This window comes from Pyrus communis, chromosome 13 (genome assembly GCF_041283825.1).
Source record: "Pyrus communis isolate YQ-2024b chromosome 13, ASM4128382v1, whole genome shotgun sequence".
Classification (NCBI taxonomy): domain Eukaryota; kingdom Viridiplantae; phylum Streptophyta; class Magnoliopsida; order Rosales; family Rosaceae; genus Pyrus; species Pyrus communis.
Genome location: NC_142577.1, coordinates 12,424,988 through 12,497,076, shown reverse-complemented (window position 1 = coordinate 12,497,076; position 72,089 = coordinate 12,424,988). Strand labels below are relative to the sequence as shown.

The 72,089-nt window shown below is 36.9% G+C and overlaps 6 protein-coding genes and 2 long non-coding RNA genes across 8 annotated transcripts; 6 read left to right on the top strand and 2 right to left on the bottom strand.

The window, feature by feature from the left end:
* The first annotated feature begins 10,903 nt into the window (after nt 1–10,903).
* LOC148691780 (uncharacterized) lies at nt 10,904–17,322 on the top strand. The gene is made up of 3 exons (XR_015954619.1): nt 10,904–11,081; nt 16,827–16,885; nt 17,205–17,322. It is a non-coding gene; the product is annotated as an uncharacterized LOC148691780 (long non-coding RNA).
* A 4,248-nt stretch (nt 17,323–21,570) lies between these two features.
* On the top strand, nt 21,571–24,371 carry LOC137737690 (uncharacterized). The gene has a single exon (XM_088683247.1). It carries the CDS (start codon nt 21,728–21,730, stop codon nt 24,251–24,253), a length of 2,526 nt encoding a protein of 841 aa, XP_088539373.1. The 5' UTR covers nt 21,571–21,727; the 3' UTR covers nt 24,254–24,371.
* Nucleotides 24,372–25,433: 1,062 nt separating this feature from the next.
* On the top strand, nt 25,434–31,265 carry LOC137737013 (adagio protein 1). The gene is made up of 2 exons (XM_068476355.2): nt 25,434–25,967; nt 29,232–31,265. Exons 1-2 carry the CDS (start codon nt 25,714–25,716, stop codon nt 30,841–30,843), a joined length of 1,866 nt encoding a protein of 621 aa, XP_068332456.2. The 5' UTR covers nt 25,434–25,713; the 3' UTR covers nt 30,844–31,265.
* A 148-nt stretch (nt 31,266–31,413) lies between these two features.
* On the top strand, nt 31,414–38,613 carry LOC137737759 (uncharacterized). The gene is made up of 3 exons (XM_068477313.2): nt 31,414–35,688; nt 36,175–36,272; nt 38,108–38,613. Exons 1-3 carry the CDS (start codon nt 35,406–35,408, stop codon nt 38,159–38,161), a joined length of 435 nt encoding a protein of 144 aa, XP_068333414.2. The 5' UTR covers nt 31,414–35,405; the 3' UTR covers nt 38,162–38,613.
* A 6,654-nt stretch (nt 38,614–45,267) lies between these two features.
* On the top strand, nt 45,268–46,706 carry LOC137736439 (uncharacterized). The gene is made up of 3 exons (XR_011068748.2): nt 45,268–45,320; nt 46,001–46,177; nt 46,259–46,706. It is a non-coding gene; the product is annotated as an uncharacterized LOC137736439 (long non-coding RNA).
* A 4,807-nt stretch (nt 46,707–51,513) lies between these two features.
* Nucleotides 51,514–51,909, top strand: LOC137736027 (secreted RxLR effector protein 161-like). The gene has a single exon (XM_068475373.2). The coding sequence runs from the start codon at nt 51,514–51,516 to the stop codon at nt 51,907–51,909; it is 396 nt and encodes a 131-aa protein (XP_068331474.2).
* Nucleotides 51,910–58,984: 7,075 nt separating this feature from the next.
* Nucleotides 58,985–60,623, bottom strand: LOC137736457 (Galactosyltransferase family protein). The gene has a single exon (XM_068475722.2). It carries the CDS (start codon nt 60,126–60,128, stop codon nt 59,172–59,174), a length of 957 nt encoding a protein of 318 aa, XP_068331823.2. The 5' UTR covers nt 60,129–60,623; the 3' UTR covers nt 58,985–59,171.
* A 1,871-nt stretch (nt 60,624–62,494) lies between these two features.
* Nucleotides 62,495–69,946, bottom strand: LOC148691779 (uncharacterized). The gene is made up of 7 exons (XM_088683597.1): nt 69,639–69,946; nt 69,371–69,446; nt 65,137–65,204; nt 64,003–64,110; nt 63,454–63,708; nt 63,230–63,295; nt 62,495–62,715 (listed from the first exon to the last, which is right to left on the bottom strand). Exons 1-6 carry the CDS (start codon nt 69,812–69,814, stop codon nt 63,244–63,246), a joined length of 735 nt encoding a protein of 244 aa, XP_088539723.1. The 5' UTR covers nt 69,815–69,946; the 3' UTR covers nt 62,495–62,715; nt 63,230–63,243.
* Nucleotides 69,947–72,089: the final 2,143 nt, after the last annotated feature.

Sequence of the window (72,089 nt, the reverse complement as noted above, 5' to 3'; positions counted from 1 at the left end):
TTCTGTCCCGAACTTTGAAATCCTTGGATACGAAACTCAACTCTTTGGTTGGTGGTAACCGTGGTTGGAAAAGAAAAGAAACTAAAGAGAGAGACATGAGTTCTTAAATCGAAGTGCTTCAAGATCCCTTCAAATTAAAAGAAAAGGGGCGTCGAAAACAAGTACTAAAGAGAAGTGAAGTCAATATTAAAGACGCAGCGTTGGCAAGAAAAATTGTCCACATCCAGACACAAAGTACGCAATGAAATTAATTATCACTTACGGTTTGCCTCACAATATATTTTTTGTTGTAATATTTAAAGCATGATTTGATTGTGTTGTAATTGTCCAGTTGTTGCCTAACCGAAACCCGAAGAACACATACATGTCATACCGAGCACTCTTCCCAATGATTGTGTTACCGAGGCAAATGAAGTTGTTGACCCTAAGCCTAATTCAATGTCAACCTAACACAATAACAATCATATGATCACTGAAAATTCAGGAGTGCCAAACAATTTTTACAAATATATATTGAATGATCCATTATTCGTTCAATATTGTGGGACCATGAATTTTGCTCAGTAACACATTGCTTGAGTTCTATACTTCGTTATATACTTGATCGTCAAATAATCTTTAGGCGATACCACATTGATGCCAAGCCTTCATGATTGTTTGCACTTTGTCGCACATTTTCAACAACTGTTCCTCCCAACACAGTAGTGCAAAAATTTGGTCCCAATAAATATGCTTTCAAAATAGTACCTAGTGTTGCTGTTGTTATTGGTACTTCAAAAGTCATTTTGCACTCCAATTTTCCATATTTAAAAAAATGCAATTACTTTTTGAGTTCCAATGACAATGCTACCCCAATATGCAACTATTTAGGTGTTTAATGCATGAGTGTGATTTTGTGGCAAGGGTTTCTAATGAGGAACTCAAAGCTAAAACAATTATTTTTTGAAAATGTAAAACTCCTAGCAAAAAAAATGAGCATATAAAACGAATTTAAGCAAGCAATTTCAAAGATAGCTTTAGAAATATTCAATGAAGAAAACTACCCATAAAATATGCTTAATGCTCCTAGGAGACCTGAGATGGAGATGAAAAATGAAGCTTTCAAAAAATTTCCAATCCTAACCCGAAAGCACAAATAAACCCTAGATTTAGCTTTTAAAGAAGGCTTGATGTTCAGATAGAAAGGGGACCATAAAAGCCACATGTCATGTGCTAAATCAATCTAGGGTTGAAAAACATTCTTGGGGAAAAAACTACCAGAAAGCCCATATGAGTTGTCTTAAAGTGTGTGCCCAGCTCGCGTGTAAGCAGCGAGAAGTTTTGACTAGACAGAACCAATAGACAGAATAAACTGGAAATAATGGCATGAAATGAATATGTATGAACAAGCCATTGATGAGAGAAGTTAAGCTTTTGAAATAATATTTCCAGCAGCATGATCCCAAAAGTAGCATTTTAACCCTAAAACTAACTAGAGCATGTATGATACAATTTACAACATGATACAATTTACAACATTTGACAAGGGAAACCAAACAATAAATCTAAACTTCACAACATATATTTAACAGAAAACATTGTATTCAAACTCGCAACTTAACAAGAAACATTTTTTATTCTTCCATCAAACTCTACCACCATATCTACTTTCTTTTTCAAAATCTTGAACTTTGTAAATCATGACCATTCATTCCTCCTTTTCTTTTTTACAATAACACTAGAAAATATGTCCTCACTTTGCTGCGTGAATTGAATGTATTAGCCTTAACTACATGAATAAGACACATTTGACCTAAATAAATTCAACACAATTATGAAGGAAAAGGATTCTCTCCCCTCCCTTCCTCATTTACTTGAATGGTTATGGATTAGCCACATCAACATCTTATATTGATTTTTTTTTTTTTTAAAGAGACGGTAAGACAAAAAGCAATGTGTGAGATGAAGGGAGGGAAGAAAATGAGAATAGGAGGAGAGAGAATTCTACTCCAATTATGAATGAGTGAATGGGGTTGGTAAGGTAAGCAGATTGGCTTTTATATACATTCAATTCAGTTGACATGAAAAGACGTACAATTAACAAGATGAAATTAAACGTTTCTGATTACAAAAGATGTGGTCGCAAAAAATACTCTTTCCATAAGAAACAGAAGCAACATGCAGTTCACTTATATTTTATTCGTGCAGTTAAGATGACAAAATATATGTCCTACACGCTGGGTATTTGTTTTAGCAATTAACAAAAAAATATAAAAAGTTGTGTTCTTATTCCAGCAACTAAGAATTTAAGTACAAATTTTCAATGAAAAAAACATGGAGAAATTCTTGCACCGATTGATCATGAAGACTTTGGTAGCTTACTTCTTTTGAGAGCAGACATCTTCTGCAATACAATACAAAACATAAATCATAGTTTAATAAATGTAGTCATCATGGATGCTATTTAGGTGTGTGGGCGAAAAATTAATTGTAATTTACCTATCTTTCATTTTTTTTTTTTTTTTTTTTGGTCTAAAATCTATTTTTGAGTGTGGTTATCGGTGTTTTGTTCATGTGTTCAAATTTGGGGACAACCAAATTGGTGAATTCTCCAGCAATTTTGGAGAATTGGTTATCTTTGCTTGTTGGCCGCCAAGCTTTTTGCTGCGAATCGAGGTACAATTTATAAGGTTAAAGAGAAACGTGATAAACAAGAAATAGAGTGCGAAAAAGGGATGTAAAAAGATTGGTCAACAGTTTTTCATGAGCAGCAAAACATATTCATTAAACCCAAGAGAGGCGAGTATATTTATTAAGATTTACACATGAGAACATTAATTGAGAGGAAAACTTGACCTGTCAAATTTGTCTGGATGACGAGTGAATAACACTCTCTTTGAAGTCTTGCTGGAGGTAGCTAATTGGGGTTGCTAATCTAGTCATTGCAAAGGCGTCAATGAGGCAAGGGTTGCTTCACTCATAATTTGTTTTTCGATGGTGGCAGCATGTGTTTGTGGTTTGATTGAGGCAATTGTTGGGTTTGAGAACGCTTGGTCTTCAAGCAGTCCATGAACAATGAAGTCTGTCTTCCCAAAGTTTTCAAAATATAGTTGAAATTTTTTTGTTTCACCAACCAAACCTTTTAGATTTGGCGGCACCACGAAAAGATCGACATACTCGTCATCTATCACCAAATTGTGGCAAGAAACACAAAGTAGCTTTTCGATGTGCTTTCCAATCATCAAAAAGTTGTGCTGATTCGTGATATCTTTGACAATAAGATCGATTTTGAACCTATGCAAGAGAATAGGATATTATTGTGTTAGGCAACCATCACTATCAATATCAATCATGCCAGCAATTTAGAAAATGAAATACAACTACAATAAGTACCTAGACCATACATCCAGATACCAGAGCCAAAAAGTGCTAAAGTATTGCAATGCAAAAATTATATATAATTAACCAAAAACAAACAAACTCATATCAAAATTCAAAGAGCCTTCTGCCATGGCAAAACTCCTCACTGCGATTGTTGTTTGCGAAATTCTTTTTAAAACAAACATCACAAATACATATGAAATTCACCTTCATCTGTAAATCGAAAAGAAACCTCAAATCAAACACCACAATATGCAGGATATGATTTCTTCTATTTCAAGCCTCTTTCAGGGCCTTTTAAGCCATGAAATTATCGGAAGAGCGGGTGAATTTGTGACCTTTTTTGAGATATTTTTGAGCTTTCTTCATAATATTGTCATTAATTATGGAGGATTAGAGAATTCGTAAGGAACCTTTTGTCCCTATTAAATAAAGTCATTCCTAATTGCTCATTTTCCATCCAAATTTTCTCATGTTTTCTTTCAAATCCTAAGCACTTCAAAAAGATATGTGATCCCCAAGCCAGGGACCAAAACATGCATTGACTTCAAAGCCATATATATGAAAAGCAACATTGTTATAAGTGCAGTTTCAGTTTCATGAGCAGAAGTATAAAGATATATCCAAAAACATTCTTTGGTATAGCAAAATTAACAATTCGTAAACATAGAAATGACAGTTTCATCACACATGCACGTTGATCTTCCTATAAAGTCCAAATACATATGAAATGACAGTTTCATCATACATTCAATCTTGTTGCATAAAATATGACAAATATAAAAACATTATTAGTCATGAATTTCATAATCATAAGAAATTCAAAAAGAATTTAGCAACTTAGTATAACCGTTAGATGTAAAAGAACATTACCATGGTTTAGGTAATTTTTTTATTTATGAAATCATGTTCATGGCACTCAAAATACCTAGATATTTTGTTGACAGCTTTATGGCAAGTTGGGCACGACTTATACCACCAACCCCTAGTTAAATCGAATCCAATAGTTGCTTGGCATGCGAAAGTTGCATTATGTTATGAAATCATAGGGTTTTCAAATCATTAAAGACATTTAAGCATCATCTCGTAAACATGAAGTATAAACAAACAGAGAAACAAACCGTTAGACAATTAAGTAAGATGCATCACGAAAATTCAACTTAAAAAAAGAGGGGATTTTTGTTAACAAGTTGATGATAACAGACTAACCTTGTGCAACGCAAGATCAAGCAAAAGCAACCCATCAATCTTTTTTAACTCAGAATCAGCATTGATAGTACGTCCCATATACATCTCAGCTGAGGTGGGTAGGATTTGAACAAGTGATTTTAGATGCTCAAACCTATTTTGTGCATGTTTAGGGCAAGAAAGATTGATGGAAAAAATATAAACACGACCAATATTGAAGAAGGGTGTTGATTTACTTTTGTTTGTATTCGGAGAGCTGTGCAACGTCCGCATTGAAAAAAACAAACAATTGATACCGTGCTTCCGAGAGCAGGCTTTCCTATAGATAAAACATAACAATCAACAAACTGAAATTTAAAGCAGCTAATAAAGTATGTCAGGGTATAACTTTGGTATTGTTTTACTTTGAGGGCAACCAAAGCAACGAAGACGGATGGCAAAAGTGATTGCATTCCACTATCCTAAAAACTTGTTGCAGTTTATCGCCATAAGGTGATCCTTATTGTTTCTCCTCTGTGATTAATAAAAAAGGCAACAGTTTTCTATATTTCATAAATACGGTGAGGTGAAAATTGCAATCAGAATTTAATGTAATAACAATTTACTTGATATTTTGGAGGTTAAGATTTCTTTTCGCAATTCTTGTGCTCTGGATAGTCACTTCTTCACTCGGTTGTCTAGCCGTCAAGCAACCAAATACATCTACAAGCGATGTTTAACAGCTGGAATGAGTATACACTAAAGTCAACAAAAAACTTAAAATAATCATCTCAGATTTTGCAGTGGCACTTAAAACTAAATTTGTTACACGTAAGCTTGGCATCCCTATCAATTCTCTTATGAAGCTTATCTAACTCAATTAAATCGAACCACTGCATTGGGATTTCTTGGCTTGTTTTATCAACAGGAAGGATTGTAGATTTCTTATTCAATTCAACTATGGTAGCATGAGGGACAACCTTGCTTGATATCTTGTTGTAGATCCAATCGAACAACCCCAAAAAGTGTTGCAAAACTTTTTCATTCAACATAACTTTTTCATTTGGCGAATTACTATGATTTTCAGGCGAATACATAGTGTGGACCACCAACTTGTTTCTATTTGCACCTTGACCATAAACACATAAACCCATCCTTGTTTCTTCTATTTTTAGTGTTCTCGATGCATGAGGTCTTGAAGCAGTTTCTGAATATGCCAGTGATGTCCCTCAAAGTTGTTCATCTTTTCGAGTCTTAACCAGTTTTCTTAAATTTTTTACCAAAACTCCTTTTAGAAGTTGTTGTTCTTTTCGATCAATTTCTTTCACCATTTTATTTACCTTGAATCACAAATTAAATATAGTGTAAATATTTATGCTTTTTTTAAAAAAAATCCTTTTTAGCTTGTAGGTTGAAAACAACACTGTCAAAAATCTTAAAAACTTAAATTAATAAAAAAAATATACATAAAAGTTTGAGAAAGTCAGATAATTAATAAAGAAAATGTAACCAAAAACCATTTTGATAGTTTTTTAGATCAAATTTGGAAGTGGTAGTGTCACATCTCAGCCCGGGACGGAACACTTCCCGGGCCCGCTCCACTACCATAGCACGATATTGTCCGCTTTGGGCTTACCATTTCCTCACGGTTTTGTTTTTGGGAACTCACGAGTAACTTCCCAGTGGGTCACCCATCATGAGATTGCTCTAGCCCCCTTCTCGCTTAACTTCGAAGTTCCCATGGAACCCGAAGCCAGTGAGCTCCCAAAAGGCCTCATGCTAGGTAGGGATGAGAATATACATATAAGGATCACTTTCCTGGGCGATGTGGGATGTCACAATCCACCCCCCTTAGGGGCCCGACATCCTCGTCGGCACACACACGGCCAGGGTTAGGCTCTGATACCAATTGTCACATCCCAGCCCAGGGCGGATCACTTCCCGGGCCCGCTCCACCACCATAGCACGATATTGTCTGCTTTGGGCTTACCATTCCTTCCACTGCGCCACTCTGATATCGAATTGTCACATCCCGGCCCGGGGCGGAACACTTCCCGGGCCCGCTCCACTACCGTAGCACGATATTGTCCGCTTTGGGCTTACCATTCCCTCACAGTTTTGTTTTTGGGAACTCACGAGCAACTTCCCAGTGGGTCACCCATCATAGGATTGCTCTAGCCCCCTTCTCGCTTAACTTCGGAGTTCCCGTGGAACCCGAAGCTAGTGAGCTCCCAAAAGGCCTCATGCTAGGTAGGGATGAGAATATACATAAAAGGATCACTCCCCTGGGCGATGTGGGATATCACAATCCCACATCGCCCAGGGGAGTGATCCTTATGGTTTAGGGTTTCACATCGCCCAGGGGAGTGATCCTTATATGTATATTCTCATCCCTACCTAGCACGAGGCCTTTTGGAAGCTCACTAGCTTCGGGTTCCATGGGAACTCCGAAGTTAAGCGAGAAGGGGGCTAGAGCAATCCCATGATGGGTGACCCACTGGGAAGTTGCTCGTGAGTTCCCAAAAACAAAACCGTGAGGGAATGGTAAGCCCAAAGCGGACAATATCGTGCTACGGTAGTGAAGCGGGCCCGGGAAGTGTTCCGCCCCGGGCAGGGATGTGACAGGTAGTTGACAAAGAAAATACATAGATTAATTTTTTATGGGTTAATAATACCTACAGGTTGAATGTAAATATTTCTGATTTTTTCTGAAAATATAAGTTGCGTTCATGTATTGTTAAAAGGCTACTCATTTTCTTAAACATGTAAGTTGCAATTTTTCCTGAAATATTTCTTGTTCGTTGAGCGAGTGTACTTATCAACAACACTCATTAAAGTACTTCGGGGAGGATGAGAGAGTTTACTCCCAGAAAAACCTAATGGAAACACCAACCAACCAAAGCAACTGACCTTTGAACAATAATTTAGAAAATTGAAAACATAAAAAAGAAAGCAACTGACAAATAAAAAATGTAGAATGTCTAACAACATTTGATAAAAAAAAATTAAGCAAACTTCCCATTGAAGCAGCCGATAAGGACCAAAAAATCCATAAGGAAGTTTTTGGAACCCAGCACACCTAACTTGGAGTAATCCTATTCTTAAAGCAGTAACTTTAGCCACACATGAGGGTGTTCTGCTTGCTTAGCGCAAGCAACAACCATTAGGATCAAATATTCGCAGTTCAGGTACCACTTAAGAGTAGATAAACAGTTAATCAGTTTAATTATATAGTAAATTTTGTTAGTTCTATATGGTAAATATTGGATAGTAATATACAATTGTGTCTAGTTTTTAGATAGGGGAGGGGACCTTTGCTCAAGGTTAAGCTTAGCTTTAGGTGATGCAACCACGTTCACTTACCTTTATTCAAATCCAACAATGTCCTCAACTGCATTTTCACTCATATATGTTCTATTTCTCATTGAATTAGCCTAAAAATAATTAAGCTAACTGAGAAAAATTTTTACTTCTTATATTTGAGTGTGACGACCTATCCCTAGTTTCACAATTTTATTAATTTTAGAAGAGTGAATTTACGAAAATGCCCTTATAGGCGAGGATGTTGACCTTAGTTGACCAATGTGTCATGAGATGTATGAAACATTCTTTTAGCATATCCTCGAGCGCAAGTGGAATTGAATTTGGAGCTACAACAAAGATTTTATGGACTTACGAAGTTCAGGGGCATTTTGGAAAATTCATTATTCTAGATAAACATCCTTCGTTATTTTATTAATTTTTCTGTGTAGATTTTTTGCATGATGGGACCCACCCACGCGGGTCTCTAATCACCCTTGTCCCCGTGTCCTTTCCTCCCTAACTCCCGGATCTCTCTCTCATTTTTTTGGTCAAACACTCTTCACTATCTCCCATTTAACTCTCTCTTCATTCTTTTTCTCCCTCTATAAATACAGAGACCCGCCACCACCACCACACCTCCAGCGAGCTTTACTGAACCGCCACCTAGTTGCCACTACCTGTCATCCTTCCCAAAACTCAGATTCAAGGGGATCGAACTCCCTCGGCAACCTCACCCCCTTCATTTCCCTAATCCTCTTTTCTCTCTCTCTCTGCAACTATGAACGGCCAGGAGGCCGAGACCACCACCACGATTGCTCCAACTAGCCACATCAATGGATTTCATCATCCTTCCAGACAAAGAACTAGGACTTCAAGCTGCTAACTCAAACCAGCCATGGAACCTGCGTTGTACAGTGGTTCTATCACTGTTCATTCCCTTCCCCTACCATGGTGAACCTCGAGAACCATAAATCCTTCTTGTTTCGAAGTGTTTATAGTGTTGTTAATCTTAAAATGGTGATTTGATGACGATTTAATGCATGAAGTAACCTCAGAAAAATTTCCCATATTTCTAGAAAACAAGGACCTGTGGCCATTTGGTCACTTTCAGACCAAATTTCCTATCAACACCGATCACGTTTAGACTTTTAGTATGTATAGACTAATTCCCTACATTTCTAGCTTCAAATGGGTTTTTGTATCATCGATTTTGGTGGTGATTTGAGCTAGATATTAGCTTTGGAAGTTGGCCCAGAAATCGGGCCATACCTATGCTTCGAAAAGACGGTGAGTACGTTTGTACTCGCGGCATGTGAGGCGCGCGTGGTGTCGGCGCATGCAGGTTATGGCTGCCAGTGCAGCCACCTTGTGGCAACACGTGGCGGTGCTAGGAGGAACTCAGGGTCCCTCTTTAAGTTTCTTGACGTGCCGAACCCGAATCCGTCATCCGTTTTTCGAAATTCTACTGTTTTAAAATAGTTTCTTTATTAGCCTTACTTTGTATGAAAACGCGTTTATAAATTCGTACGTTACGTATTTACATAAATGGTTTCATTTGTAGGCAAAATGCATCACAAGGACTCTCGATGCTACGAGGCAGGTTCGACTCGACAACATGATCTGTGAGTGGGTCTTTTCTTTGATATATGCATATATTTATTTAGTTTCCATATATACATATAATAATGAATTTTCTATATAACTACCGTAATTAAATTAACATTTATAGAAAATGACGTAACGACGAGAATTAGGAAATCATTATAAATCGTATGGGATGCCTTAGCTAAACTTACGGCTATGAATAATGTTGTGTCGACTAGAATTAATCGAATCACTGTGGCATGATTATATTTGTGTTAACTGCTCATCGTTTGTTGCACCGGTGTTAGTACTCGCCCGGGCTAGGGCCAGTCTTTCATGTGTATGTGCACATCGCACCGTACACTCACTTTGGATCCATTGTAGGTGCCAGTCCTATCCTAGATTGCTATAGGCAATTAGGACTCGTATGTGCTGCGCATAGCTCCAGTCTTCACGTGATTGTAGTACAATAATGTATATCATTGTTACACCCAATCTTGTTCATATCAGAATACCTCTGCATAAACTCATGTATCAACATGTGTTGATGAGCACTCGATACGATATATTTACTTCTGCGAGAATATGTGATTACAGACGTAAGGTATTTAATTACAAAAGTTGTGACATATGGCATTCTTGAAATACAATTGGTTATGGTAAGTATTTTTATATTATACGTAGTATGTATATTTGGAAACTATACTTGTTTTACGGCGAGGGGTTATTATGTTTTCGAAAAGGTTTTTACAAAACTTTATTTTTAGGCACACTCACCCTTGTTTTTCGCCCCTCCAGGTTTTAGTGGCTGAGCTTTCGTATCGACGAGGATTTATGGAAAATCTTGGTATGAACCTAGCCATACCAATTGTTTGGGGTTTTGACGAGTTTTAACCCATGGACTCGGTAACGCCAACTCGGTGGTTCTTGGGTCATCGTGATCGTGGCCGCGTTACGAGACTTTAAGGCTCAAGAAAACATCTACGCAACTCCATGGAGACCCTAGAGTAAGTTTGGAGTGAAGTTGACATCAGAACAAGTAAGTTTGAGAAGTTTTAGTTTTGGCCGAAACTTTCAAGGGATTTTTAGGCCGATTTTAGTTTGATTTTGGACTTTTAAGAGGTACGAACTTGTTCTACTCCTCAAGGGCTTTAAATCCATATAAATTTCACAGATTTTGGTTAAGAAATGACAAGGTTATGAAGATCTGAAAATTTTCCAAAAATCTGGCTATATTTTTCCAGAAACCGGCGAACCAGACAACGGACGACGGTGGACGGCAAGGGTGAGCGAAGAAAAAAGTGAATATTTCGTCAAAGTTGACGGAATATTCTGACGGCGTCAGGTAACTCCATCAATTAAATTAGCGAAATATTCCGTCAGTTTGGACGGAATATTCCTAGATTCCGTCTCGCACTGGCCGCGCGTGGGGGTGCGTCAGAGGTCCAAAATTTTTTCTAAAAATATAGGGGTGTTCGTGTTGTCAAGTAAATCACATTGGTATATTCTAACACCCCATTTGAGTAACGTATGAGGAATTAATCCTAGGCTTTGTTTATGTGCTATCGAATTAATACTAAAATAGTTGTATCGCATATAGGTGAGATGTACCCTGAGGACAAGCATGGACAAGCGAAGCAAGGGGGTTACGATCCTGCTACTTATCAGTGAGTGGGCATTTGTTTTCTATATATATATATGCTTTACGATTTCCAGAAAACGCTTTTAAATGAATTCATGCCTTGTATGCCATGTCTATACCTCTTATTACTATATTGTTGCATTAGTATGAATTGTGAATTATACTATTTGATGTTGCGGAGGCTCAGGTAAGCTTCAGGTGAGTTAGCATGTGATTGGTCTTGTTGCATTGCATATTGCTATGCATTTAGAGCTTATTATGCTGCACCCCAGTGTTAGTGCTCCCCCCCCGAGGCCAGGGCACAGCTTTCAAGTGATTGTTCACCTCCTACACCGCACGCTCACCTTGGATCCAAGTTTTGGTGCTAACCTGTCGTACAGACCACAATAGGTGGTTCCGACTCATAGGTGACCTGCGATCTATCGCACAACTTTCACGTGATCGTAGCACTTGAGCGTACTTATTTACACCCAGCCTATCGTACATGTCACATTAGGTGACTCCGACTCGTATGCAGACATATGTTGATGAGCTATAAATCCAGTTGTATAGGTCACGTTAGGTGACTCCGACTGGCATACTACTTCATATTGGTTTCACACGTGGCTTACATTTTTAGTGCTGAAATATTATGACATGGCATACTTCAGTTTTCACTGGCCTTGTGTATTGCTTTTTCGTACCTACGTAGTAGTATTTTCTAGAAACTATACAGGTTTTATGGAGAGGGATTATTATGTTCATAAAGCTAAATATGTTTTCACACGCTTTGTTTTTGCCCACTCACCCTTCTGTTTTGCGCCCCTCCAGGTTCTAGATAGTTGTTCATCTTTGGTGGCTCACGATGATTACTTAGCGGTTCTGACGCACTACTAAATAATGTAGGGATCCTCTCCTTGTTTGTATAATTAGTACCTAGTTAGTTCGACTACACTTCCGTTTTACCTATGCTCTGATATGTGTGCATTATATACTTGAGCACTTTCACACACTTATATATTATCTCTAGTTAAATAGGTATAGTTTTGGTTTTTATTATTCAAATTTTTTCTTATTAATATCACTTCTGTTGCGCACTTGACTACGTCATCCTCACGTGACGTCTAGCATACCTCGACTCCACTATGGACGTGTCAAGATCCCAATCACAAAATGGCAAAAAAAAAAAAAAAAAAAAAAAAAAATCGTAATCAAACCAGCAGACATGAGAAGCAATAAACAATGGACTATCCCAAATAAAACCTCCAAAACATAGACACAGATAAATAAAAAAAAGGGTTCTTTAGAGAAAGACCCTTGAAACTCTTATTTTTCAAACAAAAACCCAACTAATATTAAACATTCAAATAAAACCCAAATTTGAAATAGACTACCACCTAGATAAGTACATAACCAATTATTACAACATATTTACAACTTATGCCACAAAACCCTAATTATATTAATAAATATTATTACTCACCCTAATTATGATTAGCAATTAACCCCATATGGAAATTTTACCTTTTTTGTTTCATTAATATTATTAATATATATATATATATATTAATTTACCCATATTCATAAACAATTATAGGCACATTTTTCATATGAAAAAAAGGATCCTTTATATAATCAATTATTTTGCATCAAATAATATTGATTGATAAAAAAACAAGAATCAATTAATATTCTTTTATTTTGTAGGTAAATTATTTTACACAGATTATTACATACACTAGCCATTTTGATTTGTTATTATATATGCGTGTCAAAAATAATTTATCTATATTTATATGTAAGTATAAGTAAATTAATTTTTTTATAAGAATTAAATAATAGGTAAATTATAAGTACATTATTTACTTATAAGAATTAAACAATAGGTAAATTATATTGTAGGTACATTATGTTTCGAAAAAAAAAAGGTGCATTATGTTTGTAGAAAAAGAACAAAAAAAAAAAAAAAACACAATAGGTAAATTAAAATTCATAAACAAAAAGTAGTAGATATATTATTTTTTAATCAACTTACATACCTTTATTTTGTACGTAAATAATTTTACATGCATTATTACATATATTGGGCACATTTTAGTAATATATATGCACAATTATATTTTATTATATCAAATGTAGATAAATTAATATTAAATCAAATAACAATTTTTTATTTTGTAGTTAAATTATTTTGCATACTGGGAATATTTTATTACTAACACATATGTCCAAATAATTTACCTATGTTTTTATGTAAATTACTCCATAGTTCCCTTTCAATTTCCATTTGGTAATTAAGAAAATGATAAGATTAAATTAAAATTGTCTAATTTTATGCAAATTTGGAAAATAATTACAAAATTTGAAGGAAAGTATAACATTAATGTTTATTTATTTATTTATTTTATTTTTTTCCAGAAGCATTAACATAAAATTTTGTTATAATATATTAATATGCAATGAATTTAAACATTAATACATTTTTTTCATTAATCCTTCCCTTCAAATATGCATAGAATTAAATGTATACATTAAAATTGTAATTAGGGGTATTTTAGGCATCTGAAAAATGTAAAATGTGTAAAGTCAAACATAATTAATGAATTTGCTTATGTGGTGCCTAGTCATTGGGTTTTATTCAAGTAAAAAGACTATGTCGGATTTTATGTTAAAAAAACTTGAGTTTCAGGGCTAAAATCATATTTTCAGTAAAAAAAATGCAGGATCACTACTACAATAACAAACAATATGACCATGAACAAAATCGGGCAAAACATGTACAGTGTGATTTCTGCATAGAGATTGTAAAAATCAAAGAGCAGCACAGTAGGGAGAAAAAGAGAAATTAAGAGCAAGGAAACAGAGTAACAAATAAAAATCAGAACAAAATATCTTCCAACTCTCCTAATTTAATAATTTAAAAGCATTTCTTATACTTCCAATCAAAAGTTTAGCAACTGAACCAGAATCGAACAGTGAATAAACAATAAAAAAAAACATCCTATCCAGTTACGATCAAAAGATGAGTAGTTAAATAGGGACAAAAATAGTTCAAAACGGGTACTTATCTCTTTCAATCAAACGAAACCGCCAAATGAGGAGAAAGGCACATAAATTATTGTAGAAGGGACCGCCAGCTGGAACTAAAATTCCAAAACCAACCCTTCGTCTTCCCTCCCTGCTTCGCCCCCTCTCTGTGTGTAGCCCTTGCAGACAAAACCATAACCACCCCACCCATTGCTTCAATCATCCTACCCTTCGCTCTCTCATTATATCTCTGGCATGTATACACGCAATCTCTCATTTTTGTCGGTCCAACAACGTGACCTCTTCCCCACCCACTAAACCCGATCGAAAATCCCAACCTTTCCATTCCAAAGCACCGTACTCTTCCCTTTCTCCTCTTCTCTCTGGCAGCCCTGCAGGTGACCCCTGGTTTCTGCCAGTGCAGCCAACTTACCCCATCCCCACCCCCAAACCAAACCAGCGCCTACGAGACAACAACAAAACCCCAGACGGAGCCGAACCCACAAAGCCCATTCTTTAAAGAAATGGCATGGCCGTAAATAAACTGAAATCCACCCCAAAACATTGTTCATTCGTATAGCGCAATTTCATCCCTTACTTTAGACTAAAGTAATGTTAATACTCCCAATAGCTCTACTTCAAAAAAATTAAAATAAACAAAAAATAAAAAGTAGAGTCCAAAAATGAAACTTGTACAAAAATAATACTAATAATTAAAATAAAAGGCTTTTAGATCCAGGTCCAAGAATATAGGTTGTTTTTTTGTGTAAGTTCAATTATTTAATTATATATTTTTATACCAATTTTGTCTTTTTAGACAAATATTTAAATTCATTAACTTTTGTGCCAAGGTAGATTATAAAAAAGAAAAAAAATGTAATTCAATTCATCTGTGTTATAGGTAGAATATGGAAAAAAAAAAAAAAACCTATGATATATGTAGATAAATAATTAAACACACATTATACATATAAGAGAGATATTAAACCTAACTAAAGGGTACCAAAACATAATATACCTACAAGTATGACACATTAATCAGTGATATATGTTGATTATAAAAAAGAATCATTCGTATAGATAGATATATACAATTAACACTGTGATATACTTTGATTATCTTTAAAGCAAAAAGAAGAATAACAAGAAATAACAACAAAAAAAGAAGAAGATAAATACAATTAATTTTTATAGTAAATATTATCAATAAATAAATATTTATTGATAATAAAATTGTGACAACCCGTCCCTATTTTTACGATTTTATAAATTTTAAATGAAGTTATGAAAATGCCCTAGAGGCGAGGGTATTGACTTTTGTTTGACCAACATATAGTGCAACGCTAGAAATATTCTTTTTAGCGTATCCTTGAAGTACTCAACGATACGAACGCGTAGGCGCAAGCGGAATCGAATTCGGAGCTACAGTTAAAATTTTACAGAACTGCAAATCTGGAAAGTACTTTTGTAAAAATTTCTATTTATTATTTTATATATCTCTCATAGTTTTTATTATTATTATTATTATTATTTTATTTTTTTTGGTTGAGGGAAATGAAGGAAAGGGGAATGATGGACGAAGGAAAGAAGAAAAGAGAAGGGTGTTGCCAATCGTGGGAAAGGTAAAGGAGAGACCAACCAATCGGAAAAGAAGAGAAAGAGGAGTGACCAACCAGAGAGGGAAGAAAGGAGAGAAAGGAGGGAGGTGAGAAGCACCAAACCCAGATATTTTCCCCTTTGACCCGTACACCCCGAACCGACCTGCGCCATTGCTACCAATTCCGATGGGTTTTCCGTCCATTTTCTGACGAACCACATCATCTAACCACCTGGAAAACATTCCACAATATTCCCTCTTCCCTTTACACCCCAAATTTGATGAAAATTAGCTCTGATTTCATGAAACCACACCGGTGGGTGCAAAGGAAGTTTGTCGGCAATCCACCAATTCTGAAACAATTTCCCTCGATCACCACCACCTATAGCATCCTCATGAGCTCAGGAACAAAGTCCAAACAAGTTTGGGGGCGGCAGAGTTGTTTTGGAGGTTTGAGACGAATTGGAGCTTTTCCCGGCCAATTTGGACTTGGCCACATGTATAAAACTTGCTCTACTAATTGAGATCTTCATTCTAGTAAAATTTGAGGGAAATAGTTGAATTTTCTGGTGAGTCGGGCGACCGGCCGCCATATGCGGTGGCGTGTGGCCAGAGACACCCATTGACCTTCCTAGGCTAAAATGGGTGCCCCGATTTCATATTAGAGATCCGATTGACAAAATTCCGTTGTTTGGTTATATTTCCGTTAAGGGCCGCCACTTGGTTATTATATGATTCGACGATCCGACCATTGGATCATCACCAAGTTTTAATACTTAATAGTTTAAGGATATTAGGAACTAATGGATCAGGAATCTGGCGTACGGATCTTTCTGGATGGGTTTTCTAAATTTGTAAATCTAAACGTCGGCCGCCACTTAATTTTAGCAATTGGCGGAGATCTGACTGTTGGATCATTCCGAAACTTTAGGATGTTATTCTAGAAGCTTATTGAAACTCTTAGGAAGTTACGGATTGGAATATGAGGTGTAGATCTTCCGAATCGAGTTACGTTGGGTTGTGGATCCTACTGTCAACCTTCGACCAACGGTTAACTTTTGGTCAATGGGTTTCAAATCATTCTAGAACGTTATTGGAGATGTGTTTTATATAAGTTATGTGTTCTATCGATAAGAATTCTGACACGTGATTGGATATTTGTTCTAGGCGACGATTGTTCGTGATGCCTCGATATTCATGCTAAGGAGTTGTAGCGCAGACTTCAGGTGAGTGGGTTTTTTCCTTTTTATAGTGTGTGTGTGTGTGTGTGTGTGTGTGTGTGTGTATGATTGATAGTTTCCATTTATGCATTTGAAAAAGAATTTCTTACGTACGCCTGGATTAGACTAAAGTTTATAAGAATTAGTGAAATGACAGAATTTATGAAATATGCTACATCCTACGGGATGCACATGTATGGTTATAATCTTTGATGCCATAATTATATCTACAGCTATGAATGTTAGTATGTTGATTAGAAATATTGAATCATTGTGACATGTATATTTATGTAGTTTACTCATCATTACTGCACCTTGGTGTTAGTGCTCGCACAGGGCCAGGGCCAGTCTTTCATGTGTATGTTCACCTCCACACCGTACGCTTGCCTTGGATCCAAGTAGGTGTCAGTCCTGTCGTACAGGTTGCATTAGACAACTCTGACTCACAGATGACCGCAAATAGCGCGAGTCTTCACGTGATTGTAGCACTAGAGCATATATTATGATTACACCCAGTCCTGTCATACATGTTATATAAGGCGACTCCGACTCGTGTGCTAGCATATATTGATGAGCATCAGTTTAGTCGTACATGTCACATTAGGCGACTCCGACTTGTGTGCTAGCATAGATTAAGAAGCACCTGATTTTACTTATATTACTGTTGAGATTTTGTGATTTTGGATGTCCTACCCTTAGTTACGAGATATTGTGCCGTAATGAATTCTTGAGATTTTGCAAGCTACAATAAGTATTTTTATACTATACGTAGTAAGTATATTTTGGAAACTATACTTGTTTTAGGGCGAGGGGTTACAATGTTTTCAAAAAGGTTTTTTCATAAAACTTTATTTTCAAGCCCACTCATCCTTATTTTTCGCTCCTTCAGGTTTTAATAGCTGAGTTTTCGTATCAACGAGGATTCTTTGTAAATCTCAGTATAGGTGGCTACCCATGATGGTATAATCCTTATCCTACCTTACTATACTTCACTTATGCTCTGTCATCACGTATGAAATGGGTTCATTCCCGCTTAACAGCACACTCTTATATTTAGACACTTTTAGGTTTAAATTTATTCACATTTTCCACATCACTACACTTTATGGCTTCGTCACCTTCCAGGTGTCGGCCAGCACAGCTCGATTCAGAGTCCAAGTGGACATTCTGGGTCAGGGTGTGTCAGAAATAATCCTAAACATATGGGATTCGACTTATTTTAATAAAATGGACTATTTCTAATTTTGGTTTAAAAAAATCGGGCTTATATCAAGTTTTCCTTGAATATAATTAGATTTGTCAAATTTTGGTGGATAATTTAATGATTTAGTTGACATAGGAGATTTAATAGTGAAAAGAGAAGTAAGAAGTTTTAAACACAACTAATATATATTTAGGTATAAGATTAGCCCACATAACATCTATTGAGTGGGAAAAGCAAGTGAGGGAAGGCAAATGGAAAAACTAGCTACCATTCCTCTAATTTTATTTTGTACTTGTTTTAGGCTTATTTTATCATCACTAATTTTTTATTTATTGATAAGATTTACTATAAAAATTAATTTCTTTCTAATTATCTCTTTAATTATTTCTTTTTCTTTGTTATTTCTTGTTCTTTGTTCCAAACCTCATTTATAAATTTTATTTTTAATTTTAAAATTAACCTATATCACAAGTTAATTGTATTTGCCTACTTGTATGGAAAATTCTTGACAAAGAATATCTCCAACTATTACAAGGATTTGAGGTGACCACTGGTTGCTTAGGACAATTGAAAACTCTTTTTTTTGGAAAGGAGGATTTCGGCTTCTTCATTCTCGAGTTTTAATTCGATCGCAGTTGAGTTAGTGCTCGAGTGAATGAACGTAACCTTCAACCAACTGGCGCTCTCCGCCATTCTTCTATCTCTTTCCACTAACGCGCACCATACTCAGTTCTACACGGATCTGTCATGCCCTGGACCCAAGGTCGGGGGAAAAATTAACCCTGCGCCCGGCGCGCAAATAAATGTAAAAATAAAATGAAATACAAAACATCTCTTATAAAAATAGCTCCAAAATCCTTACAGGTTTACAAAATAAATTATAAACTTTAATCCATCTTCTAACACAACCACAACTCATCTACAACCTATCTTGCCAAATAACTCATCTATAAAATAAAAGGTGAGTGGTGAGCAACAACCACTATCGCTCAATGAGTAGAATATGAAATATGCCAGTCAAGCGATATTGTTTTACACACGCTAGAAAGTACAAGAATAATATAAAGTTTTAGCCACATAATCCCATATCACATCATTCCTTTATGTGTTCATTATATCCTTCATAAATTGTAATTCGCTATGTGACCCCTAATGGCCTTCCTGCCCTAATGTTCCCGTATGCAATTTACATTTATTCCTCGGATTAATGCAACACTAAAATTCTCATGCTCCACTGACCAGATACATAATAACTTTGAAGGTACTTCACAAAATACAATATGCTTGACTTGAAATATATAGATATTTGTAAATAGATCAAAACCCACGATAGATAGCTCGTGCTTTTCATTTATCATAAAATAAAAATATTTTAAAACACATTACATTAACCACTCATCTTGATAATCCGAGTTTTAAGAAGACAACCCAACTAACATCTCCGCACCCCTCAAACCCTAGCTTTCCCTTTCTCTTTCCTTTTCTAATCTCTCTCTCTCTCTCTCTCTCTCTCTCTCTCTCTCTCTCTCTCTCTCTATATATATATATATATATATATATATATATAGAGTCGGCAATACAGCAGGAGGTGTCCAATATTATTGGATAATAAGGTATGATAAATTGACACTTGTTAGGGTAGTAGTGTTGGCTGCCAAGTGGATAAATAGGTGTCACTTACAGAGGATGAATGGTACACGTGAAGAAACCTCAAGCGCCTCCCGTGATCGTGACTGTTCATCGTATATCGTGCAGTAAAAAATCATTCCAAAATTTAAAATTAAATATAAATAGTACCTAACGAAAACTGTCAGCATGATATACGATAAACGATTACGATCACAAAATCTCTAAGATTCCTAGGGAAAGAATCCGTCGAAAATCATTTTTCACCTCAAGCTCCAATGTAATGACTATGCAAATAAGATTGGAATGAATGATTGGATGGTCAATATGGTGGTGCACATAAGAAGTGGACATCTGTTTATATGGATGACTCAGTTAATAGCAGGGTCCGACACTTGCTATACAAATGTCATCGTGAACAACCTCAAACAACATTGATCTTGATGCAGGGTCCGACACTTGCATGTAGGAGGTGTACTAACCTTAATGCATGAAACGAAAGATATCAAGACTACTATGGTTTGTTAAATATACATATACATGCATACATACGTATACAATTCATAGAACATAAATATGAAACAAAAGATATTTAATATGATATATATATCTTTTTATTTTTTATTTTTTTTTATTTTTAAATACAGGGTCTCTCTCACACACACACACACACACACACATATATATATATATATATATTTTTTTTTTTTTTAAATACTGGGTCTTATTGGATCAGTTAAACTCAGCTGAGTATAAGGATCTTTGGGAACAACATACCGCCCGATAAGACGTTGAATTTCGAAGCTAACTCTAGTATCAGTTTTCTATGTTTTTGTGTCTTCAAATTCACCTTTAGCGAGAATTGAACCTAAGACCTCTTATTTGCAAATGAAAAGGAATACCATTAGATAATAGTACTAAGTGGCTTGTATTTTTTTTTAACAAACAATATTTCTACATTAAGGGTTGGGAGAGTGAGCTAAGCCTCACAATTGGCTAACAATAATGTGGTTTAAATTCGTCTTTGGTGAGAATCGAACCTAAAATTTCTCACTTACAAGTGAAGAGGAATATAATTAGACCGTAATACTAAGTGACTTGTATTTTTTATTTACCTATGCACTAGGTTTTTGTGCATAGTCTACGTGTAACACAGATTAATTGTATTTCTTTGTTTTTTCTTTTTATAAACTACCTTTATAACAAAAATTTGTATTTAAACTTTTTAATCTAAAAAGACAAAATTGATAAAATAAAATAAAATATAATTAGATAATTGAATCCAGTCTAAAAAATAACCTATATTTTTGAACCTAGGTTTAAAAACCTTTTTAAAATTGGGAACTTTAACAAAAAGCTTCTGGTATTGTTCACTTTAACAAAAAATCATATTTTTACACTAAAAAAATCCATATTGGTACAATTTACTTTACCCTTTATTTTATCTTTATAATTAAAACTCAAAGTTTTCAAGCCATTTTCATTAGTTTCCTTTTAAAATTTAAATTACATATAGTTAGTTAAGGTTATATGAGGAAATTTGGATAAATAATCAAAATTTGAATGTCGTATAGAATTTTAGTTACATTTTCAAATTTATGATAATTATAACCAATCTACATAGCCTTATGTGTTTCCAAAGTGATTTATTTTTACATTAGGAGGATGGGGCATTCGGTTAAGCTACATAATGGGCAACCTAATTTAGTATAAAAATTGCCATCACAAGATTCGAAACCAAGACCTCTCACTTTTAAGTAAAGAAGAATACCACTATACCGTATATTAGTACTTTTATCTCTACTTTTAGTTATAATTATCATAAACATAAAAATGGTGATTATAATTCTACATGAATTTTATATGGAGTCTAACCATCAAAACTATCACAGAAATGCTCTCCTCATCAATCCCTCCTATCCAAATCCAATCTCCTCTGGCCCGTCCTCAACTCCACACCCATGTAGCTTCATCTCCTCCACTGTAACAAAACCCAGATATCCCAATTCTCTGGAACAATGGAAGGTACTCTCTTTCCATCTCGACCTGTATATCCCATCCCAGCAAACAGACCAACGCAGCCAAACCCTCCTGTGAAATTCAACTCAACGACGCTGCCACCGCCTCCTCAGTCGAGAGCTCCGCCGTTTCCTATAGACTCTCTCCTGCAGCACCTTCTGAGCCTCTCCTCGCCTCCCAACTCTCCCCACAACCTCAAGCCTTTAAACCCACCTCACCAAACCAATGGCAGTCTCCTTTCTCTTCAAATTTCGGCGGATTCGACCTCCAAACAGCATCAAATGAAGAAACCCACCTCAGTTTTAGCCCCAAATTTCGAGGACGATCGAGAGCTGGTGGAATCGGGAGATGGGGTTCTTGATTTTTTGACTATAAAGGGTAAGTTGATGTTCAATTCCATTGTAGAGCAGCCTTTGCACGGCTTGGATGATTTCTTTGGTTCTGTGAAGTTTGAGTTATTTGAAGTTGATTTAATTAGTTTGTTGAAAGCATTAGATCTTTCTGGCAATTGGGAAAGAGCCATTTTGTTGTTTGAATGGATTCTGTCCAACTTAAGCTCTGAAAATTTGAAATTAAGTAACCAGATGATTGAACTAATGGTTAGAATTCTTGGGAGAGAGTCGCAGCATACTTTTGCATCGAAGCTGTTCAATGTAATTCCCATAGAAGAATACTCGTTGGACGTCCGAGCTTACACGACTATCCTTCATGCGCACTCTCGTAGTGGTAAGTACGAAAGTGCAATTGACTTGTTTGACAAAATGATGGAAATTGGTATCTCACCAACTTTGGTGACTTACAATGTCATGCTTGATGTATATGGGAAGATGGGTCGATCTTGGGATAAGATTTTAGGACTCTTGGATAAGATGAGGAGGAAGGGATTTGAATTTGATGAGTTTACTTGTAGTACGGTGATATCTGCTTGTGGGCGTGAGGGTTTGTTGAACGAGGCAAATGAGTTCTTTGTCGGGTTAAAGTCACAAGGCTATGTACCTGGAACTGTTACCTATAATGCTTTGTTACAAGTTTTTGGCAAGGCAGGGGTATTTACGGAGGCCTTGAGCATATTAAAAGAAATGGAGGATAATAATTGCCCACCTGATGCTGTTACTTACAATGAGCTTGTGGCAGCTTATGTGAGGGCAGGATTCTTTGAGGAAGGTGCATCTGTCATAGAAACGATGACCCAAAAAGGAACAATGCCAAATGCTGTTACATACACAACTGTGATAAATGCATACGGTAAAGCTGGAAAGGAGGAAGAGGCTCTAAGGTTGTTCAATCATATGAAGGTGACAGGTTGTGTTCCTAATGTTTGCACATACAATGCTGTTTTCGGAATGCTGGGAAAGAAGTCACTCCCCGAGGAGATGATAAAGTTACTTTGTGAAATGAAGTCAAGTGGATGTGCCCCCAACCGTATTACATGGAACACAATGCTTGCCATGTGTGGTGATAAGGGTAGGCACAAGTATGTGAACCAGGTGTTTCGAGAAATGAAGAATTGTGGTTTTGAGCCAGACAGAGACACATTCAATACCTTAATCAGTGCATATGGACGGTGTGGATCAGAAATAGACGCTGCACAGATGTACGATGAGATGATCAAAGCAGGATTTACTCCATGCGTTATAACTTACAATGCACTTCTAAATGCTCTGGCTCGGATAGGGGACTGGAAAGCAGCAGAAGCTGTTATGCTAGACATGAGAAATAAGGGCTTCAAGCCTAATGAAACATCATATTCATTGATGATCAACTGTCATGCCAAAGGAGGGAATGCCAAGGGGATCGAGAGAATTGAGAGAGAAATTTATGGCTATCATATTTTCCCCAGTTGGATTCTTTTGAGAACTCTTATTCTTGCGAATTTCAGGTGCAGAGCACTGGACGGCATGGAGAGGGCATTCCATCAATTGCAAAACAACGGATACAAACCTGACTTGGTTGTATTCAACTCTATGCTTTCAATGTTTGCTAGAAACAACATGTATGACCGGGCCAATGACATGCTGTACATGATTCATGAAAACTGCCTTCAGCCAGATCTCGTAACTTACAATAGCTTGATGGACATGTACGCCAGAAAGGGAGAGTGTTGGAAAGCAGAAGAAATCCTCATGACCCTACAAAAATCTGGTGGGAAACCAGACCTCGTCTCTTATAACACAGTCATCAAAGGGTTTTGCAGGCAAGGGTACATGCAGGAGGCCATAAGAATTCTCTCGGAGATGACAACTAGAGGGATTCGACCATGTATTTTCACATACAATACTTTCATCACAGGCTATGCAGGGCAGGGAATGTTATCAGAAATGGATGAAGTGATTAGCTATATGACGCAGAACAATTGCAGGCCAAATGAGCTAAGCTACAAGATTGCGGTGGATGGCTATTGTAAAGCGAGAAAATATAAAGAAGCCATGGACTTTCTGTCGAAGATTAAGGAAATTGATACTTCTTTTGATGATCAATATGTGCAAAGACTTGCTTCTCGCATTCGGGGCAATTTGTATTCATGAATTATTGATTGTTCGCCGTTGGTTTCTTTTTGGCTTAACACCGTCATATATAGGGTTTCCAAGGCTAATGTAATTGTAAAAGAATGTAAAATCACCTATTTGGCTGTCCTGTTTCAAACCTTTGTTGCTTTGTTGTCGTTGTTTTTTTTTATTTTTATTTTTTTTAATGAATTTTGTTAGATTAGTCACCGACGAAGTTTGAAGTTCTTAATGTAAGGAATGGTGCTTTCATTGTGACAACAAGCGTTTGTAAATACTATTTCCGAATTTGAAACCGTTCATAATTTGGTTTATAAGAATACTAGCTACTTTTTTCATTTACTCTCTTCTTCGTGCCCTACCTGCTCACCTTTTTAAACATTTATTTTCAGATGAATGTGTAAGTGGAGTCCACATGTCAAAAAATGAGTGGAAAAGGCAAAAGGGCGAAGACATATGGGGAAGGTATATAGCATACCCCTTATCGGATTGTACTTATCAGTACATAGCTGATAAGCGTTGTACAATTCTGAAAGAGTTACACAGTTACATGATCAAATAAAGCGTTCGGAGGGAACTATTTGATCGAAAATTTTCAACGCAGGTCAAGAAAAGGTTAACGTGGCTGAAGCCGTCATTAGATACTAGGTACATATGGTTATTTTTCACTTAAAAGATGGTAAAATGGAGTTGCTATAATGTGCCTATTAATCAGACCACAAGCTGGTAACAATTGGAATAATCAAGAGTGATAAGGATTTAATACTCGGAAAGGCATCTACACTGAAAGCCCTAGGAATCCGGGGTCAATTTCAAAATTGTCTTTGGCTGGAAAGTAATTCTTCTAATATTATTTTTATTCTCCCGATTACTGATTTTGATCCTTGTTGGCCTTATTGTATGCTATAGTTTATTTGTTTGGACTGCATTTAGAAGATAACTTTCTACATCTCTCACATATATCGCTAAGGAAATGTTACGGACAATTTTGTTAACATGGGCTTGTCTTCTCAAACTATGGTACAGCATGACTCCCTTCCGTTAGAGATTCGTCCTGCTTTGTTTTCGAACTACATTGACTTTCCGAACTTCTTATTCTCAAATTAATGTGCATTCCATTATTTAGGTTATCTCACTTTTTCGTTTCTTAACTTTGTGATATTACTTTATCTATTTTGCGCGCACAGGTGAAACCCGACCCGGCTCCCAACAAACTCCAGCCGGTCCAGAGAGTTTCCATTTTTACGATCAAGGCAGTTAAAAGTCCAGCCGACCATCCGTTAGGCTTTAAGCTAAATTCCACAAACACTTGCCACCACTCGTATTTCTCAACCTTTACACACACCCACGCCCACACCCACACCTCCCACCTCCTCCGTTCCCCTTCCATCTCTGCCAACAACAATTCCAATCGAACTTTCCATGGGTTGAAGGAGGAAGACGACGATTCAAATTCTTCTGGCCGATTGAAAGCAATATCTATGGAGTGGGATAGCAATTCCGATCTGAGCTCCGAGGAGGAGGAGGACGAGGATGGGAGCTTGATTTTCCCTGACGACGACGACGTTTCTGCCCCGGGTCCGCTTCCGTTCCCCGTCGAGAATTTGCTCCAAACGGCGCCGTGTGGCTTCGTTGTGACGGACGCTCTTGACCCTGACCACCCCATCATCTACGTCAACACTGTGTTTGAAATGGCCTCGGGGTACCGTGCCGAGGAGGTTCTTGGGCGCAATTGGTCAGTTTTCTATCTTGGGATTTTGATATTAGGGTTTTGAATGGGGGTTTTATTGGTGCGTCTTTGTTTTGGGTGCTTTTGGTGGGGGATTGATTTGGGGTTCTCAGAAATACTTAATTTTTGTTGAGAAAACCGTGGGGATTGTATTTTGCGTTATTAAAGAAGCTGCGTGATGGGTATTTTGGATTGAATAGATTTTTTCTGTGGTGATTGTGGTTGGTATTGGGCAGCTCATTGGGTTTGTGAGTTCTCGAGGGTTTTGTTTGTGCTCGGAAATTGGATGAAAATTAAGCAAATTGGAGCTGGAAGTAATTGTTTTGTTGATTCCTTGTGGTCATAAACCCAGTCATGAGACTGGTGGCGGCGTGTTGTGTTTAGTGTTACTTCCTGTAGGACCAATACAAATTTCTCATGGTGTAGATGTCAAAGCAAATGATAATATCAGGATATAATTATAACAAAATTTGATGCGACAGGTTTCTGTTGTGTGTTTGGGTGTTGCCTTGTTGCTCTATTTTATTGAAGTTTTTAATTTAATTTTTTTTCATAAGAAACGAGAAATTCATATAAATTAGAAAATAATTGTAAATGGGATGGACAAATAGCCCTTCAAGGTACCCCAATTAGAAAACAATACATAAAAGGAATAAAACAAGCCACACTCGATACAGAACTCTACTGTAGTTGATGAACCACACCAACTACATCTCTAGAGTGCTCAAGGAGGCCAAAAGTCTGGCTCTCCCAAATGAAAACTCTAATTGTCCTCTGTATCTTCAAAATTTATTTTATTTTCTGAATATGTGTATTTTAATACAAAGTCTTCTCTGCCTCTAATCTAGGGTGTAAGCTTGGGGAATTTGATTGTTGCTACTATAGTGCTTGAAATCTATTAGTAAGTTCATTGACACGAGTTGTATAGTAGGTTTGTTTAGCTAAAATCTATAATACTGTTGAATTAAATGCTTTTATTTTCTTTCCGTTAGTCATAATATGAAAGATTATATTGTAGGTATGTTTTTTGGTGCTTTACCTGTTAGTTGAAATATTTTTATGCAAGGGGTTCATGCTTTTTTTATTTTTTTTATTTTTTTATGGTTTTGTCTCAGCATCATGAGTAAATGTCATACAATGAAAACATCAAATTGCAAGCATCAAGTTAACTTTTGAAGATTCATATGCTAGATGGTATCTGATATGGTCCATCTATTTTTCTTTCATTGTCCTAACTAGTTGAGTAGTGAAGTGCCTAATGTCGCTCAAAAGTGTTTAGATTTTCCATGATTACAAGCAGATAAAGAAGAAAGAGCATAAGTCTCTTATGATATTACAGGCACCATAATTGGCCACTTTGAAGTAGGATAAAGCTTAAATATTCACCACTAAATTGTCATTTGATAAACCTGTTTGAGCATAGAGATTGTGTTGGTAGGAAAAGGTTTTGTTGTTGTTGTTGTATTCATTTTATTTATATAACTTGGAATAGTGCAATCTTATGCATATCATAAGGTGTTAGTCATCGAAGCTCAGCTGTCAAGCATAAGAAAAATGTTTTTTCTTATTGCACCATTGTATTGGCTCATTTAAGTCATAAAATATAAGTGTTGACTACTAAGGAGCTGGGCATTCTGAAATTTGCGTATGTTTCTGTTTGGGAGCTTCTTGGTGTTTGTGGCTTAACTGGGTTATGAAGATATTGAACAAGCTCTAAAAATGATCTAATCCAGTCTAAGAATGTTTGATCATCACATTTAGGTATAACTAAGCTATCAGGATTGTAATCAAGAACGAGTTGGTGTGTATTCGATTGCTTACGAATATAAAAACCTGATGTAAAAGGGATTGTAATTTTGGGTCCCACTTTACACTGTTGTCCAATGATGCAAAGTGTTTAATTTGGATTTCCATTTAGGAAGTATCTATGTGGAAAATCAACAAAATCAAAATTTAAATGGGAAAGTTATAAAGAAATCTAAAAATTAGTCAATTTGGACCCTTGGGCCACATTGCTGGGTGACCCTGCCAATGCAACCCCTTTTGGTTCTTATCGAAATAGATCCCTCTTAAGATGAGGACTATATGTATTTATGTACATGTGTGTGTGTGTGTGTGTGTGTGTGTATAAAAAGAAGGAAAAATTATGTGCTAGGGTTATTGTTTGGTTACATGTAACATTGCATTGAGGATAGTGCTTCAAGTTTTATTGTTAAATGGTTGTTTATTTTTCTTTTCTTGGTCTTTTTAAGTATTAGTACTAGACACGTGTAATTGTTCATCTACTGGCTATTTTATAGGGTTGGCCATCTACAGTGAATGCAACACATTCTTCACTCTTGTCAGAAGAGAACCACACTTGGATATGTGAAAGAACAACCGAAATAAAAAAACCAACTACTAGAACACTCGATAGAATCTGAGTTGAATATTTTGATATTATGGGCACTGTATCAATGACTTGAGTTGAATCAATGGCTCTCTTGTACTGGATGCAACTAGCATTCAATTGAACCTGAGTTGAATCATTGAAATTATGGTCACTGTATAAATGACCTTACCTATTGCCTTGCCCTGAGCTTAGGATAGTAATATCTAATGGCCATATGTCATGACAATAATAATTTATTTGCCCTTGTGATTCCTAGTATTTGATCCATCAGGGGCCTTACGAATCACATGGAGTGTGTACTCCAAAGTTCAAACCATGGGAGAAAAGATTGATTTCATTATATGAGTAGCCGATTCACCTTGAGGGGAAACAAAAGATTGAAGTTTCATAATTTTTGGTACTTTTGACAGTTTTAAACTTTTATTATTATTTATAGATCTGATAAAATTGTTGCTTTCACTTTATAGTATTGCAAAATTGAGTTAAGTTAACAATGACAGTAATTGAGTCAAAATTACAATAGCAAAGCTGCAACATGCGAGTTATTACAAAGTTTACTGCTGTAAGATATCCTAATTTTTGGGGAGGTCAGTATAAACTTTGCTACATCTTTGACATTTGGTTCTATTGTGTTTAAACCTGACCTTATTGAAGGCAAAGCATAAATAAAAATATGATTTTGTTGCTATATACTAGAGTGTAATTTTTTATTTTTATTTTTATATTTGGAGACAAACCAAATAGTCTTTGTGTTTCCTTTAGTTTGAGGGCTCTCTTTTGTTGGAGTTGGATGTTAGCTAAAGAAATAGTGCATCTTTCTTTTCTCTTCCTTCCTCTGCTTTGTTCTGATGTAGGTGCTTTGTTTTTTTTTTTTGCAGCCGGTTTTTGCAATATAGAGGGCCATTTGCAAAAAGAAGGCATCCACTAGTAGACTCTGCAGTAGTTGCAGAAATTAAAAGATGTCTGGAGGAGGGTATTGAATTCCAAGGCGAGTTATTAAACTTTAGGAAAGATGGATCTCCAATGATGAATAGATTGCGGCTGACACCAATATATGGGGATGATGATGTGATAACTCACGTTATCGGGATTCAGTTCTTCACGGAGGCAGACATTGATCTAGGTCCTGTGCCCGGCACTTCAATCAAGGAGTCAGCAAAATTTTCTGATCGGTTTCGTTCTTGTCTTTCTGCTTTCCGTCCTGCTGCCTTCCTGGGGGAGCGGAATATGTGTCGTGGGGTTTGTGGAATGCTGCAATTGAGTGATGAGGTACTTGCTCTCAAGATTCTATCGAAATTGGCACCTAGAGACATTGCATCTATTGGTTCAGTCTGTAGGCGGCTGTATGAGCTTTCGAAGAATGAAGACCTTTGGAGAATGGTCTGCCAAAATGCATGGGGTAGTGAAACAACTCGGGTTTTAGAGGCCGTGCCTGGTGCGAAGAGGCTAGGTTGGGGTAGGTTGGCACGGGAGCTGACTACTCTTGAAGCAGCAACATGGAGAAAGGTGACTGTTGGAGGTTCTGTTGAACCCTCACGCTGTAACTTTAGTGCTTGTGCAGTTGGAAATCGTGTTGTCCTTTTTGGTGGTGAAGGGGTTAATATGCAACCGATGAATGACACCTTCATATTGGATCTAAATGCCAGTAACCCAGAGTGGCAGCATGTACAAGTCAGCTCTCCTCCACCTGGTCGTTGGGGCCATACACTATCTTGTGTGAATGGGTCCCATTTGGTGGTATTTGGAGGCTGTGGAAGGCAGGGCTTGCTAAATGATGTGTTCGTACTGGATTTGGATGCAAAGCCTCCAACTTGGCGTGAAATATCTGGGTTGGCTCCTCCGCTTCCTAGATCATGGCACAGTTCCTGCACTCTTGATGGCACCAAGTTGATAGTGTCAGGTGGCTGTGCAGATTCTGGAGTACTCCTTAGTGATACTTTTTTGCTTGATCTCTCAATGGAGAAACCTGTGTGGAGAGAGATACCAGTAGCATGGAAGCCCCCCTCAAGATTGGGCCACACCCTGTCTGTATATGGTGGTAGAAAAATTTTGATGTTTGGGGGCCTGGCCAAAAGTGGTCCACTTCGTTTTCGTTCCAGCGATGTGTTCACAATGGATCTGAGTGAGGATGAACCGTGTTGGAGGTGTGTTACAGGGAGTGGAATGCCCGGTTCTGGAAATCCAGGGGGCATGGCTCCTCCTCCTAGACTGGATCATGTAGCTGTGAGCCTTCCAGGTGGGAGAATACTGATCTTTGGAGGGTCTGTTGCTGGTCTTCACTCAGCGTCGCAACTTTATCTCTTAGATCCAACGGATGAAAAACCTACATGGAGGATATTGAATGTACCTGGGCGACCCCCAAGATTCGCCTGGGGACATAGTACTTGTGTTGTTGGAGGGACAAGGGCAATTGTCCTTGGTGGTCAAACTGGTGAAGAGTGGATGTTAAGTGAACTCCATGAGCTTTCACTGGCAAACTCTGTAATCTGATTAAGAGTATATGGGAGCACGCTGTAACCACACATTAGCCTTCAAGTGCAAGATTGCGGTTCCTTCTGAGGAATTGGCCAGGCAGAGGTTGCTGCTTCAGTCGCTAATAGCTCTTGACAAAAGTTACTTTAGTCGGGGCTTGTTTTGGGTGTTAGTGGTAGTGCACATTTCTTATATGGAATTGTCCTGGCTCGAGATGAACTTTCAATAATTTCATGAGTGACTTGAACCATGTTTGTTTTTTGTGAGGTTTGTGTGACTACCCTTCAGTACGGAGAGTGAATTATTCTGCCTTGGTCAGGTTAGTAGTACATAGTGGATAGGTAGGTTTATATATGTAGGCCTAGTCTTATTATGCTTATGTGTTGTTTTACGTTCTGTAATTTGAACCAAACGTGAAAAATGATGCATGTTTATAGTAACGTATTGCTAGTCCTCTCCTGCATATGTCATGAATCCTTGTTCAGCTATCCTTCATTTGAGTAAGACATGGCATCCAGCTTAGAAGATATACAAGTAAGGATTGTGTGGCAGATTTGTGTAGAAGCCAGCCTTTAACTCTGCAGAACATGGCGGTCATATTTGGGTGCAGACCAAGTTTTCTGACTGAGTTTCAAGAATTTCCAGTCTCGAAGGAATGCGGCTTCTTTGGTTTGCTGCCCTGAATCTTTGCTCTTTAGTTTCTCTTTGATTCCGTGTTATCTTACATTTTCCTCGTTACCCTCAGCCAGATACATTTGTTATATAAAGTTGACTGCTGTTGTGACTTGATATCGTTTGTATGCACATCCTTTTTCCTATCGATCAAAATGTTATCCTACTCCGTTTTCATGCAAGGTTTAGATAAATTTTTCAGACCCAACATGGTTCACCACCAGCGATATTGTTCTAACTCAACCACGTATTACTAGGTGTTGAGTTTTATTACAAAATGTCTCGGTGATATTTTGGAATCTCTCATATATTAGTTGTATGTTATTTTGTCATACAACCAATGTGAGATCTTATGCTCTAACATGCCCCTTTACGAGTGGCCCCCATTGGGTCACAAGAGAAACCAATTCCCACATTGAGAACTGTTCAAGTCATTATACTAGAGCTAACACCAATCTTTTCGAGAGTCTGGTTAGTTGGTCGGTATTCAGTCTTTGGAGTCCATGCTAATATTTTCGAAGACCCAATTTTCTCGGTTAGTATTCAGTCACTGGAGCCAATGCCAACTTTTTCAAAGGCCCAATTGTTTAATTAATACCCTTAAGGTGGAGTTAGTGCAACTTTTAAAATTTGAACTTGAGGAAGCATGATTCGTGCTACTAACTTGGGCCCATGATGTGTCGAGAGAATAATTTGCTTTGATATCATGTTAAACATTTTAGGTTAAGATGGTCCACCACCAACATCATTGATATTGTCCTTACTTAACAACCTATTACTAGGTGAAGAATTTTATCACAAAATGCCTCAGTGATATTAGGGGTGAAATCTCTTATATATCAATTGTATACTATTTTTCATACGACCAATGTGGGTTCCTATAATCCAACAGGTTTTAGTAGGGCCAGCTATAAGTGTGTCCAACACCTTATCAATTATTCACAAAGAGCTTGTAGTAATTTTCCTTTGCTTTGGTTTTATCCCACTAGGTTTTCCTATTCTGTTTTTATGATGCAACAACCCTTGACTGGTGGACATGGGGAGTGTTGTAAATATTGTTGGTTATGTGGTTGTTCACTTGGGTCATTATAATATATATATATATATATATATATGTATGTATGTATATATATGTATGTATATATATGTATGTATGTATGTATATGTTAATACTTTCATTCTTTATGATGTAAATAAGGAAATTTGAGCTTTGTGTACAAATAAACCCCAGGGAGGATTTCTTAAAAGAATTAATTTTTTTATTTTATATTTCATTTTAGGATATTTTTCATATAAAAGACTACAATGATGCTTATATTTTTTATTGATACTTGAATTATTGTACGTTGTCATGCATTATGCTATTGTAGGAGATTTTACATTGTTATATTATTGTGCTACTTTTCTATCTTTTAGTTATTTGTAGTCATCTGTTCTAAGCTTCCGTCATGTTTTCAATGTTGCTGAACTCTTCTTTTGACATATTACTTCAAAATTGTTCATCTCCTTCTGAAGCAAAAATTTGATTTTACTAAGTTCATTTGAGTAACATCTACACATGCAATTAGTAATTAAAGGCGGAACCATGCTTGAATGTACTCAAATTTAAACTTTACCCATTAAATTCAAAGCCTAGTAGTTGTGACCCAAGACTCAACTCAAATATTAAAGAAAGGAGTTGAGATTTATTATACATTTGTTGAATCCTCTATGCATAAGCAAATGCTAATCACCCATGAGAGAGGGCATTTATTCATAATTTCTTTGCTCCATGGATTTCTTGGTGGAGGATGGAAGAATGGATTCTCCAAGTTCCCAAGAAAGGAAACCTCTATGTTTCCACATCCATGAGGTGAATGAAAAAGAGATGAGTGATTTGGGAGGGTTTCGATGCTAGTTAAAATTCGCCCAAGTGACCGGCTTCCTAGAGGTGGAAGGAGAGCATTTTTGTTCTCTCCAATTCCGTCATGTAACCCCAATGAAATTTGGCATACAAATTTTCTTTTATAGCCACTCACGTTTGAGTGGCATGAATTGTAATTATCCTCTATGACCGGCCATTAGGTGTTAGTGAGCCTTTTGCCCTTTTGTGATTTAAGTTGTCATACAACTCAAGTCATTAGGCTTGACTATTCAAAGCCCAATGGGCCTTGAGGCCTGAAACTAAGATGAGATTTAAAACGAACTTATTCATATGATTAATTAACATATTAGTTAATCCTAGCCAAAAACAATTAAACTATCTATTCGTCCTTACTCAACCCCGTTGTTTCTTCAATCTCAACCTCACATGGTGTAGATCCATTAAGTTCTTATTAGCGAGACAGTGGGCAATTAGTACTTGCAAGTCCTTCTCGGCATGAAACATATCCTTAGGGATGCAACCAATATCTTTGATTCCTCCACTTTGTCCACTTTGTACCTCCGATAAATCCACTTGTTTACTTATGGAAATATTGATCTCCGCACATTTTGCAATCATCACCTTCTTTGCCTTATACACATTGTTCAATCATCCCCTTTTTTGCTTTATAAACTCGAAGATGAGATTTAAATAAGTGTGAGGCGCTTGCCATATAGTGGTTATGTCGCTCTTTGAAAACTGTTACAACAAACTAATCATGATCATTTGGCTTCGACAACACAACTTTTGCCTTGCAGTCAATCCTTGTGTCTGGCCTCTTACCTTTTCAATTGGGTTTGGATAAGCATCCACCTTCTTGAACGTGGTTTGCAACTAACAAATTCCTTCCTTACCAAGCCCTCACCACCATTGCCATTTTTACTACTATATTCCCGGATCCAACTGCGATTTGCATAACTATTGTTAAACAACGAATCAAACTCCATATTCGCTTTGAGTTTCAACTGATCGAATGTCTACATTTGGCATCACAAATTCAGCCCTCCTTGCACCAATTTCATCTTGTGTACATCATCAGTTTCTTCTATATTTTCGTTTACTTATCTGTTATCCCCCATCGAAATCCAAATCAATAACTCGTTGCTTCAAAGTTACACAGACATAACTTTATTTATCACAATCCAATACAAGTTTCACCAATATTTATATAAAATCTCAATTTCTACGAAAATAACCCCAGCTATAACAACCTAGCATGATTGAATCGAAGTTGACGAAATAAAAAACAGCATAGAAACTTAGCGTAATTTAAATTTCACAACCCAGAACTTGGAACTCAATCTCAAAAGGGAGAAAGAAAGAGCAGAGGTTGCTCCTAAAACCCAAGAAGTGCAGCGCCACAAACAAGCACGCTCCAAAGCTAGACAATGGCCGTGACGATGACAAGGGAATTTTGATGGGCTTGGGCTATTTGGAGGAACCAAAGTCGTATGAGCAGATGGAGATGTACTCATGTACGTCACTGCCAAACGCTAAAGGCTGCCTGTCAAGTGGAAGCAAACTCCGAGTTATACGGGTACAAATAGGTACACTCCCACTAGTCCATCCCACATCTGCCAACTAGGAAAATTACAATTATTTCAAAATACTAACACATAAAAATATAGCAAACTTTAATGAAAAAATTCTCGGTACTGTTTATTTTAACGAAAAATCATATTTTTACACTAAAAAGTCAATTCTAGTATTATTCACTTTATCTTTTATTTTATCTGTATTATTAAAATTCAAAATCTTCAAATCATTTTTTATTAGCTTTTCTAAAAATATACTCACAAAAGATAAAAGATATGACCACTTGGGGTTGCGTGCAGTCGACACTACTCCTCCTCCCTCCTATCCACCAGCTCACTACTTTCACTCGGTCTCTCTAACTTAAAGCAACTCCACTCCCCTTCTCACTCGAAACTCACGAAGATCCCTCACTTTCCCTGACTTTCCCTGACTTTCTCTCCCATCTTCCTCCAAACCAAACACAAGCCAGATGGCCATCAACAGGGACTCCACTCCCCCTCCAATGATCGGCAAGATTGGGCCCTACACTGTCTTTATGACGCCGCCCTCCACCCCTAAACCGCCCGAACCGGTTTTTGAATCTCCCCGGAAGGTGGCCGCGCCGGTCTTTGAGTCCCCCAGGAAGGTGGCCCCGCCCCCGGTCCAGCCGCCGCCTCAGCAATTGGTGAAGCCCATTGCCGTATCTTCGGATTCCTCGTCCGATGGCTCGGTGTTGGGGATTTTTAAGAATGCGGTCACCAAAGTGCAGAAGGGTAATGCGTGTCTTTGTTTTACTATGTTTTTGTGTGGTTTTTGGTTGTTCTGTGGTTGTGGGTGGGGGAGTGGAGGAAAAGGAAGGATAATTTGGGATTTTGGCATGAAATTAATGAAAGAAAGCCAACCAGACATTATTGTGAATTGTTGAGTAAGTAATTTTGTAAATAATTTTATTTGTTAGGAAGATGAAATTTCCATTGGATTGATGTTCTTATTGTTTTCTTTTTACTTGCCGAAAGTACGCAGGGACCATTGGTGATTTTACAGCCCCTGCTAGGTTTCTGAGAAACTAGATAGGAGATTATACAGTGTCTGGTTTGCAGAAACTTAAAACAAATGTTCAGCAAGCTGAATTTTGTTTTGTAGTTTCGCCAATCCTGCATCTTGTGAAGTCTTTTAGGCAGAGTTTTGGTGAATACTTTTACTGGTATGTTCTTCCCTAGTGAACTACAGCTAAGGGTGGCTCTTTGGTTATGTTGCAGCTCATTCAAGTTTGGACGACCGTTTGGCACGCTGGTTTGGATTAAATCAGTCAAAATATCAGTGGGCGCTAGATGATTATTACCAGAGCAAGGGACTGGTAACCATTCGTTTGCTTGCATTCGTAATACTTGTTTACTTTTCGTTGTGTTTTTATGTTGTACTGGTTAGTGGCTTAGATTGATTTGTTGTTGGATTGAGCATTTAATAGATTGAAGTGTGCAGATGTTGATTGATGCTGATATAAGCAACTGAGTTCAATCATTGGATTATTTTTCTTGTCCTTTGTTTCATTACGCATTCTCATACAACCAATACTTATGTATATGTTGTCTTGTATTGAATCTATTGTTTAAGTTCTTCGTTAATGTTCCGGTTTTGCATTTATAAATGCCTTCCTAGGACAATGGTTCTAAAAGACGTTAGGCGCTAGTTGGGCGGCGGGCAGAGCCTAGTGCCTAGGTGGGGGCCTGGGTGGTTTTTTTTTTTTTTTTTAAATAAATATTTTAATTAAATTTATTATATGACATATAATTAAATGTCTACTTATACTGAAAATAAATACATAATTGGATTGGGATACATAAATTGCAAAATTGAATGACATGTAGATTATCAAGTATTAGGACATATTGAAAACATGGGAACAGGCATATAATGAGTGATCTTTCAAGTATTCAACAAGTTTCTTACAATTTATTGAAAAAATAGAATGCAAAATGAAAGTTATCTATTTTCTATCTAAGTGAGATTTACGACCTAGGAGGCGTCTAGGTGTAATGGGCGGGCGCTAGGCAGGTCTAGGCGTCCTTTCTTAATTTTCAAACGCCTAGGAAATAATCGGGTGGTGGCCAGTTGCCTAGGCAGGGCCTAAACGGCACTAGGCTGGGATTCTTAGAACAGTGCCCAAGACCAGTGCCATGAAAATCAAGGGTTTTAAGTCCTCTGGTTAGAAAAAGGTTGTTATTTTGTTTTTTCAGAACGTCCTTTAATTTTTTGTTAGAAATTTACAAGTGGGAGAGTATGCATGTCGACTTACTGCAACTTACAATTCCTTTTGAAATATGGTGATCAAACTTCCGCAATAGTCACTGTAATTTGATCCACATAATGCTACAAGGGTGAAGGAATATTGGTAGAACGATGAAAGAAAGGACATAAAATTAGGATATACTCACTTGTTGTTCCAAGAGAATCCAACTTAAGGCTAGCCTGTTCTATTAAAATGATTCAAATTTATGATATAGAATATCAAAGATCCATTATAATGTAGTATCAGTTCCTCATACTTTCGATGTCATAAGGGAAAATTAATACTCAATTGTAAAATATTTTACAAGAACAACCTCCACGTCCCCATTTTGTTTTATGATGTCAGAACATGTCTGAGATGTAATACAAGTATTCAAATTATGACCAATGAGTGCTAAACTTGTGTGAGTAAGACATTCAGCCTTATAGCAGCTGATCCTTAAGATTGTTCTTATGAACTTGTGTTACATTATTATTATTTCTGCATCATCTTTGGCATTGTTTCCCAACTTATTCTGATATAAATCCTGAGGTGACATGGAAACCCGTGTTTGCCGTTGCCTACCGCTGAAGTGACATGGAAACCATAACAGATACTTGTCCTTGATTGAAATCCCTATCCTCGGTATAACCCCGAGAAAACTTACTGGGGCAGGTTGTCAATGTAAGGGTGCCTGGTCTAACAACCATATAACCCCTTGAACCCCCAACTTGTTTGGAAATAAGCATGTCTAACTCTTAAGTTGGTTTCCTTATCTCCAAGGATTTTGTGCATATGTTTTTCATTTTTGGGTATGTTTTTGCCAGCTTGAGTACAGCGGTACCATTTAGCTTACTTGATTACAAATGACCTTTGTTGCTGTTATCTGTAACCAACAACTTGATGCTTTTACTTGATTGCAGGAAAAGGACGATGCAAAACCAAAAGAGATATCTAGCAAAATGCAGAGTGTGTAACATGGTTTCTGGACGGGTAAAGATAACATGATGTTTAAATATCCCTTTTTGTTTCAACTGGGAATTTACGTTGGTTTGCAGAATTAATTGCAAGAGAGAGCTCGTGCAGACATCCTTTGAGTATACTATATATACATATATATGGAGTAGAAGTGCATCTGAATCTGTAGAATCCAACCAACTTCTGGGTTTCCGGTTAATGCAATCCTCTGCCTGCTGCAACAGCTGAATTTGGTTGTCTAACAATTTATAAGCCATCTGAGTCCATAGTTTAAACCAAACTTTTCTATATGTACTCCTTTTGAGCTGCCAGCAGATTGTTCTTGCTGTTGTACTTGTGGGTTCTGTACTTTCGGCTTATTGGTGTATTTGTATTTTTCGTGAAAGCCATAATTTGTGGCTTGCGATTGTAGGAGATGCTTTTATTGTGATCTATTTGTTGTTTGTCATCACTGATTCACTTCTAAACGTCAGTCACATAAGAGCTGGGTCAGTCCCGGGAAATCTCGTTTCCATCAACTGAATCAGTCCCTGGAAAGCTCGCTTTCATCAACTAGATCATAACCATGCACTGTCCTGAGACTTTTAGGAAGGCGGGGGGCGGGGTGTGTATGTGTGTGTTTTGTTTTACTTGCATCAAGCGATAGATTTTGTAGATTAGATGTTAGATTAACCACTCACAGCGTTTGAACTCACTCCCATGCAAGGTGGATGACGTAACTTAGTGCATGATCGAGTGGTGAAGGTGATAAATTATTCCGAAGTATCACTTTAGTCTGGGGACCTCTTCATACATTGGAAAGAGAAAAATCACTAGACCAAATAAAAATACTTGGTTGTCAAATTATCAAATATTACGCATGGAATGGCTGTATCTCAGTTGCAGTACTTTTTTTTTTCCCTTGGTATCAACCTTAGCTCTAATGGTCGTGGCCCCTTCCCAAGAATCCTTTTACAACAATTCGTGTGCTTCCTGAAACTCGCATAACGCAATTACTTTAGTCTAAAGGAGGAGGGGAAATTGCACTGTACACATTAACAGTGATTTGAAGTGAATTTCACTTTATTTACGAGGCTGCCACTGTCTATTTCTGCCGCGTGTTGATAATAGTGGAAAGGCAGGGGGGAGGGAGGAAGGAAGAGTGAGAGAGATAGAGATAGGCATTCATAACTGTCGAAGGTAGATATTTGTATTTTTCTAAATAAAAGGAGTTGTCAAGTATGAAATGATGCTTAGTTACTTCTAGGAGTTAATCGTTTTGTGGAATCTTCCCTTAATATTGGTGTTGCTTTCGTACCAGATTGAGTCACGAATGGCAAGCTTACATATCTCGGACTCATAAATTGCGTTAAGTCTTTTGTATCTGTTAAAGGCATATATTATCAGGTTTGGTTATGTACTGTACACTGCTTATCAAATCTTCAACTGTGCATTTTATGTTATTGTGTTATTTGGGTATGAATTCTTCCGTTGTTTGTCCATGCAGGCCGAGGTTAAGGGGCAAAAAGTCACATGGTTGACCCCTCACCCTTTGCAGCAAGCTTTGAGTCTTTTGACTTATGATATTGATTATATTTCCTACTTTGTATTTCTTTCTGTCCGTTATCAACCTCTATTCGATTCTAGAGTGGGTTAGAGCATTGCCACACACCAAGCAAAGATGTCTCCTTATGATTCGTTAGTTAGTTTTGATGACAAAATTTCAATTTCTTTGCTTTGTTTGGAAATTTGTATGTTTATCTTTGATGAAATGTAGGGGACAATGTGAAAATTGATGTTCTAAGACTCACCCCTTGTTTGGTGCACTTTCACAGATTAATTCCATTATACCGTCACAATTTAAGTTAGTTTTATTGGTATATGTTTGTTTGCACTTTGAATTCTTAATCTCAGTCTTATTACTTTTTCGCAGGAGCAGTATGTATCCTACGTTGTCCAATGTCATTTTCTTAGTTGAAGGTTTGACTGTTAGCACCAAACCCTAGCAAGGCTCAAACCTAAACCTGCTTGCAAGATTAGAAAGGGCGGGAGAAGTCGAAGAGAACCCTGAACAGAATCGGTTTTGTAAATTGTATATATGCCTTACTCAAAGAAACACAAATGGTTATATAGTAACCCAGTACAGCAGAAAACCTGTAAACAACTCCCTTTACAACTACAAATAGGAAAATGACCCCCTAAACTTATCTCACTTATTACATTTTGGTCCCTTCTTAGTAATTGTGACCGAAGTAATTCCAGATCATAACAATGCTTTCCCCTTCAGAACAACCTTGTCCTCAAGGTTAAACTACAAAATCTGGAAATCGTTTCTGGAACTCATCAAAGTCTTCCCAGGTGGCATCTGCAGCTTCCTTACCCTGCCATTGCACTAGGAGTTGAACTCCAGCCACACTTCCCTTTTTATACATCCTTCTCGACAAAATAGTTGCAGGTAGGTCCTGAACCAATCCATCCTCAGCCACCAGAGGAAGTTCAATCTGGGGAATCGCATTATTTCCAACCTGTTTTTTGAGACAGCTCACATGAAACACAGGATGGATTTTGGACCCCTCAGGAAGTTCCAACTTGTATGCCACAACACCAATCTTCTCAATAACTGCATAAGGACCATAGAACCGTGGTTGTAATTTATGATAGCTATGATTCACCAATGAGTGCAGTTGATAGGGCACCAACTTCAAATACACCATATCTCCAACATTAAAGTGTCTCTCAGTCATTTTCTTATCTGCTTGCACTTTCATGCGATTTTGAGCTAGCTGCAAATTAGTCTTTAACACTGCCAGCAACCCATCTCTTTCGATCATGCATTGTTCCACAGAAGCGACTTTGGTCGAACCAACCTCATGTGGGATGATGTAAGGTGGGGAAAACCCATACACCACTTCAAATGGAGTATACTTGGAAGAAGTATGGTACGCAGTATTAAAATACCATTCTGCCCATGGTAACCATTGAACCCATTTCCTCGGCTGGCCCTCCACAAAGCACCTTAAGTAGGTCTCCAAACATCGATTCATTACCTCTGTCTGCCCATCAGATTGCGGATGATATCCAGAACTCATGCAAAGTTTGGAACCTTGGAGTCTAAAGAGTTCTTTCCAAAAAGCACTGACAAACACTGGATCTCTATCACTCACAATGGAGTTAGGCATACCATGTAATCGGAAAACATGTTCTATGAATAGTTGAGCAACTATAGAAGCATTGTAAGGATGAGCCAGTGCAATAAAGTGGCTGTACTTTGAAAGTCTGTCCACAATCACCATGATGACTGATTTTCCCTTGCAGTTAGGCAATCCAACTATAAAATCCATGCTAATATCAGACCACACCCTTTGTGGCAGAGGTAAGGGTTGAAGCAATCCAGGGGGTGCAATGGTTTCAAACTTGTTTTGTTGACATATGGCACATTCAGCAATAAACTTCCTTATATCCCCTTTCATCCCTTGCCAATAAAACCCCTTCTTAATTCGTTGATAAGTTTTAGCTACCCCTTGATGACCTGCTGCTGGTGTACAATGATGCTCCTCCATGAGTTTGATTTTCCACTGAGAAGTTGGACTAATTACTACCCTCTTCTTGTAGCATAAAAATCCATTATCAACAGAATATTTAGCTAAAGCAGGATTGCTGGTGCCTTTAAGTTTGTACTCAGCCACCTCCTTAATTTTGTCCAGGATCCAAGAATCACTCTCATTATACCTTCTCAAGTCATCCATCCATCCAAAATCCGGATAAGATATGGCAGCTAATTCCATATTGTCCCCTGCAACAATTTCCTGATGGTTTGGAATGCGAGATAAAGAATCTACCACAGTATTTTCCTTCCCACTTCGATACTGAATTTCATAATCAAACCCGAGAAGCTTAGCCACCCATTTTTGTTGGAATTGAGTGTTAGTTCGCTGCCCCAAGAAATACTTCAAACTGCTATGGTCAGTTTTGATAACAAAGTGTCTCCCTTGCAGATAATTCTGCCATTTGCGTATGGCATGAACTATGGCAATAAGCTCCCTCTCATAAGTCGATAATGCCTGGTTCCTAGGCCCCAATGCTTGACTGAAAAATGCGATAGGCCTATGATTTTGTTGCAAGACAGCACCTATACCATTTCCAGAAGCATCACACTCGACTACAAATGTTTGAGAGAAATCAGGAAGTGCTAAGACCTGTGGTGAAGACATAATGCTCTTGAGTTGTCTAAAAGCTTCACTAGCTGACTCATTCCAAGAAAATCCCTCTTTTTTGGTCAGATTGTACAAAGGTTGACAGACCTTCCCATAACCGGGAATAAATTTGCGATAATAGCCAGTAAGCCCTAAAAATCCCCTTAACTCCTTGACATTTCTGGGTTGAGGCCACTGCTGAATGGCTTTGAGCTTTGAGGGATTTGCAGCCACCCCATCCTGAGACACTATATGGCCCAGATACTCAACACTACTTTGACCAAAAGAGCACTTAGATTTTTTGAGGAAGAGCTGATTTTTGTGAAGCACAGTTAGTACTGCCTTCAAATGAACCAAGTGGTGCTGCCAAGAGGTGCTATAAATGAGTATATCATCAAAGAAGACAAGCACAAACTTCCTGAGGAATGGTTTAAACAGATCATTCATCAAATTCTGAAATGTGGCAGGGGCATTAGTGAGCCCAAAAGGCATCACCAAGAACTCATAGTGACCCTCGTGGGTTCTAAATGCTGTCTTGCCCACATCCTCAGGTTTCATCAGAATTTGATGATATCCAGATCGCAAGTCTAGCTTAGAAAAATACTTGGAACCATGCAATTCATCCAACAAGTCATCAGTAAGGGGAATTGGATACTTATCTTTAATTGTAAGTGCATTCAATTCCCTATAGTCAATGCACATTCTCCATGTGCCCTCCTTCTTCTTGACTAAAAGTACAGGGAAAGAAAATGGACTATGGCTAGCCCTGATAAATCCTGCATCCAAAAGCTCCTGCACAGCCTTCTCAATTTCGGTTTTTTGAAGAGGTCCATAGTGATAAGGTCTCAAGTTGGGTGGTTTAGCACCCGGGGCTAAAGGAATAGAGTGATCCAGTGATCTGGATGGTGGCAGTTTAGTAGGTAGCTCAAAAATAGCCTCAAATTCGTCCAACAATGCTTGTAATTCCTGCAGCTGTGAATGGTTGAGAGTACTAATTCCCAACTGAGTAGTGTCCAGAGAATAAAGACATAAACCCAGATTAGAACTGTTAAGTTCCTTATCAACGTTATGCAATGGAAGTTCCTGGATGAATGGAACTGGTGGAGGACTATGAAACAACTTAAACTTCCGAGCCCCCTTCGAAAATTCCATGGTTAAAAGTTGGAAATCCCACAGAACTGGACTCACAGAAGAAAGCCATTGTACTCCTAACACTGCATCACATCCACCCAATGGCAAAGCATAAAGGTCCACTGCACACTGGTAACCCCCCAACGACAGAGGCATATCCCTACAACACCCTGACCCTTGCACCTTTCCCCCATCTGCAATCATAACTTCGAAAGGCCTTGTAGATTGAGCTGGAAATCCCCATTGTTTCAAAAGCTTGGAATCCACAAAATTGTGAGTACTCCCGGAATCCAAAAGAATCTTGACAGAATGGCCTTGCAACAGACCCTCGACCTTCATGGTTTGTAGTGTTTGGCTCGCAGTGGTACCATAAAAAGCGCATTCACTAAGTGCCATGTGATACAACTCTGAATTCGCCGGCATCTCCTCAGTAAGACACTCATCAACCCCATCCAACAGATCTAACATAAGCAGTTGCTTTAATCCACATTTATGCCCCCGTGTCCACTTATCAGAACAAAACCAACACTCGCCGCGCTCCCGCTTTCGTTGAACTTCCTCAAGGGATAATCGCTTAACTGGCAGATTACCAGGGCGTGAAGGCACTGGAGGAGGAGTAGGGGCAGAGACCAACTGATGTTTCAACACAGGAGAAGGTTTAACCTGACTACTCTTAAACTCAGTAAATTTCGCATCTAGTTGGACTGCAATGGCAATTGCATCATGGACAGTAGCAGGTTTAAGCAATTTAACATCGAACCTCAGCTCTTTTTTTAAACCACCCAGGAAACAACTCTTAAGCAACACAGGACTAATATCAGAAGTACGAGTAGCCAAACGCCTAAATTCAGATATGTAATCCTTCAAAGTACCTGTATGGCGCAGCTTAAAAAGTGTCTCCGCTGTGTCCTCAAATTCGAGTGGTCCAAATTCTAGGCACAAAGCATGAGTGAACTCTTCCCAGGTTGGTGTAGTACGCAAACAATCGCGCCACTTAAACCACTGCAACACTTCTCCCTCGAAATGGAAGGAAGCAGTAAGCATGCGAGAATCCGATGGAATGTTGTAGTAAGAAAAGAATTGCTCGGCTTTGTAGATCCAAGCAATCGGATCATCTCCATCGACAAAGTGAGGAAACTCAATGCGCTGGGTCCATGGAGGCCGCGGTGGATGATCACCTCCAAAACGATTCAGACTCGGAGGTCGTAGATCAGGTGCAGAGGCACGAGGATCAGAACAATCAGGAGCCATAGGCACAGGAGGACCACTACTGCCCGGTCGAAAGTGCAGCTCACGACGAAATTGCTCGAAATAGAGTTGCAATTTAGTGTCGAGAGTAGCAGCGACCGCATTGTCAATTAAGGAAGGAAGAGAACCCATGGAAGCATCGACAGAAGCTTTGAGCGACGCCATGGAATTCTCGAGCTCAGCAACTCGGCCGTCCATCACAGAGATACGAGTGGTGGTAGCAGCACGGGGCATGCGCGGAAGGGAACCAGGATCAGAGGCTGATACCAATGTTAGCACCAAACCCTAGCAAGGCTCAAACCTAAACCTGCTTGCAAGATTAGAAAGGGCGGGAGAAGTCGAAGAGAACCCTGAACAGAATTGGTTTTGTAAATTGTATATATGCCTTACTCAAAGAAACACAAATGGTTATATAGTAACCCAGTACAGCAGAAAACCTGTAAACAACTCCCTTTACAACTACAAATAGGAAAATGACCCCCCAAACTTATCTCACTTATTACATTTTGGTCCCTTCTTAGTAATTGTGACCGAAGTAATTCCAGATCATAACATTGACATCTCAACCCTAGCAGCTAGAACCCCAAGGGTTGCATCTTCCAAGTCGGTATGTGACAATCTTCAATCCCTTCTGTGTGATTTCTCTGATTTGAATCTCGGATGGTTCCTCAAGAGGGCATATTTGTGGGTTTTTGGTTTTTAGGGTTTATTTTTTGGAAATTTTCTTTCTTTTTTGGCTATAAATCTCGGGATTTTGGGGTTTTTACAGTAGTGGGTTTTTGGGTTTAATGTTTTGGAAATTTTCTTTGTTTTTTGAATAATTTTGACAATTGGGGAATTACGTTAGGGTTTCAAATTGGGAGATGCGTATTTGAACTCTAATTCATGATTTGTGTTTGTGATCTTTACGATCCATTTGAGGAACCAATGTTTCGTCATTTAGCGGTTAAGGTACGCATGCTATTGAGTTGATTAATTTGAAATTTGATGTGATTTTTGTTGTTTTTACTGGCAATGCTAAAAACTTCTTCAACCAGATAGACTCATTAGCTTCTTTGGAAGGCAATAAGCAAGTGCTAGCTTCTTTTTTTTTTTTTTTTATTGAATTGCACCTCCAATTATTTTCCATTGTTTGGTGAGAAAGTGTCTTTCAGTTATGAGATCCATGTTCCTATAATACGCTTTTTTTTGTTGATTGCACCTTCTTCATTTATAGTTGCTGGTCTTACTTTTTTCTAAAGGTCGATGCTGGTATTTATTTAATTTGCTCACTGTTGCTTCTTGCAGTGTCTCCATGGTCAATGTCCCATTCTTCATTGTTGACAATTTTATCACTTGATATACTTCAACTTCTCATTCTTCATGATTCAGACTTTCAGCTATATCGATTAGTACTGAGTGAAGTACGAGTGGCAATAGAGAATAATGTGAAAAGATTTGTTACGGGTTAAAGGTGAATCCGAGGTAAGTTGCTGTCCAGTTTTTTCGACGAGGTTTTCCGAGTTTCCGACGAGTTTCTCATTTAATTTTCATTGTTTTTGCAAGGAACCAGAGCAAGTCCAGCGACGGGGAAGGCCATGAGGCAGCACAGAGGAAAATCCTTCCCGCCTCCTCCATACTATTAATTTCGCAACCTCTGCCACTTCCAGCTCCGGACTCGGATCCAAAGCCCTCATGTGTAGATTCCCTCACACTTCTCCCTCTCTCATTTCCATGCTAATCATTTCCATTTTCATTTTTGTGTCGAATTCTAAATTTTAGAATCAGGGATTAGATTAGAACCATGTGTTACGCAATTGGGATTTTGAGTACAGTTAGTATTTCATGTTTTCCCTCTTTTTTTTTTTTTTTTTAGAGATAATCAACTGTTATTAAGCTGTTTTGGTAGTGATTAGAACTTCCTTTAGAAATAATGAATCAAGTGATAGAGAGATAAAATAATCGAAATAGTACAAATATGAAGGAAAAAAGGTTTTACTTTTTTAAGGTTTCAGTTTTTTTTAAGTTTGGAGGCTTATGTCAATCTATAACAATTGTTTGAATGGTTGTATCTAAGTATGCATTATACATTCAATTGAGCTGATGATGCATGTGTGCCAACGAATTTTGAAGAGTTCGGCTTGGTTTTCTCTCTTTGGTCTTTAACATGAAAGGTGAGGCACCTGTTCGTTGACTAATTGAGTCTATTTTCCAAGTTTTTAGTGTATATTGGGTCACTGTAATTTGCTTTTATGAGCACATCTGTGACTAAAGAAAATTTAAGCTGTCAAGTTCCCAAAATGTCTAAGGATATATTAAGTTTAACAAGTCACGAACTGTGATCAATAGAAATGCAATGAAATTAGCAGTGTTTTAAAAAGTGGCCTAGGCGGCACCTAGGCGCTAGTTGTCTGTCAACTAATGTGATTTGCCTATAATCGGACCAAAAAACGGATAGCTAATTAGGCGGCAGCTGGACGGAGTTAGGCGGGATTAAGCGGTGCTAGACGGGGCTAGGCGGAGTTGTGCGGGACTAGACGGATTTATGTGGAAACCGAAATCTGCAAAAAAAAAAAAAAAAAAAAAAAAAAAAGAAGAGTTGCAGATCGGCAACAACTCACTGAAGAAGACGAAGCCGCCTTCTTGAAGTTTCCCTTTACCTAAACGGGGTCGTTTGCAAAAGATGTCGATTAATTTTGCTACTTTTCGTTAGTATACATTGGTTTTCTAAACTAACTGTACAGAATCTAGACCCCACCATTTTATTCTTTTTCTAATCTTTCTTAACCCATCTTTCTTTTGTCATTTGATTACCCATTTTCCCTTATTTTTTCCTTCATGACCTCAACTTTCTTTTTGTCGTTTATTTATCCATTTATCATTTTTAAAGATTGTTTATTTATCCTTTGTAACTTTTATTTTCCTTCTTTATTCTATTTTCTATTTTAAGACTCCACCATATTCACGTTAAATTAAACTCGCACATGATATAAATATTGTGTTATTTCCTTGCAAAAAATAATATAAGTATTATTTGATGTTTATTTATATAATATATAGTAAAGTTTAATTAAATCCGCCTGGGTACTAGACCCCAGTCTGTTGCCTGACTAGCTCCTAGCGTTTTTTTAGAACCTTGATTATCTTATCTATGGATTTCATACAAGTACAATTTTTTGTAAGTGTCAATATGCACTTATTTACAAGATATATAACAAATTTACCTAAATCTGCTTAGCCGCCTAGGTGTTAGGCGTTAGCCCGCCGCTCGACTAGCGTCTAGCGTTTTTTAGAAACTTGGAAATTAGGGATTTTACACTAAAAAACTCAGTTAACTTTAGACCATAGGATTATCATTTTGCACATGTGAGTATCATTAACCTGCTCATTTTATTTTTCTGGATAAGAAACAAGCCGTCATTGAAGGGAGCAGACACTGTACAAAAACAAAGTTTATGTAAGATTTATATATTTGAGATCTTTGCTGCTGTAGTTTTTACTTGCTATATACTAGGTCATAGTGGATAGCTGGGATAACCTCACAATAAGTATGTATTCTTCTTCTATATAATCAATTCTATAGCTGTTGGTTTTTCCTGATCCATATTTGCATTCTACATGTTATCTTTGTGACTGACTTATCAAGTCACTAAGCAGCAAGCGGATGTGCTGTTTTTTACTTTAGTCAAAGGGAACAAACTAATGGTTTAAGAGATTGCCTAAATGGATCCTAGAATAGTAAAAAATGCATAAAAGTTTGAAATAAATTGAGATCCAATATTATGAGTTGGTTATCAGTACCATACATAAAACAAAGGAGTTCTTCTTGATTCAAAGGTGAACCATTTCATGAAATTATGATATTCTGAACATTGAATTTGTGTTTTTAGGTAAACAAGAAGCTAAAGCGTAATCAAAGGATTTGTCGACCTATTGTGGAAGGTGAGATGCCAACTTTGTTTCCCAATACTTTTATGGAAATTTTAGTATTTTATATTTTGAAACTCTAAAGTGATTGTCCTTCACATGTTTTATGTAAATGTGTGAGAGACTTTTTAAATTAGATTTTATAACGTCAGATTCTCATTCAGTTGCTGTTTTAAATTTGGGCTTTCATTTGGTTGAGCATCCTTCTCTCCAAAAGGATGAAGAGGAGTTGTCAAATGTTACTTTTGTAAAAAGGCCGGCCATATGAAGAGGAGTTGTCCTAAATATAAAGCATGGCTTGCTAAACAAGAAGCTAAAAAAGTTAAAAAGGTTTTTGCTTGTTTTGAAAGTAATTTGATTGATATACCTAGTAGTGCTTGGTGGCTTGACTTTGGCTCTTTTGTTCATGTTATGAACTCATTGCAGGACTTCATAACAAAGAGAATTTCAAATAAAGATGATGTCAAGGTATCCGTTGGCAATGGGAGAAGGGTTGAAGTCAAGGCTCTAGGCACAGTTAGGCTTAATTTGGATTTTGGTTTTCAATTAGATTTGGAAAATGTCGTTTATGTACCTTCAATGAGAGGGAAACTTGTTTCAGTTTCAAGATTAGTTTTGTTATGGTTTTATTTTACTATGAATAAGATTGGCTTCAATATTTTTTTTATAATTCTTCCCATATTGGTACCGGATTTTTGGTTGATGGCATGTTTTAGTTTTCACTTAAGAATAATCAAGTTATCTTTAATACGGAGAGCAAAGAAACAAAGTCACTTCAGTCGTTAAACTTACGGCATAAAAGGCTTTATCATATTTCAAAACCAAGGATGAAACTCTTAGTGAAAGATGAAATCTTGCCTCCATAAAATTTTAATGATTTTGATTTTTGTGTGGAGTGCATCAAAGGAAAATTAACTAAGTTTAGGAAGGAAGGTTCCACACGAAGCAAACAACTTTTGGAACTCATTCATACGGACATTTGTGGTCCTTTTCCCACACAAACTATTGAAGGAAATAAATATTTTATCACCTTCATTGATGATTTTTAAGATTTTGTTATGTTTATTTAATTTCTGAAAAATCTAAAGCCCTAGAAGTTTTTGAAATTTACAAAAAGGAAGTTGAAAACCAATTGGAAAGAAAATTTAAGGTTGTAAGGTCTGATAGGGGAGGTGAGTACTATGGAAAGTATGATCAAACAGGTAGACATCCAGGTCCTTTTGCTTCTTTCTTGCAAAATCATGGTATTGTTGTTCAATATACCACTCCAGGAACTCCCGAGCAAAATGGGGTGGCAGAAAGAAGAAATAGAACACTTCTTCACATGGTTCGAAGCATGATAAGCAAGGTAAAACTCCCAGATTTTTTGTGGGGAGAGTCCCTGAAGACAGCGAGTTACATTCTTAATAGGGTTCCTAGCAAAGCTGTGGAAGGGTCTCCTTTCGAGTTATGGGCTAGGAGAAATCCTAGTTTGAAACACATTCATGTCTGGGGTGCCACGTAGAGGCAAAGGTCTACAATCCTAATGGTAAGAAATTAGATTCCAAGACCATCAGCTGTTACTTCGTGGGTTATGCAGACAGATCCAAGGGCTATAGATTTTATTGCCCTAATTACAGCATGAAAATCGTTGAGACAGCAAGGGCAATCTTCTTGGAACACACTCAAGGTAATGATGACTTTTCTTGCAAACCAAACAAGTTCGTGTTCGAGGAAGGTGAAGATGCGGTTATCGAGAATGGGGCAGAGATTGAAGATTATAATAAAGTGACTACCATGGTTGATATTCCTGGGCAAATGACTAATATTGATGTTGATGACAACCATGAAGATCAGCTACACAATAATTATAAAGAAGGTGAAAATGGGGAGGTTCAAAATGAGATTGAAGTGCATGCAGATGTCACTAATGAAGCACAACCAATCATGCAGCATGCACAACCAATCATACAACAAGCACAAATATTAATGCAACAACCTATTGTTCCATTGAGAAAATCTAACTAGGGTAAGAAAGTCTAACACTCTAAAAGATTTTGTTTATTTTGCTGAAAGTGAATCACACTTGTCAGAATTCGAAGACCCTATTTCATTCAAGGAAGCCATGACAAGTGGCAACTCCAACAAGTGGATTGAGGCAATGAAAAATTAATTGAGTTCCATGGAAAGCAACAATATTTGGGAATTAGTAGAACCATTTAAGGGCATCAAACCGATAGGTTGTAAGTGGGTGCTTAAGACAAAAAGAGATTCGAAAGGAAGCATCAAAAGGCATAAAGCGAGTCTAGTTGCAAAGGGATTTACTCAAAGAGAAGGGGTTGATTATAAAGACACGTTCAGTCTGGTATCAATGAAGTATGCATTCAGAGTTATTATGGCAATGGTGGTGCATTTTGACTTGCTTTTACATTAAATGGATGTAAAAATAGCCTTCTTGAATGGTGATTTAGAAGAAGACATATACATGGCTCAGCCAGAGGGTTTTATGGAGGAAGGGAAAGAACACTTGGTTTATAAATTGAAAAAATCCATTTATGGATTAAAGCAAGCGTCGAGGCAGTGGTACTTAAAATTCCATTGAGTTATAAGGGAGCATGGTTTTGTTGAGAATTCCTTTGATGCATGCATTTACTTGAAAATTAGTGGAGCGACTTTATTATTTTGGTGCTCTACGTAGATGACATTTTATTGGCCACGAACAGTATGAGTCTCTTAGATGACACCAAGTCTTTCATGCAAAACCATTTTGAAATGAAGTATTTGGGTGAGGCTGCATATGTTTTGGGTATCGAGATTAAAGGGAGAGGAAGAAAGGGTTACTAGGGTTGTCGCAGAAGGGATATATAGAAAAAGTGTTGAAGAGATTCAATATGTCAATGTGTGGAACTACAGAAATGCCGATATCCAAGGGAGACAAATTGGGTAAAGAACAGTGTCCTACAAATAACTTAGAGAAAGAGGCCATGCAAGACAAGCCATATGCATCACTAGTTGGGAGCCTAATGTATGCACAAGGTTGTACAAGACCTGATCTTGCTTTTACAATTAGTGTTTTGGGGAGGTTTCAGTCCAACGCTGGTGAGGCACATTGGAATGCAGGTAAGATAGTATTGAGATACCTTCAGAGGACTAAATCACACATGTTAGTCTTCAAAAGAATTGATGATCAACTGGTTCTAGAAGGATATAGTGATGCAGATTTTGCAGGTTGTCCCGATGATTTGAAGTCAACTTCTGGGTGGCTGAGTACTTGTCATGTTATGAAGCAATTAATCAAGGAGTCTGGTTGAAGAATTTTATCACAGGTCTCAGAATAGTTGACTCGATCTCAAGGCCAATACAACTTTATTGTGACAACAATGCAGCCATATTTTTTACCAAGAATAACAAAAGGTCCAATGCTACCAGAAATTTGGATATTAAGTTCCTTGTTACTCGTTAGAAGGTGGTAGAGGGCTTGGTTAAAATAGATTACATGGAAACATCTTCCATGATTGATGATCCATTAACCAAGCCATTTCTAGTGGTGGTCTTTAAGAAGCACATACAGAAGATGGGGGGTTCTAGAAAGCCTTGATATCGTGGACTAGTGGCAGCCTATGGTTTGATTACATTATGTTGTTGTTTTCAACCTTAGTTATTTGATACATGCATTAAAGTTTACAGTTTATCTTAGCTAATAAAGTGTAATAAACTATTGGTTGCAGAAGTTTCCCATGTTTGCAGTTTATAGTTATGATACAATACATTTTTTAATGTGTTATTTGGAAAACAATTTGTATTTAATTGTTATTACAGAAGGCAACTTAAAGGTCTCAATGTGAGACAATGAAGAAGACTAGTTTACTAGTTTTATTAAAGGTGGAATATAATACAAAGTGCATTACGGAAACATTCAAGCATGCATGTTGTATTAATTTTTCATGTCTTATTAGAGTTTCATGTGTATGATGGTTTCATGATAGTGATTCAGGGGATAGTGTTTATGTTTTAAAGACATGACTCCTTTTAGTTCTTCGTGAATGCTGGCATATGACAGAAACTTGTTACTGGGATTTTGTTGTTCCTATTCTCATGGCCATTGAAGTATGATTTCTTATATGGTGGCATGTGTGAAAACAAGTGTTGGCTCTAGTGGGAGAATGTAATCTAATTAGAGCTGCACACTCAGTTAATCACGTGCTTAAGGGATTGAAGTCTTAAGAGATTGAGATAGATTAGACTTGTAAAGTTATCAGGGAATGTATTTGATCGAATATAAAGCTGGAAGTAATCTTGGTATGAATAGGTTTAACTATTCTGATATGATAACTTTGGTTTGTGGTGATAAGGATATTTGTTTATACAATTTGATTAGGATTACATGATGGGAAGTAACCTAATCAAACACCGCCACCATGGATATATAATAGAGGTCCCTGCATTCACACTGATTACGCAAAACAGAGAGAACAAGCCCCATTGCTTGTTAATTGTATACAGTAGTGTTAAATGTAGAAGAGCTCTAGTTTTTTGGTTGCAATGGTTTTACAAGGTTAGTGGTTAATTGTATTTGTGATTTGCTTATTTCCGCTATTAACTATATTACATATTTGATTTGTGTTGTTTACGTGATAAGCATGAAAATCCCTCATAAGTAAGGGGGCGTGTTTAGAGTGTCAATCCCATATCAGAGAAAGAAGGGACCTTGCATGTACTTATAAGTAGTTAGGTTACTCCCTATATTGCCAATTAATTTTACGGTGAAGCTCCAACTTTCTTCACAATCTAAAAATTGTCCAGAATCCTTGTAGTTCTATTGCTCTGTGTATCGTTGACTACAAAATTGAAGAATTTGGGGTAATCTACAACATCATGACGAGGATGACGTTTAGTACAAGGAGGAGTGGGATGAAGGAAAATAAGTGTGGCCACATGTCATGGCAAAGCCACAGAGGCGGAAGGAGGTGCGATCGTAACTCCTTTTGTGAGAAATCCCATGAAGAGCGAGGAATTCGCCCCTCTGAACTTGCACGGAAGGTGTTCGACAAAATAGCTGTTATCGTTGTTATTATTTCACTCTGATTATTTTACGATTGGAAATCAAATTTTTTTTTTTTTTTTTTTTTTCAAACCAGATAAAGAAGGAATGGAGAGCTGCAATTCTGCAGTTTTTGGTTCCAATGTAGAAGAGAGAGGAAAAAGAAGAGAGAGTTTCTCTCTCCCATATTCCTACGATCCCACCCTACATGGCCTCTAAATTTCACACAATTTGTTTTCTTTTTAATTATTGTCCAATCAATTTGCGCCACCTAGCTTGCTAGTCAAAGACTATATATAGGATTTGTTTTTTTTTTTTAATTATTCTCCAATCAATTTGCCACTTTGCAAATGTTTTTTAAGCCATGTATTATACACCATTATTTCTTAAAATTCATTATAAATTCTTACGAGCTTTAAAAATTATTCTGTAAAGTACTACAAACTCAGAATCACTTTTCATCTTTTATCATCAAATTCAACAAATTACTAAAGAAAATTTGTCAAGATTTTTATACATTAGCTAGTCCAAAAGATCTTTCGACTATTCTGGATAGTTCATATTAAAGTAAGGTCATGAGTTGGATGAAATATTAGTTAATTTTCTTCCAGACTTTGGACTTAGACCTTGAATGGTTGTCTACATTTTTGGGGGACTTTTTACCCTTTTAAATTCCGCCATTCTCTTGACAATTCCAAGTTTCACCACTGATCCTATATTGCTATATTGTTGGGAAAATGGCGTTCTGTGTTGGCAGATTCGAACAGTTTTTGGGGTTGTTGCGGGACTTTTAGGACAAGGTGGACTTGGGCTTTGAGAATGTCCTCTTATCTTCCTTAGTTCAGTTTCGTACCAAGCACCTCGAAAGAATTAGCACGTCTTAAGAAATATCCCAGTTAGATCAATGACTCGAAGATAGCATGATTGGGCAAATAATAACTTGATGAAGAGAATCATGGTGTGGAAGCTAGAAGTTCATCCATTTAGCATGGAAAAGAGAGAGTTCGCATGGTTGTATGGTGTTCTCGGTTGGATAATCTGGGTTTCCTAGGGTGGTAACAAATTTTCTGATGGTTGGAATGCTCAAAGGGAGTTATGGAAAAGATACTAAGGTTACAGAGTGATGCTTTCTAGGCTTTGTGGCACTATGTGTTATCATGGATCCCTCCCCTAAAGCTCTTGACCTATTAGTAGTTGAATGATTCATTCTCAAGGAATCTCTAATTGTGGCTTGATTTTCCCCTTTCTCCCTAGTTCTTCTGCTACCCCCATTTCGATGCAAGATGGCTAGCTGTTGCCACCCTGTGAAGCCTACATCATGCCTTCTACCTAAGGCGCTGCCTTCTTGGGTCAGCTTTCCATAGGTGCTATTTCTGGTAGTGTGCCTCATGGCTTTCATGCGTTGGACTTCTGCGTGAGCTGGGAATGGAAAGTCAGCCTCTCTCTTCATTAAATGTTTGTTTTGCTGGGCTTTCACGTGACCTTAGAGCAATGATTTGGTTCCTTTCTAATTGGATTGGTTAGTTTGCTAGGAAAGAGAGTAAGCCAAGTCTATTCACTCTCAATGCTTGCCTATGTGGACTACAATGGGGGTAAAATAAGCCTCTCTCTTCATTAAATATCCGACTCAATTATCGTAGTGTGTCATGGTTGTGAATATATTCCTTTCTTGATCCTACATCTTTGCATGTATTTGGGCTTGACTTGAGGCTCGCGTGACAATTGAACCTCGAGACATGGTTGGGCTTTCATATGACATTTTTGAGCCTCAATAGTGCTACTACTCAAAACCAACTGTTATTTAATGGGTTCATGACCTGTTAATCGGCGCTTGATAGATAAAATAATTCCATGTTTTGGTTAATCCAAGATGTAATGGTAGCTGTTGGATGCATCATACATGCGAAGATTTGGACACTATTTGATAAAAAAAAAAAAAAAACAAAATCTTGCAATTAGCGAGATGTTCTGTGGTCGTATGCTTTGCGTGTTACTGCTGTACTTAGTCAATCCTTCTGTATATAGACTAGTTCTGGAGCTCTTTCTCTTTTTTTTCATGCTTTTTTTATATACATTTTAGGGTTCATCAATGAGCTGAAGGTATTCATTACAAGAATATTGAGAGAACAATAAAATCTGGTGGGTGTAATTGAAATTTTAGTACGTTAATAAGTGTCCAAATCGAATACATCTTTTGTTTTGAAAGAAAAGTACATTATTCTTCCTCTTAATTTTTGTCTTCTATCACAATAAAAAAGGTTAATGAAAGTAACATAATTTCACAAAACAAAATTTTGCTTGTCTTTTTTAAGCCTCACCTACATGTGATTTAATCACCACTAATTTAAAAATAAATAAAAAATTAAAAAAAATAAAATAAAAAATCCTCTCTCACTCTCTTTCTTTCTCTTCAATTTTAAAACTAAAAGTAAAAAATTTCACACACAATTTGCATGTGGGCATATAAGTGTGTGTGTGTGTATATATATATATATAGGGATAGGATCAAGGGACTAATATTTTGACAAACATTTGTACACTTCATTGTAGCCTTTAGATTTTATAACATTTAACGGTCTAGATTAAGAGTGATGTGGAGAGTTTTAAACATTAAATGACTTGGATTGGATGAAATCTCCTCTTTCATTTTATAAAAAAATGAACCCTAATAAATAACAAAAAAGGAATGATTAAGAAAAAGGTGATACCAGGGATTGGATTAATACTCAGCGGAAATGAAATTGCTATATATAAAAAAAAAAGAATAAAAGCGCAGACGAATGAAATCAAGTTGTTTGTTTGATTCGGAAAGCTAACAAAAGTAGAAAAATCATCAATGACCTAAACCGACAAAACTATAAAGATTTTGCAAAACCTAATTTAATCACCCTACATATATGAACAATAATATACGGTTTAGGATTTTGTACATTTTGCTTATGTAATGAAGATTCAAGAGACTAATAGCTTGATTCGTTGTAGAAGACATCAAATTTCATATCAATCCTATGAAGGTTGCAGACCTTATCAGCAAAGAGGGAGATGGAGGTTACAATACTTCAAATCAATGGAGTTCTACCTCCTTTCTTGTTTGCATGCTTAAAATTAGGGTTTCTTCCTTTTTAATTTTGTTTTTAATTACCTTCCATATTTTATGTGTTTTGAATTTTATTTTTATGTTTAATATTAGTTAAAATCCACTTAAGCATCCATGTCATTTAATGAATGAATATGAACCCTTGGATGTTTTGTAATCTAAAGGTTTAAAAAAAAGTGTAAAAATATTTGTCAAAATATTTGTCCCTTGATCCTATCCCATATATATACACACACCAAGTTATTATTGAACAGAAAAATACAAGAATGCCAAGCGAAAGGATAATTTGAATACACACACACACACACACATATATATATATATATATATATATATACACACACACACACACACACACCAAGTTGTTATTGAACAGAAAAATACAAGACTTCCAAGCGAAAGGATAATTTGAATATATATACCAAGTTATTAATGAACAGAAAAATACAAGACTGCCAACCGAAAGGATTATTTGAACATATACATATATATATATATATATATATATGTGTGTGTGTGTGTGTGTGTGTGTGTGTGTGTGTGTCTATACACACACACATGTTAGTATTGAACAAAAATATACAACTGCCAAGCGAAGGGATAATTTGAATACATATACCGAAATATTATTGAACAGAAAAATACAAGGCTACCAACCGAAACGAGTTATAGGAAGAAACGAAACAAACCGACCTAAAGGTTTAGTTTAATAAACAAAATTACACATTGTTCGCGTGAGGCCCCTTAAAAACAGTCCGCCAACTTTATCAGACAAGACCGAGTTAGATGGATGTATTGAGTTGATACATTGGAAAAGCAAGTTCAAACAAAATTCGGCATCTCCCTCGTACACATTAACAATTATTATTAGGAGAGCAAACTCTGAAGGTAAATACTCTTATTCAACTAAGCTACTAGCTGGATAGATTTGAACAACTTTGAGCACCAGACAAGATGTATTAAACTAGAACACAATTCTTAAACTGATTCATGACATTCTAGAACAAATTACAAAGTGAGTTCTCTGATTGAACATTACATCTAGATTGATTCCAAGCCTTCTCATTCTACCTGATTCCAACTATTTAATCCTAATTTAATGCTCTACTAAACATTGTCTTATTAACGATTAAAGTAAGGATTTATATAACAAATGGTCCTTGAAATTGACTCATACTATCAAGATGGTCTCTAAAATTGAAAATCGATCAATGTAGTTCCTGAAAATAGGTGTCGCAAATCAATGTGGTTCTTTTGTTACAATTCTGTCAAAATTTATGTTATTTGTTGATGTGGCATAGAAATGGTGGTCCTTGAAATTGACCTACACCATCAAGATGGTCCATGAAATTGAAAATCGATCAATGTAGTTCTAAAATAAATGTCTCAAATCAATATGGTCATTCTGTTGTAATTCTATAAAAAATTTGTTACTGATGTGCACATAAATGGACCCACAAGTCAAACTAAATAACAAATAAATTAGCAATAGGTCTAATAATTTAATAATTAATTAAAAAATTGTCAACCCAGAAACTTGGTCATGCAATTACCTCTAATCCCAACCCATCTTTACACACTTCGACACTTCATCAAATTGGACTAGGATTGAGATCACCTTTGGTGACGACTTTTGTGACTCCACCGTCAACATTTGGGCAATCAACAACCTCACAACCTTAATCTTGGAGAGCTTGTTGGGCGCTCCCCTTGTGATCTTGGTGACATGAAGAATGGCAAGCTTTGCCTTGAAATAATCTCACTTTGCAAAAAGTTGTTTTGACAACTTTTTTAATTAATTAAGGCCCACATCAAAACAAAACAAAATTTTTGATAGTTTATGACAGAATGAGCACATTAATTTTAAGGATTTTCAATCTTAGGAACCATTTTGATCGTGTGGGTTAATTTTAAGGACCATTTGTGATAAAAACTCTTACATCTTGTGGGCTCTATTTATGTACCACATCAACACATAACAAAAATTTGACAGAATTGTGACAGAATGACTACATTGATTTGTGACACCTATTTTTAGAGATTACATTGATCGATTTTCAATTTTAGGAACTATCTTGATGATAGAGGTCGATTTCAGGGACCATTTGTGATATAAACCCTTTAAGATAACTAAATTATTAGCAATTAAAAAAATTACAATAGCTTCCCATTTTATTCACTCCTCTAAAGGAGAAGCTGGGAAAATGTAGCAACTGAATAATTTTGAAGGCAGTTGGCATGTATTCAATTTCGTAGGAGGTCAATCACCCATTTGAATTTCAAATCAATTAAGTAGTACAGAGCACATCAGGATAAGAAAAACACAAGATTACAGCAAGAATGAATGATCAGAATCAGATTGGATCATCTGAATTCAGCAAATAATTGGAAAATAATTAAAATGAAAACTGTTCAGGTATATGTATATTACCTAGTTAAGGTATATGGTACAATTTCGAAGGCTTGAGATTATCAGTGACGTTGAAATACTTCAACGTCGTAATCCATTTTTCTTGATTCTTCAACAAATGAACTGCGATCGTGTCTGGCCAAAGCTCATGTGTGCATCTTGTGGGCGGCTCCGGAAAATTGTACATAGACCACTTAGCATTGTACCTGTTTTTCGCGCGATGCCCTTCTCTAATCCAATCCCCGAAAATTTTGTCCTCCGGCCCTTCCAAATGGTTCTTGGGGATGTCGGACTCTCTAATCCACTCCACTATGTCCCAAGAAATCAAATACCCCATTCCAGACATGTAATGCACAAATGGATCCATACTTGGGCATGGAATAACATAACCATAGTACAAGTCTTGTCTTGGTAATGGCTTCAACGAGTCCACCAAGCTTTGCAGCCTAAAATACGCATCATCGTCTGTTTTCATTACATAATGGTAAGGCCGATTTGGCCCCTTCGTGTCGTTGAACATCTCTGGCAAGCTCGAAAAATAGGTGTAAGTCTTACCCTTGTTCATATTCTCTTTGCAATTGAGAATGATAATGTCATCGTAACGCAATATTTCTAATGCCACAAGTACTTTCTGGTCTTCCTTCGTGAGGTTGCAGAACACAAACTTCACGTCCACTGTTGCCCCTACCGGAGTTTGCGTGCCGTAGATCATACGCAGGAAGTGGCGGCGCTGGTATTGGTCAGGAAGTGTTAGAATGCCGAAAAGTATACGAATCTCATCGTCCGAGGAAGAGTTCTGGGCGAGCAGAACATTTGCTGTTGAAGTACTATTGGGAGCGTTGATGTTGGAAAGAGCACGGCAACCGAATTTCAAAAGACTATCAAATCGAAACTCGTTGATGGAAGCCAGGGCACAGAGGAAACAAATGAAGAAGAAGGAATAAATGATGAAACGACGCCGGTCCGGCCTTGAGGTCTTCATTGTCCTTGCGGAGGGCAGAGAGACGCTGTTGACGCCTGTGATGGAGGGTTGTAATGCATGTATGGAGAGGTTCTCAATGGAAAGTTATACTAATAAATTCAAAGTTTTCTTAGATGAAACGCATGACTTGTCATTTTTCGTGCAAATGAGACTAAAACTTTGACTTTACTGGCTGCAAGGAACGTGAATCGTGATAAAAGGCAAAAGCGTTATAATAACTAGTTTACGATTTTGGTCCTTCACATAGAAGCAACATGGTGTGTTTCATCTTGGTAGTGGAGGGTTTTTTTGGTTTTTTTCTTATATGACAAATTGATAAAGTAATCTAAACTAAATTTGTCTATTTCTCTTCACTTGTAAGTGAGAAGTCTTAGTTTGATTTTCGCTAAAGGCAAATTTGAACCACATTACGAACTGACCCATTGTGAGTTTTAGCCTATCCCCCTCTCCTTTAGTATGGATAATATCGTTTGTTCAAAAAAGAAAAATAAATAAATAAATTTATCTATACTATGAAAATGAGAGGATTTAAACTCGAAACCAATGAGTTTAAGAAAAATATCATACCTGTCAAGGCAACCCACCACTTATGGTGCTTTGGTCTTTCTTGGTTGGCTTTGTAGTTCCCCAATAGAAGGCTGGCATCAAGGAAATTTAGTAATAAATATGGTCTTTTGGCACTGAGCAGGAGGTGGAGTTCAGCCTAAAATTAGTATCAGTCGCTTTCCATGAATCTTTAGGTTGAAATTGCACTTGCACATGAGGAAAAGTGATTTTGGTCAACTTTTCGTAATTAGGTATTCTTGCATGTACACGGTATCGATCGGCTTCAATGCTCTCGCCATATATGCTTGAATTTCAAGCAACCCAAAAAATGTCAAAGGAACTCCAAAATTATGATTCCCAATTTTGCTTACCCTCAAAAGTGCTTTGTAGTGATCCAAGAACGAAATGGAGTATTATATTGTACTAGAATTGAAGGAAAAACGAGTGTCATGTGCATTCAATATTGGTATAAATCAAGCAATTTTTATTATTGGTACTATTAACTAATATTATGCCATCACATTTGTGGATTTTTTTTTTTTTTTTTGGTAGGGACTTCTTTACCACGTGACAGATTAAGTTGTTTAATTATAAATCAACTTATCTTATAAATCGTGACATGTTTTGATAGACGGTGTTAGTCGCTTGACCTGCCACTTAGCACATAAGTACTAGCAGTATCAAGGTGGGAGCAATGTCTGCATTTGAACCCAACAATCGCAATTTTTTACTTACTATTATCACTCTTGATCCGAAAAGATAATCAGAAAAATAGAAAGTAATGTTCAATTGGTTTTTTTCTTGCAAGTAATTAAGGGTTGCATCAACAGTGCTAGGACCAACATAGATCCACATTTGGTCAATGGACCAGAGCAAATATTGTTTTGTGTTGTAGAATTTTAATTATAAATCAAATTAAACTCTTATAAAACATGACACATTTTGATGGACGGTGTTTGTCGCTCAACCTGCTATATAGCAAGAAGTACTAGCAGAGAGTTAAGGGGCTCCAGGTCTATTGTCCCCTTCTGTGTGTCTCCTTTATATCTCTTTGCTAATATTTTGACACACGTCCTCTAACTTAATCTAGTCTCTAACTCTGTTAAGTTTTTAGTTAACATTTAAAATTAAAAAAGAAATCCAAAATAATCTGATTGTTGTGTTAACGAGGTCTGCAAATCCAAAATATAATTCTCCATCGTTGTACTGCTTTTTCCAGAAGAAAGCTCTTATAGGAGTTCGTTTTCTCATTGTACTGCTTTTTCTCTATAGTTTATCCTTGAGAAGTTGAGCATCCAATCAGGTAATCAGGTATTGGATATATACATATATATATATATATACACACACATATATATATATACACACATATATATATATATATTTGTCTGTATATTTTTTGAATCATTTATAATTTTCTTACTCTGTTTTGAATCTCGTGAAGCCAATGGAACAAAAGCATATGAAAAGCACCAAAGAAGGATTAGGCTTTGATGAGCTCTCAAATGACAAGCACCACGAAGACTCATGATAATGATATGAAAGTGCAAGATGCTATGAGAAGAATGCTCAAGGAATTTACTCTGTTTTGAGACTAAAGTTTCAATTAATACTTTTTATTAAAGATCAATTTCATTCGGTTTGATCTTTGGAAAGCAGTAGTGGCTATCAATTCTTGTGATTTGCTGATAACATAAAATAGTTTGATTGAAAAGGATGAATTTTACTCTGTTTTTAGAGTGAAACTAGTAATATGTTCGGGCGTTGATGCGGGACTTGAATGCACCAGCCTTAACTAAATGAATAAGACACATTTAACCTGAAAAAAAATTCAACATAATCATGAACGAACAAAAAGGATAGATGAGTGAACGGTGTTGGTAAGATAGCTTGGCTTTTTATATACATTCAACCTAGCCAATTACAAAAGAGGTGGCTGCAAAAAATGCTCTGTTTTCCTGAGAAAGATAAGCAACGGGCATTTTACACATATATTGCCCTTGAAGTTAAGATGGCAAAATATGTCCTGCAAGCCAACCACCTGTTTTAGCAGTTAAACAAAAAAACATAAAAAGTGTTTCGTTCTTGTTTCAGCAACTAAGCAACTAAGTAGAAGAATGTTTATTCAAGTTGATGCAATGAGAATTCTCCTTATAGATCAACACTTAGCAAAATTAACTGGGTTAGTTTGTGGATATGCAACCCAAAATTAACACTAATAAAAATAGCACTTTGAATCAAATGCATAAACAAAAGCAGAATTTAAACATGAGAAAAATTACATGGAAAAGAAAACAATGTTAAATATCCTAGCTGCTCCATTTATAATTATTCTCTATTTCTATATATTTAAACTACCAATTATCAGCACAAATATTTCATTTCCTTGCAACTACCACAACCACATATAAAACATACTTGATAGAGCATGTAATTGCTTTAACTACATCTTTATTAAAAAATTCATTACGTAGGAAACGTAGAGTGTTGCAATGGAAAGACCGAAATGCACAACATGAAGCAAAAAGATAAAAAAAATTGTTAGAAAAACTGACCCTTAATAGTGATTCTAACGAAAACAGCGAGGTTGATTGAACCTACAGATCATGCGCCACCCTCTCCTAAAACCAAACCAAACGCAAGATAAGCTAAATACAAATGACTTCATTCAATAAATTTACAAAATTAACTCCAAATCACTAAATTAGGCTCCTAAATTCGGCCGGAGAACTCATCAGGAAACCCAACATTTTTTGTAGAATATGATTAGCATTCTCACCTGTCATTTTCAATGTGAATTTCACACTTGGTTTCGACTCTGGCATTGTCAACCACCTTTGTTCCAAATCTTGTATTCCAGTAACCGGTCCCAACATATTGCAATTTAATAAAAGAGCATTGTAAGATTGTAGAGATGCATAGAACAGATAAAGCTAATGACAGAGAGCTAAGCAACTTCACCTCTTCCATAAGTCCACGTCTCCACCCAAGCCTAAACATCTCGACATTGCCCCGATAGGTGTGTCGTCCTGACCTGCAAGATTTACAAAGAAGAAGCAGAGAAATTGATGCATAACCACAGATTAAAAAAGTGCAGACAGAATAAAAGGAACAAATTGAAAAACACTAAAAAGAAAACAGCCAACTGACACATGGTACCAACTGAATCACAACAATCCTCCAAACGAAAACAAAAAACGAAATGACTTCAAGAAAAATCTCTATCATTTCTTCAGTGAAGCACCCTAAGTTGGAAAAGAGTAAAATTTAAATTGAAAAACAATAATCTAACAGAGACAAATTTCAAAAGAGGAAACAATGAAATCACCTCAAAAAAAATCCATCATTATTCCATGTGTGTGATCTGAGATGTTTGAAAGTTGAAAGTCTTGAGCAATCGGTGAGAAAAACGTGAAAAGGCGACAGCTGGTTTGAACTGAGAGAGAGAGAGAGAGAGAAAGAGAGATAAAGAGAGAGAGAGAGCAAATAAGTCAGTTGGTCTGGCATAAAAGAAAGAATATCAACTCTAAAAACCACAAAAGCCTGTTCTCTAACCTAACTCAACAGTAAAGAAAAGATCTGAATAGTTTTTTTTCTACCTCTTCCTTCTCTGTGTGTGCCTGCTCATGACATCAGCTGTGAAGATCAAACCATATCCATAAAGAAAACTTGAAGTCAAATATTTTATTTTATTTAAATCCTCAGGATCCTAAAAACACATCGTATGAACTCAAACAAAAAAAAAAAAAAAATTAATGAGTGCAAAAGATTACTATGTGGAAAGATCTCATGAAGCAGACAAACTAAGACTCAACTATTTTCTGTACAGATGCAGAATCATGAAAAAATTCGCTGGAGAAAACATATATACTAAAGATTTATCTGTTCAAACATACATACAAACAAAATAAAATAAGCAATATACTACTTGAATCACCAATTGAATGACTTTTATACAAATAGACTTGCAGTGTATAATACTGTAACGTAGATACAATACAGTATAAAACATACAATCTATATTTCTGTGTATGATTAATATCCTTTTAAGCAAATACACTTCCCGATTGGCCTATCAACTAATAGCTTGTCATTGAGTCACATCATTACCTTTGTGGCCATTCTGTAATAGGCCACTGTGTCAATTAACAACCCAGTTGGACTAACACCGACAAAACTTATGTTTTCATTTGAACTTGAAAAACAAAATAAGCAAATACAATTTTTATTTGAGATATGAAAAAAAAAACAAAAAATTACAGCAATGACTGAAAAGACTGCACAATCAAGTTTCATAACACAAAATTCATCAACCCTAAACCCTAATTCCAAGAAAATACCCATAATACCTCTAAAGACACTTAATTTGCATGATTCACAACAAAAAGGGTATAAATACACCAATTTTCGCTCTTAAATTCAAAAGAGGACAAAATTAGGATTGGAGTTTCACGGTTCTTACCCAAATTTAGCCACATTCAAGTATACTGACAACCATTCAAGTTCGTACATCCTCAAATGATCGTCACCCAGACCAACATTAAACATGCAACACGAAAATGAATCAAATCCCTAAAATTCCAAAAGTGGGGATATTCCAAATATGGACAAAAAAACTAAAATAGCTTACCTTCTTGTGTATAGCTTGTCATCCAGAATTCAAAGCTGAAAACGGAATGGAGTTCAAAGTACGATGAAGAAGCAGAAGAATTAAAGAGTTGTGCCTATGGAAAAAAAAAAAAAAATTGAGAGAGCAGGTACCAGAACAATCTATGAAGAAAAAGAATTTGAGGTGAATGAGTGGATAAATTGCTTACATAAAAAGCCCATTTCAGATCGATGATCCCTTTCTCACCTTAATAAAATTTAACAATTGCAATTAGTAAAATTTTCTTAATAAGGGGAAAGGAGGAAGCATTAGAAATGGAAACCTTATATAGTGACTAAGGTCCTTGAATTAACTTGCGAAGCTTGAATAGTCAGTCTCTTCACGCGGCTGCAAGAACCAGTCGTTAATTTGGAAATTATTCCACACGTGTTAAAACATGAATCAGAAGCAAATTGATGAAAAAAAAAATCAGAAGGGAAAATGTAACATGACTTAGTAATTTTATATGTTACAAAAGAGCAATACTCTTATACCTTCAATCTACAAACCTCATGATCATTAAAAGCAAGAAAAAATTGGAAAAAAAGTTTCTTATAATCTGTTTATTTGGTGAAAAACTGCAGAAAGGTGCAGGATGCCTGTTTATATCAGAGGAAGAGGATTAGAGATTCACGGTTCTTACCCACATTTGAGTCCATTTCTATCCCGTGCAAAAAAAAAATAGAAAAAAAGACACAACAACTTTAATTAAAAAATGTAATAAACAGCAACCAGAAGGCTTTATGGATTCTTGCCAATTAAAGATTATTACCTGGCATTGGCGAAACAAAGCCTTCACATTATCTTTCCAATCACGCAATGCAAAGTCTGTGTCCAACAATGCTCCTTCTAGGTCTCCTAATTTCAACCTGCAAGCCTGAACAGAAAACTCACCTATCAATCAAGTGGAAAAAGGGAAATGTATTTTCTTTTAGTTGATGACATTAAAATCAATGTACCACAAAAGAATACAGAATACTCATAATCAAGTTAGCCTTCAGAGAAGTATTAATGCGAGTCCTGATTACTATATTCATAGTTGTCTTTTTGGTTTCACTCATTTCAAGGATTCTTCATAGCAACTCAGAACCAACATTAATTTTCATTTTGTCTAACACGCTTAATTTAAGTATACAATCATACAATTTCGATGTCAATCATTGCCACTCATAAATGTCACTTTCTGCAATAACCATAGTTCAACAACTTGTCATTTACACTGCTTAACTGAAATTGGTTTACTTATCCAGACAGTAATTTTGTTTTCATTTTAAGAGGGTTTCCTAGAGAATTCATTTAACATCCAGTGCCTTCAAATTTGATAAATGAAAATTCTTACTGAGCTATTAGTAAATATCTTGGACTTTTGTCTTCCACAAAGAGGAGCTCGTCTCTGTTTAATCACAAAGATAATGTCATAAGTTGATCAAAGAAAGCAAGGGACACTCTATAGTGCAAAGCAACTGGTTTACCTTCATCTATTTCTTCCAGCTCCCAGCATATATCCACGTACTGCAAAGCCTTGTGATACTTTCTAAGGGCCATTGGTGTCAGGGCCTTTATTAGCCATAGACAACATTCCTTTTCTCTCATGCTTTATGTCAAAGTTTTCATCTTCAAACTTCAACCCGTAAATTGACTCTCCCCCACTGCCATTTCCAGCCGAAATGTCTCCACCTTGTATCATAAAGCCTTTGATAACGCGGTGGAAACAAACACCCTGCAACCAAATACAATGTAATTCTTATTGCAACTCCACCTCATTAACAAAATTACACATTCTTGCAAATGGACACATAAATTAACAAAAACCGGTCAATGTAACAATTAGAAAAAAAAAACAAAAACCCACCAATGTAACCAAAAAAAACAAAAAACAAAAACTCACCAGTGAAACAATGAGAAAACAAAGACCCAGAAACAAAAATTGAATCTTTTGAGAGAGAGAGAGAGAGAGAGAGACCTTGTAGTGCAGAGGAGCATTGCAAAAAATAAAAATAAAAATAGATACAAACCTGGTTAGAAAGCTAGAATAACCATCTTTCTGGTTTTTAAATTTTTAAACCATTGAGCCATAGCTGATGCATGCATAAAAGTATGAGTAATTTAGTCAATTTTAAGGAAAAATATCTAATTTCAAAAAACAAAGGAAACACAGACCAAAATAATTAAAGTTGGATAAACTCATTCATAGCAGCTTAATTTTCTTATTGAAAAACTTTGACCTATAAAATCAGATTACATTCATCAACAAAAAGCAATGAATGTATGAATGATAAAGCCACAAATCTCAGTAATAATTACAATAAGACAATAAAGTAAAAATAATCAAGCATACCATGTTCACCCCTTGACGAAACACTCAGAGAGTGAGCAAGCACACTTCCTATAGTCATGAAACCTCATACAAAGTTCCAGTTTTCAATCTAAGATATTCCCAGAGGTGAGGTTGGCGGTGGTGGCCGTAGATCCATCTCTGGCACTGGTATTGGCAGGTGATGAGGATCAAAGTCATCAGAAACTCCCAAATCTATCCATTTCTTAGTTGAAATCCAGAAAAAAAAAATGCAAAATTTCAGCAATGCGGATAAAAAGCCAGGTCCCACCCCAAACAAAAGCAAAAATGAAAGAGGAAAAAAAGGGATATTCAAGGAACATACAGTAACCGAAGCAAGGACGCTTTCTGACAGCTATATTCAACGCCGACAATGGCGGTTGCTAGCCGTCATTATAACTCCAGTACGCATCCGCCATGTTTGAGGCTTATGACTGTCACCACTTGCTTGGTTTGTGGGCTCCTGTAAGGGACCATGCCAATATCCGATTCAATCGAGGGTTTTTACAAATCCAAAACTATAAAAAATTGAGAAACAAATTAAAAGTTGAGATCGATGAACACCATACCTTACGGTAAACACACAGAGCTCTTCGATGAACCCTTAGTAAAAATTCTTTCAATAACCTTCTTGCATAGCACGGCCCAGGAAGAACCAAACCATTTGAAAAACTTATATTCCAAACATAACAAAACTAAATGAAATATCAAACCCCAGAAATCATAATGCTTCTATACAGTGAATGATCTTTATGAACCAAATTTTGTAAAATCCTAAAAGCTTATCACTGGAAGATGGGAATTGTTTTCCATTGGACCTAAGGATCATACACCCAACATCAAACACCTCATCGTGATCAAACCAAACTAAACTTTCATTCAATTAAGTCTCAAACACTTTAATTAAGTTAAAAAGAACAGTCCAATTCTACCAAAACTATATACAGAAACCGAGAAAAACAGAACAAACAGTGGTGCAAAGGTGTATAATGACACTAAATCTTCAAATGAAATAAAAAAAAAATACCCAAACCAATATAAAAGCCAAAAGTCATCCCTAGCAACTGTAAAATAACAATTAAAAAACGAAACCCATATAAGTACACAACAAATTAAAACGCCTAGATCACCATTAACATTAAATTAGCTACAAACCTAGATAAACCAACGCTAAATTAGACTAAAGTAATAAGACAAAAGCTTCAACTCAAATTCCAAATAAAAAGTTTGGATAAAACCAACAACAAAACCACACCTTGTTCCTGTTCTGTCTCCCTTCTCTTGCCTTTCTCTTTTGCCTACTCCCCACATTAAGCCTTTTTTCCTTATTTTTTCTCTTTTGGCTGCTCACTTAACCCCCATTTTTTTTCTCCACTTTCCTCGATTTCCAGTCCCCCCTTTCTTCCACATCTATCTTTTTTACCTCATTTTTTCCATCACTACTCTTGACACTAATTCTCCATTCTTTTTTATCTCTTAATTATTTCACTCAATCAAAACATGGGATCACATTTTCTCAGGCAGCCCAAAAAAACTGACCAACCCAAAATCAGAAAAACATCCAAACTAAAACATACAATCACCATTATCCAGCAGCAAACGATAAATTAGAAATACAAAACAAAGGGAAAAAAAAAAAAAAAAAAACAGAAACCGCAAAAACCCAAATGCAAAAAGAAACGAAAGGGTGTTGCTTTGAATGTAAACGGGGAAATACCTGAGCATCAGAAGAAGAGGACTTATTTCTTCGTTTGGAAGCGACATGACTCTGCTAAATGGGATTACAAACCTACCCAAAATACAGAAAATTTATTAGAATTCATCGCCAAACAAAAGAAGAAATCGTTTTTCAAAAGCAAATTTGATATTAAATCAAGAATTTAAGAGTATGTATATCAGCTCAGAATTTATCAGTATACAGATCGTGTAATTGAATTGATTGAACTGAGAGAGGGAGAGAGAGAGAGAGAGAGGGACTTACTGATTGTTTCGAAGGGAGAGAGGGAAGTGATCGGAAGCTGTTCCCTTACTCTTTGTCGAAGGGGGAGAGAGAAAGAGAGAGAAAAGGTGGGGTCGTGGTGAATGAAGGGGTGAAAAGAAATCCCTGCAAATCAGCCTACCCCATACTTCTCCCTTACTCTTTCTCCCCAAACCCATACCTCCCTGCCGAAAATCCTCTCCCCTCTCCCCTCTCCCCTCTCCCCTCTCCCCTAAATCCCGGCAAACCTCTCCCTCCAACCCGCCAACCCTTCTGTCCCCCTTCCCTCTCTCTCCCCGACTCAAGGTCCAGATCCAGCCCAAACATTGAAAAACTGTTCTTTAAGTCCAGTGGCAATCTTGTAAATAAAGCAAATTTTGGGCTAAAATCAGCCCAGTGGCAATTTTGTAAATAAACTGAAATTCACTCAAACTTGCACAATGCCACTCTCCCCGCTTCTTTTTTTTTTTTTTTTTGAAAACTGGAATAGATTAGAAGGGCAAAGATGCCAGAAAGGAACGAGGAAAGCCTACAACGAGGCCAACAAGAAACAAAATAACAAACCCAAGCAGGGAAGGGGATGAGGAGACAGATAGTAGAACCCAGTTTTAATGTCACCCCAACACTTGATAACGAAATCAAGAGGACAAGGCAAGCCATATTTATCAAGTACATGAACCAACGAAGATGGGAGTTGATTGACCCAAATGAAAAGGCACATCTCTGTACAGTAATGCGACGCCAACTTATTCGCCACCATATTGGCTGACCTTGGAACCCAAGACTAGCGACAGTCCTGAAATGACTCCCCTAACTGCTTAACAACCGTTAAGGTAAGGAAGGCCTCCCATCTACCAATAATCAGCGAAGACGATAAAGATGAAATGGTATCCTTAGAATCAGATTCCACAATAATGCACCTAAGTCCTAAAGCTGCAGCCAACTCACAACCCCAATTCATAGCTAAGGCTTTAGCAGTGCAACACTTGGAGCCTTGAGAGTATCCCTGACAATAGCAACAAACTGACCCCTCGCCTCCCTGATCACCACCCCAACATAACTAGTCGAAGAAGAAGGAGACCAGTTAGCATCAACATTCACTTTAAGGAAGGGGGATGGAGAAAGGGATCATCGAACCTCCATACCTACCTGCGGCGGGAAAACCGTGACAGCAGGAGCATGAACACCATTGGCGTAAAAAAACATTCCACTTACAGTGTGAATGGCCATAAGAACTTGAGTAGGATTAAAAGGAGATTGATTGAACAAAAAACTACATCGAGCCTTCCAAATATGCCAACAAGTAAAAGCGACGTAAGAAAGAATCAAACATCACTCCTCCTTTGACCGGAACCTCCTAGAAGCAATGGAAAGAAACCAATTTAACTAGGAAGAAATTGCATTTCTATCAATTCTGTAATTAAGAATGCCACCAAACCAAAGAGGCTCCACCCAAGGGCACAACAAAGAAAGGTGTTCCAGAGATTCCGCATGATCATGACATATCGGACAAATAGGTGAAGAAGCAAAAAAGATTCTCCAACGTAGCCAATGCACGATGAGCAATACACCACACAAAATGACGAATTTTAGGTGGAGTTCTCAACCTCCAAACAGTTTGCCAAACCTGCTTAGAAATAGTGGAAAAAGAGGAAGCTCGGAGATTGACCGAGGAATGCCGTGAAGATCGAGCCTAGTGGTACCCTAACTGTACCATATACACCCCATTTTTAGTGGATGGCCAAACAAGATGGTCAGGTTGCCTAGCATCCCCAACCTGTGTCTCTAAAATCATGTTCATCTCATCCACTGATAGAAAAGGTTAAAGAAACCCAATATTCCATGAATAGGGAGATGATGTCAAAAGAAAAGCCACCTTAGTATCTCATGTAACAGGTACCAGCCTAGGCTGCGGATGACTCAAACGAACCCCTACAAGAGCTTTCTTCTAGTCACAAATCACTTCTTGCATTTAAAGGGCATATAGAGCATGATAGTTTTGGTTTGTATACTCTCAGTCACCTCAAACTAAAATTTTCTGCATGACAATAACAACAACAACATAAACACAATCGATAATTAATAAAGCCCTCCGTTCGCTTACCTAACTCTTCACCCAATAACCAGTAGTCCCACTGCTACAAATCATTTCCATCTTCATTAAACTTCATTCAATTCTTGCATTCGACCCTATCCATTGGTTGCCATGTCACCGGACGACGGCCTGATTTGGGGTTTTCCGCACCTTGTTTTCAAGTTTCAACTGGATAGAATCCAAGATCATCCAAAGCTTGCTTAGAAAGAATTGATGAAGCAGTACAACGATGGAGAAAAATTGGGAAGAAGTTTGCTCATGTTGGTAACCCAACAGCCACGGTAAGAATTCTATTTTGGATTTCCAAACCTTGTTAACCCAATAGTCAGATTATTTTGGATTATTTTTTACTTTTAAAC

Excerpts from the sequence above, each read along its gene's own strand:
- LOC137737690 (XM_088683247.1), top strand. The coding sequence starts at position 21,728 with ATGGAAGGTACTCTCTTTCCATCTCGACCTGTATATCCCATCCCAGCA.
- LOC137736457 (XM_068475722.2), bottom strand. The coding sequence starts at position 60,128 with ATGAAGACCTCAAGGCCGGACCGGCGTCGTTTCATCATTTATTCCTTC.
- LOC137737759 (XM_068477313.2), top strand. The coding sequence starts at position 35,406 with ATGGCCATCAACAGGGACTCCACTCCCCCTCCAATGATCGGCAAGATT. Across the intron at positions 35,689-36,174 it reads GGTCACCAAAGTGCAGAAGG|CTCATTCAAGTTTGGACGAC; the intron begins GTAATGCGTGTC and ends GTTATGTTGCAG. Across the intron at positions 36,273-38,107 it reads ATTACCAGAGCAAGGGACTG|GAAAAGGACGATGCAAAACC; the intron begins GTAACCATTCGT and ends ACTTGATTGCAG.
- LOC137736027 (XM_068475373.2), top strand. The coding sequence starts at position 51,514 with ATGCCGATATCCAAGGGAGACAAATTGGGTAAAGAACAGTGTCCTACA.
- LOC137737013 (XM_068476355.2), top strand. The coding sequence starts at position 25,714 with ATGGAGTGGGATAGCAATTCCGATCTGAGCTCCGAGGAGGAGGAGGAC. Across the intron at positions 25,968-29,231 it reads GAGGTTCTTGGGCGCAATTG|CCGGTTTTTGCAATATAGAG; the intron begins GTCAGTTTTCTA and ends TTTTTTTTGCAG.
- LOC148691779 (XM_088683597.1), bottom strand. The coding sequence starts at position 69,814 with ATGGGTTTGGGGAGAAAGAGTAAGGGAGAAGTATGGGGTAGGCTGATT. Across the intron at positions 69,447-69,638 it reads CTCTCCCTTCGAAACAATCA|GTTTGTAATCCCATTTAGCA; the intron begins GTAAGTCCCTCT and ends TATTTTGGGTAG. Across the intron at positions 64,111-65,136 it reads TTGAATGTGGCTAAATTTGG|TTCAAACCAGCTGTCGCCTT; the intron begins GTAAGAACCGTG and ends TCTCTCTCTCAG.